This window comes from Dermacentor andersoni, chromosome 4 (genome assembly GCF_023375885.2).
Source record: "Dermacentor andersoni chromosome 4, qqDerAnde1_hic_scaffold, whole genome shotgun sequence".
Taxonomy (NCBI): Eukaryota; Metazoa; Arthropoda; class Arachnida; order Ixodida; family Ixodidae; genus Dermacentor; species Dermacentor andersoni.
Window position 1 is genome coordinate 77686985 of NC_092817.1, and position 57364 is coordinate 77744348.

The following is a 57364-nucleotide window of genomic DNA, read 5'->3' on the forward strand; positions in this document are numbered from 1 at the left end:
GCCATACGGGCGGCACCCACCCAATCGAGCTCCGTGTTCCCTGCGCTAATATCCTGATTGAAATGCAATTGCTTCTCAACACAAAACGAGCTACAGCCGCAAACTTGTTAATGAGAATCTCACTGCACAATTTTCCAACGCCCGTTGCACATGTGTTTCACAGGTGCGGCGAGGAAAACTAAAGCACGCTCTGTATAGATCGCTTCGTCTTCCGCATCGCAGAGTATGATCATCATCGCACCTACAGATGCACGAGGGCACGTACCCGAGCGTGTTGTTCCGGACTGGGCTAGCGCTGACGACAGTGACAAGAACGGCCGCGTCACCGACGACCTTGGCAGTCTTGGGCAGGTCCGAACTGGAACCTTGTCAAGCCGCGACACAGACAACGGCCTCCGTGATCACCTCGCGTCTGAGTTCGCCGCGTTCAGGGAGGCGACACCACTTGGCAGCTCCGACAGGCGTTCACAATGAGCACCGCGGAAGCGGAGTATGCAGAGCAGGTGGCGTGAGCTTCGCAACCTTAGACGCGCTTATCTCGTATTCGCACTTACAAATTTAAGGATCGAAATTGTATGCCCACGATCAATTTCTTGAGCAATAATCGCGTGAAATCATATGCAAGAGAACGCGCTTCTATATGCCTAAGAGTACAAAATGTATGGTAGCGCTCAATCGTTGGCACAATTGGCCAACTCTGGGCACTATATACCCTTAAAATTAATTAAATAAAATTCTGCGGCTTTACGTGCCGGGACCATGATCTGATTATGAAGCACGCCCGTATAGGGAGACTCTGAATTAAGTTCGACAACCTATGCTTTTTTTTTACGTGTACCTATATATAAGTACCATGAGCGTTTCTGCATTTCGCCCCCACCGCAATGCGGCTGCCGCGACTGGAATCGAACTCACGACCTCGAGCAGTGCAGCGTCACAGCCCGTTAGCGATACAACGGGTATTAACTTCCTTCCATCGTGGCTCGGTGATATATGGTGATCTGCTAGCGACAGTTAGGTCTCAGGTTCGCTTATTCAATTATAGGCAACGGCGACCGCATTGCGATGGTAGCAGAATACAAAAAGCGCTTTTTTATAACGAGTTATAGGTGCAATTGGTAAAGAGCACCATGGTCATCGAAAATGTATCCGGAGCGCACCCCCAGCGGCCGTTCTCATATAGCCTGTGAATTGGTGTGGGGACGCTACGCACCATAACGAAAATTTTGTTTGCGTCCTCTCGCGCTCTTTCCAGGAGGACACTACAAGCGAAGCCGAAGTTACGTCCCGGGTGCAGTACAGCAAATTTCTCCCGCTAAAGTGTCACATATTCATGTTGTACGGATGTAAGTATTTCAAACTACCGCACACGTACTCCGTGCGTTTTTGCTATAGCCGTTACAAGGGTATAGGATCACCACGGTGCAGATATGCCCAAATGCGATATTATGCGCAAGTGTGCGCTTGCGATCATTTTCTGAGGGCACGCTCTTTATGGTTCATAGTTGTAAATCGTCTGGTTAGCTCTCGCAGTCGCCCGCTTGCTTTTGATGTTTATACAATCTTTGCATATGTTTTTCAACATAATATGAAAATATTGTATGAGCACCGAATTGCGTACACCTAACGCAGTGAGCTCTGCGAGCCACTTGCAAAGTGTCAGGCACCACATGCAGGCACGAGGGTGTCAGGCGTAAGGAACAACGTCGAGGAGCCGCTGTCGACGAATCCATGTAGACGGCGGTCGTATACCGCGGCCACTGGTCGTTGCCAACGTGGACACGCTGCAAGAGTGTGCGAGCTCGCACAAGTGCCACTAGGTGCTAGGTTCCGCCATTGTCTCGTGAGGCTGGTTGTTAGGCTTTATAAGCTGTGGCACGCCATAATAAGAGTAAACTAAAAGATAATCGAGTGAAATCAGTACTATCGATATATTTAAGAAAGAGAACACGCGTGGCAAGTAGCCGCGTCTTTCACATGTTGCGCGGCGTCGCGGTGAGATGCGTAAACAAAAGAACATAGTGGTGCCATTCCTTCCACTGCCTTCTTGTATATTTTCTTTGTGTTGACAAGCAGTTATGCTGCTTGTCATCCTCGCCGTTTAATAAGATCGCTTCTGCAGGAAGCTCCGATGGATACAGTACGTCCACATAAAATTTTAATGAAACAATTGTTGTTTGTGGGCGTGCCAAAAGAAAAGATTAAAATAAAGCAAAACAAAATGTTCCGAAGGGTAGCAGACGACGAAGAGGAAACGGCACCCCTCCATCATGTTTACGTATCTCATCGCAGCGCCGCGCAACATATGTGGCCGACGTAGGGTGCCGACATCGAGGCACCCTATAGGCCGACGAGGCGGCTTGTCGTGCGCTCGCGTGTTCCCTTTCACGAAGATGATGAAAGTACATGCATTACACTTCTTTAGTAATACAGATGTCACTATTTACCACGAGTGAAGCTTGGTAATCGAAGCGGGTATTGCTTTTGAAAGTAAACAAAGGGTCAACGTGATAAACTTGTTGTCTGCCTTTCCTGCGCCAGAAACGTGCCTAATACCAAAACTCCATGAAAATTCGTGAATAATCATCGGCATCGTGACTTCGTCGGCATTGTGAAGCTCCAGAAGACAATTCGGAATTTACATTTCTCTGCTGAGGTGTAGTCGACAGAACGTTCTACGAGCCTTTACAGATTTGGCGGTTACCTTCAGTAAAGTTCAGTGTCCCTTTAAGGTGCTATGGACGGTTGTTACTGCCAAAGCTAATCTGACGAGAATTCGTCGACTGCATGCATGGCGCAGCGTTCGCCGCCGTGCTTCCAAACACCTCGGTGGAGGCCGAGCAGCTGGGCATCTCTCCTCAACTGGTGGGCGCCATGATGGCGGCGGTACCATTCAGCACGGTTCTGGCCGCGGTCTCGTTGCCTTACTTCCGCTCTCGCGTCGCCACCATCAAGCGTGCCATGATCCTCGTCACGCTCGGACAGGGCACCTGTCACCTGCTCGCGATGCGGGTCACGCGCGGACACAGGAGGTACGTGTGCCCACCATGGAAGACGGAACAGTGCGTCAATGTGCCGCGTTGATGCAGCGGAAGAGTGCAACCATGCATGGCCCTACGTTCTTGATGGAGAGGGAAGAAAATCCGTGTTAATCGACCTCTTTTTCTTCTCTCTCTCTCATTGTCAATAAGCAACGTTACATAACAGGACCTTTCGCGGAGTTCGGAGTAGCAACAAGGATGCATTGAACGTTTAGGTTAAACCATAACGAAAGAGAGGGAGAGGGAGAGAAAGATCGCTTAACAGAGAAGAGCAAGGGCATGATGACTGATCCATATTGTCTAGCGCGCGGCTGACAAATGAAAATTGTTCAGAAGTGTGGTGAAGGAATGAGAAGGGGCGCAGAGATGGCTCTAGCATAGCAAAGAAGGGTAAGAATTGAACTGGCAGACTCTGTTCGCATAAACTGCTCTCCAAACGCGAAACATCAGTATAGGATGCCGGAAGGCTACAAATACTGCAGCCCAGCTGCCTTGCATACATTAGGAGCGATGCCAGCCTTGACGGATTAGTAAAATTTGTCAGACTTGTGCAGATTTCTGCACTCGTTATTTCAAATATATGACATACCCGCGGGCGCTGCAGAGGGGCTTCTAGCTTCAGCCTCGTACAAGACAAACTCAACTGGCATACTTTTTACATATCGCAGAGCCTTGGTGGACCTCACCGTGAGCATGCAGTGTTCCTCTGCCGAAAACGCTTCCACATATTCTCCGCTCACGGTCTGCCTGGACAACCCGCTCAACCGCCAGCCGAATCTCTGCCCGCAAGACTCGACGGTCGATCGCGGCGGCAGATCTCAAGAGGACCTTCCCGATACGAACCCTCAAGCGCTGGAGTGCACGTTAAAATGCGGATGTTTCTGGGACCAGGACGGTGATTACGCGTCGGCGGAGTTCAGTCCCCCCGCGAACAAGTGCCTCGTGAGCGACCACAGACTCCTGGACTGTGGGGAAAGCTACTGCGTGGCGGTTTCCAAGGAGACGCACTTGGCCATTCTGTGCGACGAGGAGTTGAATCCGCCCTGCCGGATGCGCTGCCACGAGCAGCGGCTGCGACGCGGAAAGCGGACCCCTGCCCTGAGCAACTGGGCGGACGCCGTCCGGTCGCTCCGCAAGGCCGTCGTCTGGGGCTACCTGCTTCTGCGGCTGCTCGCGATCGTGTTCAGCGGTATGGCCGTCACCCTCGCCGACGTGGCCGCGCACCTGGTACAGGACGCGGACGAGCCGCCGTCTCTCTTGCTCCGTGCGGCGTCCACGGACTCGAACCGGCTGTGGGGCTCGGCGGGATGGGGCGCCGCCTCGCTGCTCGCGGGTCAACTGAACCACTGGGAGGGCCCCGAGGGAGGCGCGTTCATCAACTTCGCGCCGGGCGTCTATCTGAGCGCCGGCATGAACGCGGTCGACGTGGTGGCCATCATGCTGCTGCGCATGCCCCTGCGCGAGGCTCCGTACCGGCGCCTGTTCGAGAGCGAGCCGAGCGCGTACCGCAAGCGGCGCACCTACTTCTACATGGCGCTCGCGTACGTCGTGGGCTCGCTGAGCGGCGCCATCTGGGTGTTCGGACCGCTCAGGCTGCGCCTTTTAGGAGCCGTGCCACAACTGCTGGCTGCCACAACAGCCGTCCAGGTGCGGACGTTTGTGCTCGCCTTCGTATCTGGGCCGGCGTTGTCGATCGGTTGATTTTACTGGGTAGTAGACTATAAGTAAACCAGCGAAAGCGGGAGTGACGTTAAGTTAATTGTCATGGAAACCGTTCCCGTCATAGCCGATTTTTGCGTGTTGGCAAGATGGGCAGCGGAAAGATTGAGACGTGGACGAGTGCTCGTAGCTAGTATATATAGGTCGAGGAATTCATGTTAGAAAAAAGGTAAGCGTGCAGATACAAACACAAGGACAGGGAAGTGGACAACACACGCCGACTATAACACTATAGTGAAAGGTCGCACAGTGGTAGAAAAAGAAGGTAGACACAAAACTTATCTGCGCAAGATCATGAATGGCAGCGCCACCTGTGAAACAGGAATGTGCACGGGCCTATATACGCGATAGATAATGGTTCAGGTAAGACATTTCATCTTTATGTAAGATGATCGAAGGCTGTCTAACACATGCACTTCCGCTGACAGTGACATGTCAAGGGCCGACCATAAGACACGCTTCTTTTAGCAAGGTTTTTAGCCGGAATATGTATAAGCCATAAAAAGTACGAGATGCATAGCACAAATCAGAAACAACCTCGAGGAAACTGATAGTGTAAGTGTCTAACCCCATAATTATGTGATTTTTCTGTCGCACACCCGTGTAGTATATGCAGGTAATTTGTGTTCCTGTCTCGGAAAAATCGCATATATTTTGGATAAATGTGGTCGCAGTTACGCCATGTGCCACCTAGAGGTTGTTATTATTCGCACTTTGCATCTGTTTCTGTATTTCTTGTTCTTAGTGTTCTTATAATGTACACCTTGTATTCTACTTCTTAGTGTAATAAACATTTCAGCTAAAGGCCAACTGCAACGACATCTCTGGCCAGGCAAAAGACCTAGTTTAGTTAAGGTAGCGTAGATATAAAGGAGCCACCTTGCACAATTAGACTTTTGAAACACGGGCAGAAGCGTCGCATGACCTCCGAGACCTCGAAAAGACATGAACCGCGCCCGGTGCCTTATCCTTCTTTGTAGCGACTTGAGTGCAGTTCGTTCCCGAAAATTGGGTATCAGCTCTCGCTGGCGAGCACTCAAAATGCATTTTAACCGCTCGAACGTCCCAATATAGACCCTTTTCAAGCTTACAAACAGGCTTCCCAGAAGACTTCCAGTTAAGTCTTCTGGAACAGCACAAGTTACAACAGCCTATAAATTTACAGAATCCTCCAGCTGGCATCAGTTTTGCTGTGAAGTTGGAATGTTCTACAAGTGATTTTATTGTTCAGTGCAACAACAACAACAAAAAAGCCCATACATGAGATCGACACATGCCACACTTTTTTTATATCTCAACACATCAAGAATATGTGCGTATACAGTAAACTGTGCGCAAAATACTTCCGTTTTCTTGGCTTACTTGACTGTCAGAAATGCATGACCGGAAGTTTTCTGGGGTCATGAATACACTGCTGCTACAGCGTGGACAAGAAATGCATATATGTTCCACGCGGTTTCCCCGCGGTAGCAGGTTTTCGGCGGCGAGCTTGTGCACACGTTCGCCTCCGAGCGGCTCGTGCGGCTGCTTGGCCTGCGCAACGCGGCGAGCGCCTCCATACTGAGCCTGTTCGCTCGGTTGCTCGCCTATGGCCTGGTGCCGCTGCCCTGGGCCCTGCTGCCCGTCGAGGTGGCGCAGGGACTCAGCGTGGGCCTCTACTCTAGGACCACTCTGGCCCTCGCCATCGGAGACTCGGCGACGCTAGGCAAGACGGAGCGGCACCTGCAGCAGGTCCTTTCCACCATCTACCACGGACTCGGTGAGCAATGCTTCACAGAGAGAGCGTCAAGAAAGTAGAGAGAGAGATCCACCCGAATTCAGCGTGGAGCTCCAAAAGAAATCCATGTGGATTTCTCTGTAAGAAAAGTTCGCAATCGAAGAAGGGTTTGTTCTGGTCGCGACCAACGCCTCTCCAGGGTGGTCGCGCAGCCGTTTAGCTAACCAGGAGGCGAGCAGATCGCAGAGCGAGGTCGAGTTATTTGACAACTCGAAGCAACTCAAAGCAACACGCTGAACATGGCATAACAGTTCTGCAGAAGTCCGCAAGGTGGAGTAAAATTTAAGAGAGGGGAAAAATGTCATTCACTCGACCGTGGCCGGCTACTATACCCGACTGTACAGTCAACAACAGAAAGAGTCATGCGACTAATTCGCAGTGGTGGAGATTGCGACCAGCGTTACGCGACTGACCGCGTCAGAAATGTGTGCGGAGATGAGCATTCGACAGCTTCACCCGACGGGTTAATGCAAGTGTCTGCTATTCAATCCCATTGTTTCCTCAAGAAATTCTCAAAGGAGCTCTGGTGCTAGCGCCTATTGGAGGTGCAAGTATGGCGGTTCATCAGCATGATAATGATAGATAGTTGCTAGATTTGCCTAAACTTCGTCCTTCTGGCTTCAAACAACTTTTTCACTTTGCGATCTCGTTCAACAAAGTACTGCGCTTCCATCAATTAGCAAATTGAACAACGAGAGCTGACGAATGCGTCTTACTATGTTCGGAAAACTATGATCGCTTAGAAATTTATAAAGATAAACCCTAATGAATAACGCCGCAAGAACATCTGAAGCCACAAGCACGAAGATTAGACACATCCACATAGTACCCATGTTTTCATAGTAGCCGAATGATCGCAGAGCCAGAGTTCCACCCAGTAATTATTGTAGCGTAATCGTATGTTGCAACCTGCTGCAAGGCAACGCTTTTGTTAGGCAGGAGCGGCGAACATGGATTGCAGATGAGGAGTTGACTTGGTGGCCGACTGTGCACGTGGTGTACTGTGACATTGTTGAATAGCGAAGAGAGTAAATAAAGGCCGGTGCTCGACCAGTATAAACATGATGGACGCGATGGTTACTGAGGGCGCCAGAGAACGCCCGACGCCTTTAGCAGCAACGAGAACAGCATATAAGAGACGACTGAGACACTACGTGCAGATATGTCTCAGAACTTCGAAGCAAGACGACATGAGTGTGCACCACGCAAATGTATTAACACGTGATGCGTCGTGCAGGTGCGGCGCGCAACGCATTAAACCGCAGCCGAGAGTTTTCCTTGCATGTTCGAGTTCTGCACTCTGTTTACTGCTGCCACAGCTAATAACCTGTGAATTACTTAAATATTGCACATGACACTTTCTTTATTGATTAGTTCGAGGCATATGCTCCAATGCCGGAATTAAGGTTTGTCTGTACTCAAGGCAGATTCTCTTGGTAGGGTCCCATATTTCAACATACCCATCGCCAAAATCTGCCACAAAATGCATTTGTGTACGTGTAAAAGTAGTGCAACTTGCTCCATATTATATGGTTAACAACATGAATTTAGTCATTCGGCACAATTTTAAACCTTGGCTAAAGTTAGCTGTAATATCCTGTATACTTCCGTCCTGTTCCAAATAAAACCATTTCAACCATTTCAATCAAGGTTAGCGCATGTGTCGTGTACTCACTCTGGTGGTGTGATTTTATGCGCTTTACCTTAAGTAGTTAGGAGTTCATCATTTGCACGTTTGATTGAAAAGAATGGCCTCTGTATTTCTGCTACCCTGTGTTCGAGAATTACTCAGCCTTAATTCTCTTAAAGAAACAAACGGGCTATAAGGAGAACAGTGCAGAACGAACGTGACCACCCCCGTTGCTATGCAGGGGCCTGCTTCGGCGCCTTCGTGGCCGGCTGTCTCATACCGGTCATAGAGATCAACAGGACATTCGTACTCTACAGCATCGTCGCCCTGCTAGCCTTCTATGTCCAGTTCAGCTTCAGCCACTTGTGCTCCAAGCGAGATTCAACCGACGGTTGGTTTATTTAAGTCGTACACTCTTCCGCCAGTCGCAGACCGCAATAACTAATCCGACGTGTTCGCGTACGTGATTCATGTGTCAACATCTGCAGCGCTTAGTTTGGTCGTGTGTGCTTCAAGCTCTTGCTCTCCTTACATATCGCTCGACAAAACGACTGCAACGTCTGCGAATTTTCTTATTCGTGCGATTGAAATTCAAGCCGTTTTTTTTTTAACACACAATCATGAACAGTGTCAGATTTTTCACATGGTAGGCAATCAGGAGGTTAGACAAACTGCCACGAAGACATTGTTCAGAGTCATTTCTAATTACAAGGCTCTAAATAATTGAAGGTAAAAGAGAGACATGTAAGTATGGAAGGCCGATGTGAAAGTATACGTTCATTTTGGCCTTCGCAGTCTATAGTGTTAAGCGTCACATGCCGAGGTAGCCCAGGGGCTATATGTGTCGTTGCGCTGCTGCGCTCACGTCCGCGGATTCGATATCGATTTCGGCGGCTGCATTTCCATCGGGGCGAAATGCAAGAATGCTCATCGTGTACGCTCGTGTACATCCAAGAATCCCAGGTGGTCAAAATTAATCTGGAGTCTCAGTGCAGCATGCCTCATTATAAGATCGGGGTTTTGGCATGTAAAACTCCAGAACTTTCGTTGTTGTTGTCACTTAAAGGCGTCTTTGAATATCTTAGCTGTCGTTAAATGTTTTAGGGACTTGTCTCAAGCATGGAAATGATTGGTCCACGCAGTTGTTATATCCAGTCAGCTGACATGTTTAAGCTCGTGAAGTTGATGCAGTGATGGGGGCAGGAAGTGTAGATGAGGCACCCACCACGCCTCTCCACCTGATTGTGCCGTGTCTGTACATAAAGAGGCAACATAATCTCTTCACGATGCTTTCTTTTCGCAAGGGGATATCATACAGAGCGAGCACTGCAGCGTAATTCGCTTTTGCGTCTCCTACTCCTCGATAGTTCATTATTTTTCTGGATGTTTAAGTCAATAAAATCAGTCGCTGATTTATGTCTTTCTCGCATTGCGTCTCCACAGGCGGACGAAGGCGACGCCCAATGGTGACGTTCTTTCGCCGTTCGTCAAGAAGTGAATCAAGCCCATCCACGTAAACGGTGGCAGTCCTGACCAAGAATAATCGGACCTTCACACCTGATATTCTTTTAATCCTTATATATGTATTTGATAATGCGACGTGTGATAACCGAACTCTCTGAAATCAGTTTTAATCACGCGAATCTCTGCTCGGCGACACTGCCAAAACTCCTACAGCAGACGCTATGTTCGCAGCTCCGGTATACCTGTGTATTTTTTCTTACGTTTTCGCTTCTACAAATGCCGGCAGTGATAATCTGGCGTGTGCTTTATAGCTGTCGTAGTGCCATGACGATGTATCGCGCCACGAGGCCCGCAGGCTCCGGTGTTTCCCCAGCACCCCAAGTCATTCAAGAAATAATAATGCTCCACATAGGCACAAACTCTGCTACTCCGGTTACCCGCAAGCAAAACCACTTCAAGGAACTGTTTTCGTTGTTGTGCATGGTGACGTCGCGAATTCCTTTTTTCACATGGACTAACAAAGCGCGGAAGGAACGTTTGCAATGTTTCCTGCATCCAAGTACGTGGACAGCTCCGTAACGTACTCGACGCACTCAATTATCAATGTATACGCCGACGATATACTATTTGTACGCGTCGGTTGCCACACACGTGACGTTTGTATGCGGGGTTCGATGGGGAGCCAGCGCTGGCCAGGAGGTGATACGGCAGTTTGAGTGAGCGACTAGAATAATTGTGCCCACGCCGTCCACCAGGGAGGCCACATTTTGGACGATAACAGACGCGCGCATGCATCGACGTTTGATTCCTCCCAATGCGTCCAGCCAAGCTCTCCCCACAGCCACGCGCATTGTGGGACGCACCGTTCTAACATGCCGGTGCCCAGCCGCGTCAGAAGCTGGACGAACGTGCCTTTAAGATATGCTGCGAATTTGCTGGCGCGAAATGGCAGCACATGCTACAGAAAACTCTCTTCCACCACTCGCTAGGCCGTTTTTTACGGCGATGCTGTCGATATGCGAAGTTCCCGAGCTGGTTGCCCATCAGAAGCAATGAATTCTGAGTACTGTCTCATTATATATAGTTGGAGCACAACCATTGCGTGTCTGTTCTGCTATTTTAGGATGACCGATATTCAAGTAGCTCAACTCTGTTACTTCGTGCCATCTCACGTGACAAAACTTACTAGGCGAAACAGGGAATTTGAACAGGTTGGGTTCGAGCATGCGTTTTTTCCTTCCTTACATCCTTCTCGTACTGTGAACAGCAGTTTTAATCTAGGGAATGGATGGAATGCTTCTCATAAAAACAAAGTGCGTGGTGGCACGGTGGATCTTGTTTCGTTTTGTAGGTGGTGATTAACAAAATATAGGCTAGATGGTATTTGGGGAAGATGAAGTATTCTCCTCTAATAGTATACAAATCAGTTCAGTTTGCAAACAAATAAAAAATAAAATAGTATGTTATTAATGAGAAATAATATACAAATTCGAGCAATGAGCGATGGTTTTCCAAGATAGAACAGTTGAAAGAAGCGTGTTAACTGTGCAGAAGCTCTAAAAGGAGTGAGGCCGTGTGCAATGTGCCATCTCTCGCAGTTCCACAGTGATGTAGGACCGCCTTATACAGTGCGTTTTTCTCGAATGCACGTAGTATTGAAGCGTGCTGAAGAGTAGGGGGTTCAGTTCGAAGAGGAGGAGGAGGAGGAGCCTTGCAATTGACCTGGCCTTGCAATTGCAAAAGTTACCCGCATTTGCTCCGCCTGAACGAGACCTATCAAGCGCTATGCGGTCTGAAACACTTCGCATTCCAGCTCAGGTATCGAAAATAAGTTGGCACGGAGCTCACGACGACCCATACGGCTCAGCATTCACTTTCCAACCCTGTATCACGGACGAGAGAAACCGAGGCACCACTGTCCTAAATATTCAGTGTTCTCGCCGGAAAAAAGATATCATTCGTATTTGATAGCGCTGTCGTCTTGCGCTTGAGTTCATCTATTAATATCTTACGTTCTGCTTCAAATTCAGGACACTTCAGTATGTAATGTTCAAGGAAGGAAGGAAATCAACTTTATTCGAGGTCCTGCAGGCCACGAGAGCTTTGGGCTCTCATGGAGTGGGCGTCTCCCAGCAAGGAACCGGGAGGTTGAGTTTCCTGGCGGCCTCGTGGACCTGCTGGACGGCCCAGAGTTAGGGAGCTAGTTCGCTCCGGATTGCTTCCTAAAACTTGCGCTTCTCCTGTTCGCAGTTTATGTGAGCTTGCGAGCACGGCCAGAGTAAATGACAGACGTTAAGGGATGTATTGCAATTGGTGCAATGAGGCTTGTCGTAGAGCTCAGGCATGTAATGGTGTAGTCTGTTTTGCGTGGGGTATGTGTCTGTTTGTAGCATTCTGTGTAACCGCTTGAGCTCGAGTGAGAGTGCGGTGTGGCGTGCTATACTCTCTACGTTGTAGGTAGTAGTGTTTCGTGATTTCATTGTATGTAGTGGGGGCGTCCTTGTTCTCCGATTGGTCGGGTGAAGCCGCGCGGTCTGTAAGCGCGCGCGCAGCCTCGTGCGTCGCCTCGTTAAAGTTGGGGACGTCGCCGATCTTTGGTCCTAAGTGTGCCGGGAACCAGTATATGACGTGTTTCTTAATCTCTTTCTTTGTAAAAATTCTGAGAGCCTGTGCGCAGACCGTGCCCTTTTAAAAAGCTCTGATAGCGGCTATGGAGTCGCTGTAGATATGGGAAAGATTGTCGTTGGTAAGCGTCACCAAAAGTTTGACACCTGCCGCGGTTGCTTAGTGGCTATGGTGTTGGGCAGCTAAGCATGAGGTCGCGGGATCAAAAACCGGCCACGGCGGCCGCATTTCTATCGGGGTGAAATGCGAAAACACCCGTGTACTTAGATTTAGGCACATGTTAAAGAACTCCAGGTGGTCCGAATTTCCGGAGTCCCCACTACAGCATATTTTTGAGCTCCTCAATCCGAAGAACAACCTAAATAAAAGTGAGGGAAACCCGCACCACCAAGGTATCGCAGGCCTAAGCCAATTAAATGAAAATTAATGGGGGTATAAAACCCAAAATGTAATTTAATAAAAACCAATTAGAAAAAAAACGAGGTATAGCCGACATGAAGAGTTAGATGCATCAAGTGCAACTGTTTAGTTATTACCTCATGACAGAAGGTCTGAATTAGCATGGCTTGTTGCGTCTCAGCTTTTCGTCCAGTTGTTTATTATTGCATAGAGAGGAAAAGAGAGACATGAAAAAGGAGAGAGAGAATAGAAAGAAAAAAAGAAAGAAGGAAGGGAGAGAAAAAGGAGAAAAGAAACAGGAAAACGCAGAGCCTCAGGTGATTTCCGCAACAGATAGGTCGGAGGCAGGTCCGTCAGTGTGGCCGGTCAGCTATATCGGGTTCATGGTCTGGCATGACTTCACCTTCCGGTAATAAGGCTTGAAAACTGAAACTAAGCAGTTCAGTATAAATCGCCAGCATAGACTGTAGACCAAATACTAGCATCAGGGCGAATTGTAGGGTAAAATTGATCTGGCACATAAGCGTGCTGACACGATAAACAAAGATAAAGAAAGATGAGAAGTATGAGTAAGGAGGTCAGGCATTCCGTCCATATAGTCCCCGGAGACGAGGTAATGGGCCAACTCCCGTCTTGCACCGCCAAGCTGGAGTTTGCGCGGCCCATGTACGGATGCGATATAGGACAACGGCATCAGTTCATGAAGTTCCTAATCGGACAAGGTTGATGAGATGGGAGCCACAACGAACGTAAGTGGCTTAAGATAGCTTTGGAATGTAAGTCTGTGCGAAAGAAGAAGCATCGCACGCCTTTTTTTTTTTCGTATTGTCATTTTTGACGTGAAACGTCCTTAAAAACGGTCGGGCGGGGTCGCTTGCTAAAACTGGTGTAACCAAAACATGCTATAGCAATATCACGTATACATTCGCAACCGTACTACCTACGCACCTATCTTTGGAATCGATGTGTAGAAGAGAGAAGTCATTACTCGATCATGAATCTGTGGCGTGCACAGATAGCGTCGTTATTGCGTCACGCATGACGCAATCGCAGCTAAATTTCCCCTCTCACTCAGCGTCTGAGAGGCATAGATCGGCAGTACGTTTGTCAATCGAGCAGGAGTAATCGCTTTTGAGATGGCTCACTCAGCCATAGCACGCATGTATAATCTAATAAACTCAAACCTGTACTCATGAGAAGTTATAAGGCGTACAAGTTTGCAAATTTCTGCACGAATTTCACGTCTGATCGTTTATGGCACCCCCGCGTTCGGTACGCAGCGCCTATTGTCGAACCTTTCGGCACATATACTATTGTATATCAGGTCACGTTGTATACCATATAACATTGTCGAACCTTTTCGGCGCGTATATTTGACATCGATCTGCTAACCCTCCGCTGGATATTCATTTTAGTGGCATTTTTACCTTTCCGTTGCACGACGCCGCGATTTTCGACCAGCCACCGAAAGGTAAGCAAGGGGAAGCGGATCAATCGTAGACGCCGGCACCACTCTCCTCATCCGGTTATCTACTTTCAATTTGCTATCTCAGACCCACCGAAACCCTCTCCACTTGTACGTGCTCCTCGCCCCTTGCCACTCAACTTGATAACAAAAACCTGTCAAGGTAGGCAACGTTGTTTGTTTCAAAGCAAACAAAATGACTCCCTTTAAACGAGGGTAGGGTTTGATTGGGCTGTTCAAACAACGCTGCAGTCGCCGCCCAATGCGTACGTTGGCGGTTGCGTAAATTTGATGTCCAGAGGTGGGAGTAAAATCATAATGAAATAGTTATGTTTTACGGTCCCTGTTTCCTACAGATTTTGCCTCTCGAACATGAATAAAAGAATTGTTAGCTTGCGCATCACGCCGTGTGGGTGATAGTTTTCTTTTAAAACTGCTGCGCAAGTTTACTTCCATAACAAAGAAACAACTAGCTTCCTTCTGCATAATTTTTCATTTGTCATTTACGTCTGTTGCAAGCATATTGTACAATGGCCAAATAACGCCACAAAGCATGCGTCACCTATTGTGAGGTCAGATCACGGACGTTTTAGAGGTCGTCTTATGTGCCCGGCATACTGATGCAGTTCACGGCAAACTCATCAAATTATTCGATTGAGAAACCTGGGATGCTTACCTCGGTTCAGTGCTTCAGTTGCATCGAAGCTCTTTGCTGGCTTTCTCTGGTGCGGCTTGCCCACAGAACAAATAGAGCAATCTTTTGCGAATATTCCTTGCAACTAGCACTGCAGTATAGAAGGGCTGAGTTTATTAGATCATTGAGCGACTTACACAGACCTTTCAGTGTGGTCACACTTCGCTAGAAAAATTGAGCTCCACATTTTGCTGAGGAATTTCAACTCGTTTGGAGCGGCTGCCGGGAATTACGTGTAATAAATGAATGTACGCGAATATGTAATGACTAGCATTACGAACTGAAAAAAAGAGAACGGTTCTAAATTAAAGAGTGCACCATAAATTGTTCGACTAGGCCATGGTAAGCATGCACATTATTTGTCACGACTTCATTTTAGTCACAACCACAACCAATTTGTGAAAGTAATGATTTTAATAATGGGAGTGCGCAGAGCATGCTCCCAAATGAAGAGCACCGACCTCCGCGAAATTCTCTGTTACATAGCTGCAAGCTGGTGAAATTTATAAGCAAATTGTAGAATTATTATATGGCTTTATGACAGGCTCAATAGATGACGCAGCTTTGAGCAGACGAAAAAGAGAATGAACGAGACTTCGTACAAACAGCTTTACTGGACTGAATTACACTATGTACAAAGTTGCGCCAATTGGCGCTCACTGCGGGCAGAGCCCGACGTCGTGCAGATCGGAAATCGAACGGTGCTGCTTCATTCAATTTCACTCACATTCGCTATCTTTACCGGTTAGTTCCGAGGTAACAATAAATAAGTTCGTTGTACAGCAGTTGAACAAACGACTGAACGAAGTACAGATGGGCTCTTGAAATCCGGCGGCGTGAAACATCCGGTCTCACTTGGCGCTCTTTCACTGGGGTGCAGCTATATTACACTCACGCGGCTAATGCTGATGGTAGGTAATCACAAGAAACACACGCAAACACGCACTAACACACATGTAGGTCAATCATTCGTCCTGACGTTGCACGCCAACAGTTTCTTCAGCTTGCTCATCTTCCTGTTTCACGTGCCTCACCGTTTCACCCGTTCTGATTCTCTTTGATGTGCATTATATTTTCCTTTTTTGTGGTCTTATTAGACACAGTAAAAACGATAGCCACCTCATTCGCGCTCTGGTACCTTTTGTTTCTTTGTTTTCTTACGAGTGCTCAATCTTCTCATTTCGGAGAGAGTCCTTCAACGCATGTCGTCGAATCGTGGATGCCGCAGAGCATTCCCCCTTGCTACGGCAACTCTCTTTTCTACCAATTTGCGGGCGAAAGCTTTGCCGCCTCGTGGAGTTGTACTTGTGATCTTCCTGTAGGCAGTATTGTACAAGGCGGCAAAGACCAGCCTTCTTGGCTGACCATTTGTGTTCTCGCAGTGAATAAGAACAACACTAGATCGTATGTGAAAACCCGGATCACGACTGACTCTTTTGTGTCCTTGGCATCTTGAGTCTGGCTCCGAACAGATTAGGAGGCAAGTTGGTCTTGTCTATATTTTCCGGTGTGGAGGGCTTGCTCGTGGTTGTCTTGAACGTCTTGCGTGTTGTGGCCTGCAGGTTTGCCAGAGGAGAGTCACTGACCGCACGGCCAGCGTTCTCCCTGGGCTGAATGAATGAGTGGTAGCCACCCTTGTTACCCGTGCTTGTGCTTGTGCTCATAGAAACGGAGGTCTTTATTGCTACTTTCTTCTCCTCCGCTTGGGGTCCGACAGTTTCGATCTTGACAGTCGACGTCTGGGAGTCCTTGTCCTCGGTTTGCGAGTACTGCACCTTGCTTTGCGAAGTCTTTCCAGATAGTTTCTTATTCAGGTCGCTTTCTGACCCAATGAACTGTATCTCGGCGTCCTTGAAAAGCCTGTTGAATTCTTCCACTGTCATTCGCACGTACCCTGGTGGTGGCTTGTGTTGGGCTGGCGCGTAATAGGCGTGATAGAGTTGTGCCTTTTCTTCTTCCTTCTGCACGGTCGGCGTCTGTATAGGATGAAAGTGAATTGCTCCTCTCTGTGCAGTTTTTTCTTTCTGTTCCTGCTGCGGTGCCTCGCTGGTTGCCTTCGAGTCAGGAGCCGGGGCCTCTGTAATTTCATCTGTGTATTGGTCATAATCTACTTCCTCTGTCTCAGAGTCCGAAGTGTGTCCCGTGTCTTCCTTGGACGGTTCCCTGCTATCTTCCTCCGGAGCTCTTTCCTGGTGATGTCCATCCTTCTGGCTTTCCTGGTAAACCGGATCTCCGCGGCTGTGGTTCTCTTGTTTGCGGTCATCGGGGTGATAGGGCGAGTGGTCGTAGTAGTGCTCCTTATTGCCGGTGGCGTCAGCAGTGGCATTGTAAGTGGGCTGCTGGTGAGTGTCGCGTGCCGCGTCCTGGTGGTGCTGGTGCTGGAAGAATGGCGCGCTCGCCACGTCCTCAGGTCGGTGGTAATGCGTGAACACAGGAGCGGGAGAAGGCTGGGACGTCGTAGCTTGAGGGTGCCTAGGTGGAAATGGTGGCGGCTCGTGTTGCGACGGCGCTATGATGTTAAGGTTGATGCCGTCAACGCGTATTGGGTGGCCGCTCGGATGAATACCCGTCGCGAGAACGTCAGCCGGAACGTCCTCTACGTGAATTCTGGGAGGCTGTCTAGGATCATAGTCTCCCTGCGGACGTCCACGGACTATCTCGGCGCTTATGGTGTGCTCCTGGTATCCTGGATAGGGGACCGAATGCTGCTGGTGCTGCTGGTGCTGCTGGTGATGCTGCTGCTGGTACTCTAGATGGTGCTGTTGCAGTTGCTGGTGTGGGTGTGGCTGGTCTCGTTTCAGCGGTGGTGGGCGCTGCTGCAGGTGCTGCGGTGGAGGGGGAGGGGGTGGGGGCGGCGGCAACGGTTGTGGAGGCCTTCTCGGCGCTTGCCGATCGAAGTTGGGAGGATCGTGAGGCCTGGCAGTGACGAAGTGCTGTTGACTGTCCGCGTGAGCCACGTCGCCATCCAGTCCGCCGTAGTGGTGAGACAGTGGAGGAGCCTCCAGCTGCTGCAAGGGGCCCGGATGTGGAAATTGAACTGCGTTGCCTGTTAGGATGGGACCCTGAACGACAGCCAAGTGTACGGGCGTGGCCCCCATCACTTGATGCTGCACGTTCTGCATAGCGTGCAGCGCGTTCTGCACGAGCAACTGCTCGTTCATGCCTCCCCCTCCGTAATTCTTGCCTTGTGAATTTTGTTGCTTTCTGTTCATCTCTCCGGGCTTTTTGGGCATCTCCGTGTAAGTAGGCTTGTGTGGCGGCGGCGCGGTAGCCCTCGGCTTAGGGTACCAGCGGAAGATGTTCTTGTCGGGGCGCGGGTGGTACGGTGGAGCCGTCGGATGCTCACCGTACTGGCCTCCAGGTCCCGGGTGGGCTAGCTGGACGCCAGGTGGAAGGCCCTGTACGGATGACACATCCTGGTAGGCTTCGGGACCGCCGTGACCAGGCCCGTGGCCTTGACCGCCGTGGGCTGAGTTTACCATGGCTGCTATGAGTCGTTCCACGTCCGGCGCTACTGCACCTGACGCGTGCACGTGTTGTAGCAGCTGCTCGATGTTGGACGGCTGGATGCTTCCGTCCAGGCCCGCCAGGGCCGACATGATCTGCTCGCCCTGACCTTGAAGCACGGGGTGGATGTTGACCGGCAGCTTGCTCAATACGCTCTCGAGGCCCAATGGTGAGGGATCCGACGCGTGAGGGTCCGAACCGTCATGAAGAAGTTGGTGAGGTAGCTGGGGCCTCTCATCTCCTATGGGGCTTCCGTGCACGATTTGCGAGCCACTCGACTTGAGATCGTCGCCGCCCTCGGGCTTTCCGGCGTCCTTCTGGTAGTCGTCGTCGTCGTCTCCTGCCAAGTTGGTTTCGGGTTTTGTGGCGTACCACGCCGGGCTCGAACCTTTAGCTTGTTGACCGGAGTTCGACTGGTGCTTGACGTACAGCACCGGCTGAAAGTCGCAGCATCCTGCAGCGCTGCCGACAGGCGCGCTGCCCATCGGAACCTGGCGAGCGATCGACTGCGACTCGGCCACCCGTTCAGATGCGCTGGAGGCTTCCGCCTTCAGGTCTTCCTGCAAAGTGCGTTTCATCGCAGACACAGTAAAGAAATGCGCGCTCGCTTCGCAAAAACAATATTTCAAGGGACAATAGATAGAAACACTAATTAGCTTAGAGTGAAGAGTTGTAATTTTAAAACACCATTTTCGTTAATTTCGCGGTAATTGTTTGATTATATACTGGTAGAAAAGATCAAGGTCAACGCTCCATATCCTGAATTTTCGGTCGATAAGCTAATGGCGGAACATATCTGTTATGTCGCTGATTTCTTTAGGTTTATTAACAAATGATGCCATATTGCGCAGCAAGCTATTGCAGGAGTGAATACATACATTTCTTCCAATCAACAGAAGAAAAATAGAATATAGGAATAAAAGAGAAACAAACAAACCATAGAAACACTGTGGGATCAAAGAGGCAGCATAAAAAGAACAATATCATCAATGAGATAGCTGATCAATTAACATAATGACGCAATTTATCAACGAAATTCATCATTAGGTAGCTAGCGAAAAGACCCCTCAAGGCCAATCCAAATCTTCATAGTATATGCAAAGAAGGAAGACTTAAAACAATCGAGCAAATATTTTAATTGGACAATGTTTGGATGGCGACTTCGTCGGGTATATAGGCCGAGAAGAAGAGTTAGTGAAAACCAAAGGTGCTTTGATGAAGGTATTCTTGTAAACAACATTACGTAACAGACTAACGTGGTCACAAATACGCCTGTGGGCTATAGGTCATTAGCATATGACGATGGGGAAAAATAAAGGCCATAAAGATTACAGATAAATATAATGCCTTTTTTTCTGAGTATAATAATGCTGATTCATATATTTGGAATGATGTGGTGACCGGACAAACAACATGTACCCTAGCAACGACCTTAATCGTGATTTGTGTGCAGTTAATTTACAATCTCTAGTGAATCCTCGTGAGTTGCTTTTGAGATTACCTAATTCTCTTAAAGAGCTTTTTTTCTTATTTGAGCCCATGTGGCTCATTAAAAAATTTATTGAAACCTGCTAGGTTCAGTCTCGGGTCGTTTTATAATACACATGCCACTCCATCTTCGCGATAAAAAAGCCATTCAGGCCCAAGCAGAAACCATGAAAATCCGTGACGTCACGACAAGCTGGTGCGAACATTTGAAGACGGCGTCGCCACCAGTCTTTCGCTTTTGCGCCATTTCGCAAAGTAGTATTGTTTGGTATTGTAAAGGATAATTAACTAACATCCATATAATAATAATAATAATAATAATAATAATAATAATAATAATAATATTGTTATTATTATTATTATTATTATTATTATTATTATTATTATTATTATTATTATTATTATTATTATTATTATTATTATTATTATTATTATTATAGTGCTTACGTGTACTTTTAATTCTGCGTTAAAGCCGAACACATTCCCAAAGGCTTGGAAAACAGTGCGGGTCACTCCCGTCTTTAAGTCAGGGGTAAAAACTGCTGAGAGTAACTACAGGCCTATGTCTCTCCGATGCGCAGCATCTAAATTATTCGAGTCACCTCTACACTCTATAATTTCATCCTCTATTGAAAATGCTATCGTTCCTCAGTAGCATGGATTCATATCGGGACGCTTCACAACTACCAACCTCGTTAGCTTCATGATGCAAGCCTCTCAAGCAGTGCATAAGAAAAGACAGCTGGATGTCACTTATTTTCACCTCATTTATTTTCACCCTCTTCTTTTCTCGCTGTTTATTAACGACGTTCCGGCAGTCATTCAAAACTCTTCAATTTTGTTATATGCTCGTCACGCGAAACTTTTCAAAGCGGTAAAAAATGTTAGTGACTGCGCCGCTCTTCCGAAGGACATCGCAAATTTTGCGTCATGGTGCGCGGAAAACAAGCTGTTCATAAATGCATCAAAAACGAAAATTGTAAGCTTCGCATGGAAGACTAACAGGAATTTATTTCCCTATAGCGTTCAACATATATTCTCCTGCCAAGAGCTCTGCGAACTAAGGACTTTGGATGTACTTCGATAGCTCTCCGAGTTTCTCGCCCCACGCTCAACAGTTGAGGCAGCGTGCACTTCGAACGCCCGGCACAGTATGTCGGCTGACGAGAGACTTCACACAACCTGGGCCATTTGTAACTTTATATAAGAGCGTATGCTTTCCCGTTCTTGAGTATGCCTCCGTGGTTCGCGGTGACACTTGTACGTCAATATGTGAACTTCTCGATAATGTGCAAAAAAAGTTCATACCTATAATTAAACATCGATTCTGTCAAAAGCCTTCCACCTCCGTAGAGCTAACACAGACACTCACGTTACGTACCCTCACCTGTAGACGCAACAAATTTCTTCGCAAATTAATACATGAAAAAGTCTGCTGCTCACACTTGCTTCCTAATGTGCGCTTTTACATTCCGCAGAAAGGCACAAGGAAACAGCGCGCCTTTCAGCCTTCAGATTCTTGTGACCCTCTACCTAGAGTGCAGGTGGCATACGACGCCCATTAAGAATTCCTACATATCTTCATGCCTAATTTTAATATTTTCCTGAAAGAAGTTGCAGGAAAATTTCAATAACTGATAAGAAACTCATATCTGTTGTGTGTTCCGTCACTCTGTAATACTTTTTTCTGTTCCTCCACTTTTGCTTTGTGTTCTCTTCGTGTACACATTTCTAGCTCTGTTAAAATCTGTATTAGCGAAATTATTATTCTTGTTTTTTTATATGTGCGCGCGTGTATTTGTGTGTATGTGTATGTGTGAGCTTGCATTGTTCTTCCTGTGCATTGTTTTGCCGAATGCGCCATCACCAAGACCCTCGAGGATGTTCCTAAGCATTTTAACAAACACCACCTTTGATTGATTGATTGATTGATTGATTGATTGATTGATTGATTGATTGATTGATTGATTGATTGATTGATTGATTGATTGATTGATTGATTGATTGATTGATTGATTGATTGATTGATTTTGCTTAGCACCTCTTTAAGGGCTGCAACCGAAAAACAGGCATGCCTGAGTCTTCGCCTTCATCGTGTAGAACACTTATTCTGCCGGTAAGATAGCAAGGCATGCACCGCTTTCTCTTTATTTCTTTGCTATTCACTTTGCTATTCATCTGCCCACCTTTTTCTATGTGCATTTGTTTCTATTCGTGTCATCCCTTGCAGAGTACCATGTAAGCGAATATACGCCAGCTAAGCACACTGCTTTTCAATAAAAGGTAGCTATATATATATATATATATATATATATATATATATTTGTCTAAGAATTCGTGCGAATAGCATGACGCGATAGAACTAATTGACGCCGATTTCATTTCTCTTTACTTTGTGAAAAGACCCGCCGTAGTTGCTCAGTGGCTATGGTGTTAGGCTGCTGAGCACGAGGTCGCGGGATCGAATCCCGGCCACGGCGGCCGCATTTCGATGGGGGCGAAATGCGGAAACACCCGTGTACTTAAGTTTAGGTGCATGTTAAGGAACCCCAGGTGGTCGAAATTTCTGGAGTCCTCCACTACGGCGTGCCTCATAATCAGAAAGTGGTTTTGGCACGTAAAACCCCATAATTTAAATTTGTGAAAAGGACACTGCGTCGATGTTACCGAACAGCTGTCACTTAATTTTCTCAAACGTAGGATACGACATCGTGCAGTGCAGTGTACGACGATCTGAGGCTGAACTCGAACAGAACAGTTTGTAATTCAGCTCTTAAAATGTAAATGTAAGCTCAACCATTAATTTGGGCCTCTACCACCACTCCACAGAGGGCTTCGACCGATGTGGAACGGGAGCACCGTGAACACCCCGACCATTCTCGCGAGCTTTTAATTTGCCACCAAAATGGACCACGGATAGCTCTCGCAGCGTGTCTGCGAGCCGCCGGCGCCGCGCGCTTTGAAAGTCGTGCAAGCGCGCAGCGTCGGGACACCGGGAAGCGTGCCGGCGCCGAGCTGCGTAACGAGGTATGTACAGTATACGTGCGAATTTGTCACCGCGTGACCGCCGGCTCCAAATCACTGCGCTGTATGCGCGTGCGTGCCGCCGCTCGATTCTGGGTCTCTGGGCACAGTGCGTGACACGCAGCTCACGCTTTTCTCGCTGCTCGCTCCGGCGAGTCTTCCTCGCGAAAATTTTTTCGAGCGCAGAACGCGGAAGCAACGTTTCGTCGACGATCAACAAACGCACGTGCGTGCTCGGCGCGTTATGTGTTCTCTTCTGCAGTTTCCCTGACGAGTGTCAAGGTGCGCCAACGAGCGGGCTTTGCACTCCTGGGCGCAATGGGAGAGGACCACCGCGGGCGCTATCAGAATTCGCACTTCGGCCTGACCATGTCAGAACAAAGGACGGAGTAATAAGATTGCGCGGAATGTCGCACATGGTCGCCTACAGCACCTTGACTGCTTCCAATAGACGGAAGCAGTCAATGAGCACTGGCAACAGCGTTACAAGCGTATTTCACAAATATGGTGGGACCGTTATGCTAACTACATTCTATGCCTGAAACGTGGAGAAAACAAGGAACAAATCAACTCAGTGTGCTTCTACTCTGTGAAGAAGGATGACCAGAGAAGCTGTGTATGTGGGCCCTTTACCTCCGCCGCGGGTCGGTCCGGCAATGCACTATCTTCGGGATTTTTTTCTGCACGCGGGCACGATAGTGGGGAAAGCAGCCCTTAACAGCTTCGCTGCAAAAGAAAACGATGCCCTGCTCTTATGGCCAAGTTTCTTCAAAAGCGTTAACAGGTTCCTCAGCGTGCGGAATGTAACCGAAAGTGTAAGCTGAATGTTCTAAGCAAGTGGGAAAGGGCACGGGGGGGGGGGGGGGGGGGGGGGAGTGCTGATTGCAGAGTTAGCCTATCTCTCTCACTCCATGCGTCGATCTTTCACCGTCAGGATATCGATTCTGGCTGTTTTGAGGTTGATGACGTAAGCACACGTCCGAGTTTACAGAACCTGACACTTTGCTGCTGTGGGAGGCATTGTGTTCAAAACGACTGAGACCAAATACTCTATTCTCGACTGACGTAAAGTTTAGTGCAATGATTGTTCACTTAGAGTGACGGACGTTCATTGACGTAAACAATGAAGCCCCCGCACTCAAGCCATATCAAACGAGGAATCGACGCCGACAGAAAGGCTTGCCTGCTTGAAATTTTCATTCCTGACTTCCGCTTTTCCTATAGTCTGGCTACTCGGCGCACACTAAAGGCAATATTGCCTCAACTGATTATTCATTTTAACTACGTTCTGGGGTTTTACGAGCTGAAACCGAGATTTGATTACGAGGCACGCTTTATGTGGGGCAGGACTTCGGTTTAATGTCGACGTCTGGCACTCTTTAACTTGCACCCAGTACCTGCCTGGTACACGAGGGTTTTTCGCATTTCGCACCATTCGGAACGCGGCCGCCGCAGCCGGGGTCGAATCCGCGACCTCGTGCTCCGGTCGAGTGAGGCACAGAACTGCAGTAGTGCTTATCATTCGTTGAGCTGCCGCGTACTGTCTCCCGCCACATGCCACGCTCAGCGCACCTTCGGCAAGGGGCCATCGCTTCCCAAGAGACGCGTCTTTGGGGATTCGTGCGTACCTTGGATTCGTCCTTGAGGAGACTGTTGTGCAGCTGCGGCGCGCGCATCCTGACGGGCGTGAGCGCCGAAGCGCTGCCGTCCAGCGGCACGGCGCGGCTCGTCTTCACGAAGAAGAAGGGGCTGCCGGGCATGATGGGCCGCCAGCCGCCGTACTCCCAGCGGATCTGCGACTGCAGCTCTTCGAGGGCGTTGCGCCGGGAGCGGGTTCCCGACGCGGTGGCCTTCGGCTGTTCCTCGCTGTCGCCGGCCGAGGATGGGCTGGCAGCGGACACCACCAGCGGCAGGAGCCACAGCGCCGTCGACCACGGCTGCGTAAACATAGTAGGCCGTGTTTGACTGAATGACCCGTCGGTTCGTTCATTAGCTCGTTCATTAATGCTCCGGTGCGATTTGCGCTTTCTAGAAGGATAAGAATACCCTCCGTACATCTACCAAAAGTGCTCGCATTGCGACTGTTCTCCGCCCTTCACGGCCATCATATATATATATATATATATATATATATATATATATATATATATATATATATATATATATATATATATATATATATATATATTGACACGAACGTTGACACCAAGGACAACATAGTGGAAATTACTTGTACCTAATAAATGAAATAAAGCAATGATAACTAAATGGAAATGAAAGTAGATGAAAAAACAACTTGCCGCAGGTGGGGAACGATCCCAAAACCTTCACATTACGCGTGCGATGCTCCACCAATCGAGCTACTGCGGCGCCGTTTTCCTATCCACTTTCTTGGGTATTTATGTTTTCTACTACAGAACCCTGGGAGTGTTAGCCAGCGCCACCACTCACAAACCTTGGCGGCGGATGTGGAACATCCTTTCTGCAGCAGGGGACACGAGGGCGTGATCTTTTTGGGTGAAGGCAATTCGTCAATAAACCCTCGCATGCTACCTGGTGAGTGGAGGTCCCAACTATCATGCGCCAAAATTTTAATAATATGCAAATGCCATGCAGGTGGATAGAACCATGGTTATGCCGTTTGCCGTCGCTTGGAGATACTCAGACTATTTTTTGCGTTCCGCCTATTGACATAATTAGTCTTAATTATTTATTCAACTTCTAAAGTATTATAATGCAATTAAAAGTTTAAATCAGGAAATTGTAGAGCAACATGAAGAACTCCCGATGCAGTTTTCTATTGCTCGATACGTGCTGCATAAAAGTGTTTTTCCGAGCGTGAAAAAAGCTCGTGAATATGCACGCAAAATTGCCGCGCGACAGGCCGCTCGGGGCACTTTGCGTGTATTCGCAGGCTTCTTTCACGCTCGGAAAAAGACACTTTTATGTAGCACGTATTGAGCAACAGAAAGCTGTATCGGGAGGTAATTAATTAATTAGGAGTAATTACGTAATTAAGCGGAACGCAAGAAATAGGCTGAGTATCTCCAAGCGACGGCAAACAAAATCGCCTTGGTTCTGTCGAACTACGTGGCATTTGCATAGTTTTATATCTTGGTGCATTAAAGTTGGGACACCCGGTATACTACACTACGAAGAGTTGTTTATTAAAAGCGCAAACGGAGCATTTGGGGGCGAACAAGTAGCTTCTTCGCATCTGTAGGACTCTTCAGGGGGAGCGAATGATCGCTGTATAGCCTGTAAAGTATGGCTATACGTAAGCGACGTGGCCTGCTCCATTGCGCAAGTTCCCGCGTTTTATATCTATACTATTAAAAATTTAATTATAGGGTTTTACGTGCCAAAACCACTTTCTGATTATGAGGCACGCCGTAGTGGAGGACTCCAGAAATTTCGACCACCTGGGGTTCTTTAACGTGCACCTAAATCTAAGTACACGGGTGTTTTCGCATTTTGCCCCCATCGAAATGCGGCCGCCGTAGCCGGGATTCTATCCCGCGACCTCGTGCTCAGCAGCCTAACACCATAGCCACTGAGCAACCACGGCGGGCATCTATACTATGCCCACTGGGGTGAAAATTTGCCATAGCTTTTGCTCCAATTTTATGTTCAATCGGCTGCAGTTGGCGTTTTGAAATGAGTGACTATTCGATTCGAAGACCGCTTCGAGTAGGACACTATTCGACGCGTTATTTGAAAGTTCTGAATATTCGCACGCCCCCGGAAATTATTAATTTGATTGATTAACGTTACGATCTTGTTCACGCTCTCGTGTACTTTTGCACGTGGTGTAAAGCGTGACAAGTGAACAATAATTTCACTAAAAAGCTATGTAATTTGCTAACTGACCAAACTATTGCGTTTTTTTATTATTATTCTTGGAATGGCGTTAAACTAACACGAGTGTTCCGATATATGTATTTAGGACTCGTTTTCACAGAAAATCTTTCTTGGTGTAACCACATTGAATATGTAAACAAGAAATCACTTTAAAAATATTTACATTACTTGCGGCGCACTTTAATTAAGGCACCACGCGATACTAAGCTGCTCTCGTATAAAACATTTAATTCGCCCCGTTCTTTAACACGCCTCCCTGGTTTGGTACCCATACAGAGTGAAATAAGTTCGCTTGAATCTACACGGAATCATAATATATTCGTTTTTATTTTATTTGTAGTTTTTCTATTGTTCTATCCATGCCATAGTTACGATCCCAGTTTTTCACTAACACAGAGGCACTGCAGTCCTTAAACCTCCCACCATTCTAGCTGCGTTATCACATTGAATCTCTAAAGCTTCCTTATGTCATCCTTAACTACGTATCTGGATGGCTGTCGCGACTGCAGGCATATTACACTTGTTAAAGAACATTGCACTCGTAGTTCCCATGCTTTGAGTCTAGTACCATTTTTTTCTTACCACTAACACATTCAAGTTCAGCTTTTTCCCATGTACAATACAACGCTAGAATTCATTATCCACCACTTATCGTTCCTAGCCACTAAATTAGCTTTTTGGCGTAGCGGAAGTACTTTCCGAATATGTAGATCGCCTAATTTACCTGTATCTATTTATTTCTCTTCTTTTCTTGCTTGTGCACACTTGCCTATGTTAGCTGCTTATAAATTTTGCGCTTGTGTTTGCTTTGTGTATGCTAATCTACAGTTCCCACTCCTGCATTACGCATATGATATGCCTATAGTATGCGCAAATAAAGAAATAGATAGATAAATGAATAACTTCTTATTTTTTAATTTACGTATCAAGCATTTGTCATTTACCGCGGCAGACAATGACCGCACTCGGCTTACGTCAATCAAATGGTTATCCGACTACGATGTTCCTTCAGGAAGAGGCTTCGGTCTCAGTGGTGGTCGAACAGTGCGCAACGTTCGACCACAACTTCGCTTGTAGCCTGTATAGTACATACTAGCTGTACTATCTGCACAGGGTAACATGCAATACAAAGCCACTTTTCTTTATGCTAAAGCGTCAAGTGGCCCATTGAGCGAGAAAACCGGCGTACTTCATCCGTAGGAAAGAAATGGCTCCTAATTTTCTATTGGCTGCAACGACACGTCACGAGCGCGCCTCGATGGAGCAGAGCGGGCGAACGGGAACACCTGCTTTGCCTCGTTAAGGAGAAATCAAAACGTTCCAAGTGTCTCAACGCGCTCCCTTGCCCACGAGGAAGGAAGTAAGGAAAGAAACTTCATTTATTCCAAAAAAGGAAATTAGGCGAGCGCGGTCGGGCCCTTAGTTCAGAGCTCCGAAGGTGCGAGCCGCACGCTGAGCTTGGTCCTGGAGAGCCACTTGGCTCTCCTTTCCCTCGTCCGCAAGCCATACCTCCCACTCGCTATTTAACATGAGTGGTTGTGCTATTGTGTATGGGCTAGTAATACGTGAAGGCCTTTCCAGACACTCCCACGTAATATGTTGCAGTGTGGGTTTGTTAAAAACACCATGGACAGACGTCCAGAAATTTAGTTGGGCTTATTTTACTGAGGTGGTGCGGGTTGGAGAAGCTGTTTGTTTCAATGCGTCACCAGTCCCTATACTCTGCTGTTTGTTAAGGGCCTTGTGTGGATGACCGTAGGCTCTAAGTTCGTCCCGTAACTGTAGAAGAACGTCACGAGTGCTCGGAAGAAGTTCCGCGCTCGGCCAGGCCGCAGCTCGGTTTTTGAATAGGGAGCTACACGGGGTCTGCCGCAACGTGTTACCCTCCAAGCCCTCGTGAGCCGGACACCAGATAATGGCGTGGTGTTCTGTCGAGCTTCGTCCCAGAATTCAGCGTACCGTTTTCGGTACTGTCCCATTGAGAAACAGGCGACGTGCCGTCTGTGATTCGGACAGTATGACTGTCGGCTCGTTTCTGTGTTCCGCGTCTGCAATCGCCATGGTTATTGCATCCGCTTCGGCCGTGCACGTGGATAGAGTTACGACTGTGAAAGTTATGACGCGGTGTTGTCGGGTAACCGCTAATAATGTGCGAGTCTCTCCCACTAGGAGCTCGTAACTCGAAGGACCGCTCAGCAGCGTTCAATTGGACATTAATGCTTTCGCATTCACAACTCATAAGACGCGCTCAAGTGTCCTCGGACTTCTAGCTCTTGACGTAGGATGGCATCGCGCTGGGATCGAACCCAGTGCGATGTGGTGTCATTTTGTGATCGAGCGTGTGGGAGAAGGCAAAATCCAGGCGGAGGGCACGCGGCGTGCCTACCGAGGTTGGGGAACATCGCCCGCTCAGGTATGCCAATATTGGCTCCCGAGCAGTGACCGAGATTCCTTAGAGACGGCAGGCGAAGGCGAAGCCAGCCCCACCCGTAAGGGTGCTGCTCTCGCCTGTGCCGGCCCGCCTGCCTGTGTGCGCCGCTGCCTGGCTGTGACTGCGCTCCGCACACAAGCACTAACGGCGCGCTGTGCGCGAGCAGGAAAAAACGGAGCCATTCCCTCTCCAGACGGGCCGATCTTGACACACATTCTTCTTGGCGCGCGGCGATTCTCACCCCCCCTCGCACGCACCGCTTCGTTCGCACTAGCCCGGCTCCACTGCTGGTTTCGCGCGATTTTCTTTTATATCTCCGTCTCCGTTTCTTGGGGCCCAGCAGTCCGGTCGGACGGCATTCCAGCCGTAAAGCGAGCCCCTAGGCCGAAACCGCGGCCGCTTCGAGCAGTGTGCGGACACGGTGTGTAAAGCAGGGAGCGAGCCTAATTGGCGCTGCCTTCTGGGTTGTCTCGGGGAGGCAGTCGGATCAGCGTGGAGGGGAGTGGACGCTTTCCGTCATCATTTGGCCGATGTTTTCACTGCACGCTCTGCGCCTATGTCGCGAAAACATGCACCGCGCAGCGTTGGAAAGCACGTCCCTGCATATAAAGCAGGGCGTGGCACCGCGAAGTAAATTGCAGCGTAGAAGACTTCGCCGCTTATCAGTGCCAGCAGTTGGTAGCGTGCAAGTAGCGCGCGCGGTAGTGCAACAGCAAATGATAGCGGCAGTTACGCATTGTTAGAGCACGGGCAGGAATAGCAGTAGCTACTAGTGGGGGCGATTGTGGTGGTAGTGAAAGTTTACAAGCAATGTTTCATCCGCACCCCATCAGGTCCTTTCTTTAGAATGCCGTACTCCGACAACCCGCACCAGTCATGGGTGGTTGCCATGCTGTTTTAGTTTAAATGCAGGAAAGACGAAAACACGTTACGAATCCCGAACATGAGGACGTATGTGACAAGGCGAAATTGGCAGCATCGTAACTAACAAAATATCAATAATAAACTTCTTTATTATTCGCCTTACTACATGCATGGTCATTGCGAGGTCAAAGCGTTCTTTTTTCTTCGATATGTGTCAGTTTACTGAGTGTCCTGAGACTTGAACTAGTTTCCAAATCTTGGCCCCCAACGTGTAAACAAAAATACATACCAGCGTGGTTCTATATCTAGAAGCTCACGGGAAAGGCTTTTGTGAAGTGACAATACGTGGAATGTATTCATCTACAAACCACAGAAAAAAAGAAATGTACGCTATACCTAAAGTACCAAAGATATTTCGATTTACCCAAAACACTGGTGGAAAAGCGCCGACATGCGCGACCTTGCGGAATCACAACTCAAATCCTACCGAAGCAATTTGAAATAATTTCGAACGCATTTTCTGAAACATCATGTTGTCCTTCTCATTGCAGAAAGCACATACGCAGGCTAAATACCTTTCTTTTTGTTGGGGAGTTTGGGACGACAAACAACAATGTGGGCCAACGCAGCGTTTACTCGTAAGAGACACAGCAACTGAGCCTGTTCCTTGCAGTGGACTTAAATGTCTCAAAGCAGCATTTCTTGAGACTTTAATACTATGGCAGAGGAGCCAGGGTCGCAATGTCAAAGCCACTTGACGATCGTCAAATAGTCGACATATATCCTTCATTAAGGCACTCTAATAACTTTCTAATGTTATGATAGCGTCTGTTTCGCGGAACCGAAGATTTCTCCAGGCCCGAATGTCCCATCGACTGAGTGCCGTTGGTTGCTCAAACTGTTCGAAGAACGGCCATCACAGGGAGACACTTCTGTGGTGTAAAAAGTGTAAGTGCTAAATAGCGAGCCTCATCACGGTAGTACAGACCGATACTTGATTCATCCATTATGATTGTCTTTAAACGGTCTTTACAGTGCTGTTGTCAGTGCTTCAAAGAGCCAATAACATGAACAATTAAGCGAGCATCCATGCCCAGAAAAGCATAGATTTTGGTGAATCAGTAAACTGGAAAGTGAGCTCGTACACCTAGAGGCCCACTGGACTGTCCAAATCGTTGTGCTCCAGCTTCTACAACCGACATTCACTGCCTGCTATGGCTTTGCCCGTGAACAAGGGCTATACTAGAGAAATAATACTAAGAGCTTCCAAGCTACGATCAGATGAGATAGGCGTTGGCTTATAGACAAGTTTGCTAAGCCACTTTTGCATTCATGCCTGCAGGGGGCATGCATCCACGCGTATATTTAAACAAACATCTATGTTTGGCAAAGTTCAACTAAATAAAAAAAAAATGTAAGCTTGAGGTCGAATTCTTCCAGGTGGTGGAATAAGGACTCTTCCTATGACACGAAGCAACGCAACAAACTATATAACTTCTGAGGAACCAAATTCGACTCGCGCTTATACCATAAATCCACGGATGTCGATTTCGACATCCGCCGGCTATATTTCAAAGCATAGTATAGCGAACTTCAAATAAGCTTTCAGTCTCTTTCATTCAATTGTGAAAACTGGTCCTCAACTGAGTAGTTCATAAAGATATTCCTTTTGATTCATGCCAACCAACATTATTTCCTAAGTTACGTGAAAATTATTTTGAGTTACTGTTAAAGCATATCATTATTCTCTAGCCACTAAACAGGCCGGCGTAATAATTTCTGCGATATGCTGAAGCTTTCAAAAACTAGCAGATCTTGCTTTATCCTGGTAAACCAGCCATGATTCAAGATTTGAAAGTCGCACTGGTGTGACTCTTAAACACCCCGATGTCGCCCCAAGCAATGTGAAGCTCCAGATGCGTGTTGTTATTCGCTGAATACTTCGGGCGCTAAGAACTCTACAGCACAGCTGACCGACAATGCTAATTTATCCGGCCATGAACTGCCTGCTCAATCAGAGTGAAACCACCTTGGAAGCATCAGCAGTGACGGCAAGTCAGGCTTCGTTGTAAAGAGCTAGACAAATTTACCCGTGGAACTAAGAGATCCACTGACCTGGGCGCTTGTTTGTTCCCGACAAGGAACTATGTCGGTCGAAAAATCAAGTTCATTTTTCCCCTATAATATCACACAAAATCACACACAAAGACAAACAAAACTAGCTCGAATCTACAGGTGTGCTTTCGGTGCACGTTCGAAACTGCCGATCCATGCGAGTTGAATTACGTAGCGCCTTTGCGCTCCCGAGGCCGGGCTCCTTAACTAGGGTGGGAACAAGGTGCCGAGGTAAGCAGGGCCCCGCAGAGTACGACGGTACTTCTGTTTCCTTTCGCCGCCACTCGTGCGAGGCCTTCGCCACGCATCGCCTGCACGCCGGCCGGCGCGGTCCAAGAAAGCGTGGAGCTCGAAACACGCTGTCGTTTCCACCTGGTCACTCGCCTGTGAACCGAGAAAGGGCCCGCAACTATTCATAGCCTTGCTAGACAAGCTTTTCAGACTTGTTGCTGTCACACCAGCTTGCATTTCTAAAGAATACAATACTGGTCTTGTGCCAAGCACCTTGCGACCAGTCTGTTTACCAGTCACCCATGGAACCGCTGTTGCCGGTGGTGCCATTAGACTCCTTTTTTTTTTTTTCGCTTACGTGTGGTGCTATCGGGGGCTAGATTTTGGCAGCAGTGAAAAGGTGAAGTTGCTAAAGATACGTGTCGAAAATTCAGCGAGGAACCAGGCAGAAGCGTAAGAAATAATCGCTGACTTATTTCAGAAGCAAGTGTTTACACCTGGAAGTGAACCAGCCCGCAGTTCCCTCCGTTTATAGTCAGTGCTCGTATTGTGACCTCATCCGAGCATCCTTGCCTTGCTTCCGCGCTGAAATTTCGACACGAGATCAAGAATGCCATGAATGTGAAGACCTGCAGGTTCATTGTTGCCAGCTCTCTGGCGTGGCATAAGGTTGCGACGTAGCGAAAACGGTCCAAGTTAGTTGCTGTCTTTGAAAATTCCTATTCACGATCGTCATAAATACTATACACATCAACAATGAGCATTGACCTCACCATTCGCGTCGTCAGGCAGCACGGCGATTGCACTCGATTGTCGCTGCCCTGGTATCCGAACTTTTCATTCGACAATACTATCGTTCGATGTGTACAAGTCTCCGCGGAATTTTGAGCTAACATGGCTTTCAAGAGCATATGGCTTCACAATTATTATTAAAATGCAATTTTCATGGCTCAGGCTGCATGCGTACTCTCACTTTCAGTCTGTCGAAACAAGCAAACAAAACTGTTCAATCCGAAAATGCAAGCTGCACTATTCTAACTCCGCCATGTTGTCGTTTTAATCCAATCACTGAGGCCTTAGCGGCCATGTTGTCCTATAAAAACTGACAATATGTCAAATTCCACAATATGGCGGAGTCTGACGATATTCAGAGTAGCATCCAAGCACATCTTCCGCCACGAGGAAGCCCCCTAAACTCGACTCAAAACGGCCGTCCGTCGTGGCCGTACTTTCTCTTCACCCTTCCAAGCTTCCTCTGTCTCTCTCTCCTTCAGATGATTTTTAACGTATCCATCTTTCCAAGACCGGCTTGGGACACACCTGACAACGCGAAGCGCCCCTCATCCACCACAGTGGGCGCATCTCGTGACAGCTCTGCTTAGGTTGGCAATCATTTCTCGCAAAGCCCGCGCGGGGCGGTTACTGCATGCGCCCTTTTGATGTACGCCGCTTTCTCCGTGTCCCAAGCGCCGCTCGTACTAGGTTTAGCTTCGAGGAGGGGGCGTGGCGGGCTTCTTCCACGCCTGCTTGCGCTCCATATGAGCAGGGACACGCGTGCGCACGGACATTGTAACAAACATAGACGATCATCCAGCGGGCACCCAAAAAAAATTTAAAAATAAAGCTGCAAGTTTGCGCGTGCCGGCCAACGCTGCTCGCTCAGATAAGAGCGAAACAAAGTAGGCCGCGGTTCCTCCCGCCACGCGACTGCTCGGAGGTGTCGCTGCCCCCATCCGCTGCCTCGTCCACGCGGCACCGATTTGCCGCGCTGTCAGAACGGCTGCTGCGCTGAGCACGGGCGCGCGACGTCCGAAAATTGCTTCGTCGCCGCCGATGGTCGCTGCGCAATCGCGATCGCGAAGAAAAAAAAAAGAAGAGAGAGAGATCTTCGCGTTAAACACGAGTGGAACGCCGTCGCCGATGCTTTCGCCGCGACTCCTCAACCCCCCTCCGTCTTTTCTGCACCACCCGCTGGTTTTGGCAAGACGTCGACTGTAAAAGCGGCGTCTCTCTTTTTTTTTTTTCCTAACCCGCAACCTTTCTTTCAAGTTTCTGTTTCTATCGTTGCTTTACTTCATTGGCTTTGTTTGTTTCTTTGTTTGTTTTGGTTTTTCTTGCGCTGTCGTCATTGTTATTTGTCCTTTGGCCGCATTTTTTTTTCTTTCGAAACTGAGTCGCTTTCGGTTGCATCAAAGCGCAACGCAGTTTTCGTGTGCCCGAGGCATTGCAATGGGAGCCGGGTTTTTATGACGCCAGGTCGCGCGTCGCTTGGTGGCGTTGTTTTCGTCCGTGTTTTCTTATTTTCCTAATGTTCGTTTGTTCACCTGCTAGTCCTTTTACTTATTTATTTTTTGTACCCTCGCCATACTTAGGATGATCCCCGTGGACACCACAGTTGGAAAAGATCGTTGACCGCTGAAATCGTTTTCATAGGCTTATTTCAGGCGTTTAGCATACGTTACACTCTGAACATTTTAACATTCTTAAGGGTGTAAATGACTTATCCCGTGGCTGACACCCTTTTGGGTGTATTGCTACATCCCAAGCAAAGGGTGCTAACACCCCACAAAGGAAAGGGTGTTAAAATGACGACACCTTGCGTATGCGTGTTAGATAAAAAGCACAATTGAAGACATGGGTGTAAAACAAACGACACTGTTCCTATACGGGTGTAAAAGAAGGCACCCTTCCTCTACGGGTATAACACAAACACCACCCCTTCAATATGGGTGTAGCATGGACATGATCCTTCCAAAAAGGTGTTATCCCTGAAAGTAGAAATTATATTATAGTTTTCTACGTGCCAAAACCACTTTCTGATTATGAGGCACGCCGTAGTGGGGGACTCCGGAAATTTCGACCACCTGGGGTTCTTTAGCGTGAACCTAAATCTAAGTACATGGGTGTTTTCTCATTTACGCCCCATCGAAATGTGGCTGCCGTGGCTGGGGTTCGATCCCGCGACCTCGTGGTTAGTAGCCCAACACCATAGCCACTAAGCAACCACCGCGGGGCCCCTGCAAGTATTTTAGCTTTCACTACAGCCGTGAAGTTAATGGACCGCCTAGGTATTGTAAATGCTGCCTAGCCTTAACTATGTAAATATATTGTTCATTATATGAGCCAGAATGTGAGAGGTGTGTCCACATTGCTCCCCTTGTTGAGCACGTAGAATTATATTTAAGGTGAGACCCTTTCAGGCACAAAATTTAAGGTGTCGCCATTGCAGCAAGGCACACACCCCATACTTTTCGTCATCTTCTTCTGCAGTGATAGTACACTGCCACTAGGCAGCCCAACGTAATAACAAAGCATGCTGCAACAAGGACGCAGGATGTCCCACTGCTTGGCACACCAGTAAATTATAAAAGCGTAACCTGCCAACGTTAATTTATCATACTGTTTTTCATAGCCTTGCTAATTTACACCCGTAAAATTAGGGTGTAAATTATAAGGACTGGGGTGTTCCAAGGGTGTTTTCTTGCGGAACACTCTCGTTTAGAAAAAGGGGCGTTTCAAAGGTGCTTATAAGGGTGAAAAAACCGAAACAACCCTATTACACCCATAAGGTGTGAAAATCTTGAAAGCAAACTTGCTGTAGGTGGTAGCCGAACCGACATCGGCCGCATTGCGTGAGCACGCGGTGCTTTACCATTACTAAGCTACAGCGGCTGTCATTCGCCCCTTTAACTTCCTCGGATATTTGTTGTCATTGTTCGACAAAGTGAAATTTTCGAGTGGAATCGAATACGAATACAGGGGAAAACAACTTCCGAATATCGTATCGAATGTTTTTTTTTATTTCCTACACAATTTAAAACATAAAGTTTCCATGAGTTCCGCTTCGTCAAGATGAGGCTTTTTAACATTCATTATCTGGTAACTGCGTGTATACTGGCGTTCGAAACTTGACGTACGCTGGACTGGAGAGCTTGTAAACGAAAAACAAGACTTTGCTTACATTCTGCCCTATGAAAACGAAAGTGATGAAGACAAGGAAACAGCACGTCGGGGTATGCGCGAATAATGCTGTGCTGTTGCATGATAAAAGTGTGGTGGTACCCTATAACACCACAATCGTTTTAAAAGCATGCGAACATGGTGAAACTAGCTAAATAAATTGATTTGCTTCAATCGAGACGAACGATTCTTATAAATCCTAAAGGTGAGGCACTGCTATTTATTGGTTAGAAATTAGTGTGCAGAAATTATGAGTCTGGTGCGTTCAGGAACTGACGCTCCTGCAGCTGTCCTGCAACACAGTACTTTAGAATAGCTGTCACGTACATCAATCTGTCTTGCTCGAGACTCCGAGGTTTGTTATTCCACTTATTGGCACACGTACGTATATTCGACAACTTCGAATAGTGAATGCTCGAATCGAATACGGATTGAATAGCAGACTACGGTATTTGATTCGTGTTTTAAATGTCAGATAGTCGCTGACTCTTAGTAAATGGGTATGTGCACATTATTTGTGTATGTACACAAATACAATTGTTTGATCAGACCCTTTTTTGCCGCATGTCGGTGCATTGAATGAGATCGTGTTGTTTCAGATTATGAAAACCTGCTTGTTCTAAATACACTGAAATCGGTATAGAAATAGTCAGCTTCTCGTGAATAGCTGTTCTTGGGGTCACGTCCGTGTGATAACTGTTCAACAATTTATGATAGCCAGTCATCTTCTATAGCACCAAGCTTCCTCGAAGGTTGGAAAGATAATGCATTGCCTTGAACGGCTAATGCTTCGCAGAAAAAAAAGGAAAGTCGAATGAAAAAATAAAATGAAAATGTGTAATGCATGTATACCTAATCGATATACGAAAGAAATTTAATGTTGGAAGATAACGTGAAAAGAAGAAGGCGTAGGAAGCAACAACGGCCATCAGCGAACAGCAGCCCAAGGGCATGCCATGGTGCTTGGCTTAGAACACTAACGCTTCATCTGTAGTTCGTCTCGCCACGCAAATTAGTCTATTAGAACTCTGAGTTCAGTGAACCGCAACCATAGTGGCACAGGCGTATAGTTTCGCGTTCGCAGGTAGCGCTGTACATCGTGCTCACGATTTACTTTCCACCCGAACAGAACGGCCAACCAGTTATGGACGCTCGCCTTGGCAAGGTCCCGCGGATGGAATCTATTCCGCGCGCTGTCCTCCTATGGAAGGCCACGCGGATATACAGGAGAGCAACGACAACAACAGCAACAACAACATTCAGTGCAGGCGGACGGCCTGCCGTAGCTGTCATCGCGATGAGCCACTATACGGCTGCGCACGTGCTTCCTTAACCGCACAGGGACCTGTCCAGTGTCGCGCAGTGCCTTGCAGGCGACGACAAACGACCGTATACAGAAGCGCCTCGCCTCGTCTCCGCATATCTGTCTCCACGCGAGTTGACCGGGCCCCCCCGCGGTCTCAGGACAGTCGTATATACTGGCCTGGAGACATGCACACGCGCTCTCGGGGCCGTAAACAGCGTCGTGTCCCGGCCATAGTCAGCGTTGTAGTATATACGCACACCTTGACGTGCGTGCGTGCCCACTTTTATCGTGCATATCGAGAGCGCAGGAAGAAGACGACCTCGATCAAGGTTCCCGGCGGCGTAGGCAAAACGCATCGACGGTAAGAGCGTGCCACGGCACACGCCCGCCCCGCACTGCCGTATACTCCGAAGCCAGCCGCCTGCTGCCAGACAAACAAGACGCTTCCGCGACCACATCCGATACACGCTATGTAGACCGAAGCTGCGCCTGCGTAAGGCGCGTATATGCAGTGTATAGAGTCGAGGAAACGGCCGTTTTCTGACGTCCGCGTTCGTGCGTGCCGTGCGCACTGACTGCACGGCGTTCGGCTGCGTGCTCGCTCGCGAGCTGTTTTTTTTCCTTCCCTGTACGAGGGGCGCCGTCGCACCGTAGGATCGGGCCGAAAGTGTTCTCTTCCGAGACGCAGGCTTCTTTGGCTTCTCCCGCCCGGAAGGGCGATTTCCTTTCGTTCAAAAAGCTTCCCACTACATATGTGTGTGTACGGGCCTGAGTGGTTTCCGTGAGTCTCGCCAGTGTGGAACTCTCTTCGGGATTAGATTGTGCATTCGGGGTGGGTTACCACGCTTGATCAGATCTGATGAGAACCCCTTTGCTTCCCCGAACGCCTTCTGCATTGTGTTCAACGACAACAGTGCGCTTTCGCTTGTCGCATTTTTAATTTATTTTGTCTCTCTCTCTCTATCTCTCTCTTTCTGTGTGTGTATGTGTCTGATAACAAAACAGGGCGGCCTGGTGCTATAGCGGACGCTTTCGGTGTCTCAGTATCTTTTGGGAAGTGCATCTGTTCTCAAGGCTTACAGGAAGACTGAGGCTCGTCGAAGCGAAGTGCTGGGTTTGTATCAAAAAGGGAAGAGAAAACAGACGAAAATATTTGAAGAAAAGGAAGGACATGTATGCTTGTAACTTGGGGTAAAACCAGGCGAAATAACGTTTGTGACCAAATCATTTAGATAGACAGCAGTTTGAAAAAGCGAAGAAAGATTACATAGCAGGAACAAACGCGTGAGGAACGCGCGTGAAGGCATTGGCGGAAAAGCTCATGGAGATAGAAATATGACGGCAACATCCCTGTACAACCAGGGTGGCTTGCTCCGCCACTTCGGGACACTGCTAATTATGTGTGTATTGTGTGTGTATTAATTATGTGTTATTTGTATATATCATAAGCGGCCAACGCAGTTGGCCGCTTATGATAACTCCGAAAAGTTACACTACTACATGACTTTATGTCACCCGTTCTTCTTACCGACCATAAGGGAACGAAATTTAACAATGAAAATAATGTCAGAACCTCTACGCATTTGACAATATGAAAGTTTTCTACGGCACTCCCGATAAAGATACAATTTTGATATCTGTCAAGCATGTGGCTCCTAACGCATATATTATTTCTGCAAAGTTTCATCTTGATATGTTTAGTAGTTAGGAAACGGCAATCATTTTAATTCCCCAGCAACCATCTAGAAGAACGCAATTAAGCACAAATTTAATCCTTTCCTACGAGCACTCTCCTCAGAAGACTTGGATACCCTCTCGAAGAAGAACACGACAGTCCACAACGTGTAGCCTTGACGCTGAGACCAAGGATACAGTTAGCACCTAAACCAAAAAGACATGTGCACAGAATACATCAAAGAAAGAAGACAAGCGAGAGCCAGCACGCTACTAAATATGCCAAACAAAGAACGCAACACGGCAGAAATAAGACACAGGGACGCCGCCAGATACAATGCAGGGAGGTATGGTGCCTGCGTATTAAACAAGCAGAACGAAGAAATAGCAGCTGCATCGGTAGTTGCTAGGGACATTGAGGTAGCCGAAATGGTCGCCATAGCAATGGCGATACGGACATGCGATGGGATGTGCCGGTCATCGTCGCTACAGATTCGCGGGCAGCCTGTCGCCGATTAGCAAGACCGCACTCAACATCATCAAGAACCAAGACATTCCTGAAACATGCATTGTCTGGACGACGGGGACACAAATACCTGGCGGGAAACCAAATGACTCATGCCGCCACTCGAGAACATGTACGCCGAGCAACCCCCACCAGGACATCGTCTACCATCAGACCAAGACGAAATGATACAAAGCAAATACTACAGCGTTATAGAACGTTACAAGAAGAACAGGCAGGAACATCCGCCACCACATGCACTGCAAGCTTAGCAGAGAAGAAGCCGTCATACTACACCGAGTTCAGATGGGCAATTACCTCCACGGCACTCTCCTACACACGAGGTACCACTCAACATTTACAAGAGACTGCCAATTCTGCGATGCACCAAACATCCTTTATCACATGGTATGGGAACATGGTCCGGGTCCGGGTCCGGGTCAACCTGCGGACAATGCATATCCAAGCACCAACAGAAGACCAGTGGGAGGCGCAGCTGATGAGCCCAAGACCTGAGGACCAGCTACGGCTGGTGAACTGGTCTAGGCTATCAGCGCAAGGCCACGGTTACACGTGGAATAGGATGTCCGCCTTCGGGCATAAGCAGCTTGGTCACCGCAATAAAATTTATTCGCTGACTCCTACGAGGCCCTCAAAACAACTTCAGCATCGAAGTTTCTTCCCTAGATTAATTCCTCGTAATAAAAACTTTCTACCAAGTTTAAATCTGATACGTTCGATGCAGTTCTGAATAAAAGCGCCGTTGAAGACCTGCTTGAGCTTCAAATCACAATCAACCAATGCGCGTCACTCCATGGTCTTTTAAGTTCGTGCCCCCACTGCTCTTGACGTGTCCAAGATATTATCCAAATTTCGGTAAGATATATTTGCAAGGGGTTTTGTCGATGCATTCGCATGTATATCTTTAGCGGAGTCTTTAATGCTCGGTTTGAAGCGGACATTCTCCGTCGCGTGTAGAGTATCGATAGCTTATCTGCAAAATAATATCAGCACCTATAAACTCAATGTCGGGAACTTTTCGAGGGTCGCATGAGATTCACTCATAGTTCGTGATGACAGTCAGGAACTTTCAGTACATTTCAGCGCTCGTATCGCAGGCGCTGCATTGGAAGCCCTTTTCCGAAGCGACTCTTCATATCACAACAAGGCGGAAATTCACGGGAAGATGGAAGCTTGAAATGACCTACAGTGGGCGAACGAGTAATGTCTCTGTAGGCGACACTTAGACTAGGGAACTTAAACTTTCCTGACAAGGGCAGGTCCTCTTGCACACACACATTGGCTCCGGCAACATCGCTTGCTCGACCATATAGTTGATCCCACCGTATCGCAGAAACAGTCCAAGAGCCGCATTGAATTGCATAGGGACTATCATCACTAGCCTATTAACGTCCACTGCAGGATGAAGGCATCTTCCAGCGGTCTCCAATTACCCCCTGTCTATAACCACTCATGACTTTTGCCACAATGGCTATACTCCACTAGAAAACGGCGGTACCCTCCACTTGGAGGAGCCAAAGGAACGGTACAGCTGCGTTAAGACTTGTTTTTCGATTCGAATGTCATCAAGGACATATATATAGCATATACGAAAGCTACCGGCCAAGCACCAACCATTCTTACGCTTGAAGAGGAGTGCGAATTCTGAATATAGGTTAGGAGTTTGGAAAGCATTTCCTCTGCATAACGTTAGTAGCATTCATGATTTGCCACTGCGGTGCGTCGTCTGGCTCACTTATTCACTGTAACACTCCGGCCGTCACACGAGTGTATGTCATCTCGCTCACAGTGCGCTTACGTAGCAAACGTTTTGTGAATCATGGCCCTGATGGACTCACGCCGGCCACATACATCTCACAGCTGCGGATTTATTTATTTTTTGGGAAGCAGAGCGCAATCCACACCATGTTTCCTGCATTTTTTTTTACTTTATTACACGCGTGTGTAGCCCGCCCGACGCGTTAGCCGTTTGGTTCTGCTTCGCCTACGGACACGCGCTAAAGACCGCACAACGTGTTCGTCGGAGCGTCCAGACGAAAGAAAATTTTTTTTTCTAAAGACCCGCGCCGACCCGTGCAGGTGAGTATACAACAGAAACAAGTCTCCGAATCGGGCTCTTTTTTCTGTAAGCTGGCTCCTCATATCATTCATTTTTTTTTTCAGTGCATTTATCTTGTTTCTTCTTTCTTTCTTTCTTTCTTTCTTTCTTTTTTTGCTTCACTCTCCAGACAGCGCGTAGATTCCTCTGAGCGCCGACGGCCGAATTCTCGCGCAATTAACGCCTGACCTGGATTTATATTTTCCTCGGCTGCGTGGGGGCGCACACCTAGGTGGTGCTGATAGGGCACGGAATTTCGGGGGTCTTTAGTGTGCTTTCTGATGCCTTCTGCTTGTACACCTAGGGCAGCACGCACTGCATGCGCCTCCTGTTGCAGAGAAGGCGGGTAACTCCGCAACCGGCCTTCCTTCAACGCACCCTTTGCAACTGTCCCGCTTCCCCGTCATCGTGCGTATATATAGCCGCCGATAACAGCCTGCCTTTCGTTTAAACATCCTGATTATTTTCTATCTTGGAACTGCCTTAAAAGACGGCGAGACGGTCGCGGGTGGCTATTCTATTTTTTCACCGGATATCTCAAACGTCAGCCGTTTTTGTGAATTTAGTGCACTCAGCCTTCCCTTATGGCTTATAACTCCGGACAAGATGATGTTACATATTATTATTTTTTTCAGGAAAGGATAACGAATATTTTTTTTTACAATTAGGAACGTGAAACCGCCTTAATGTCGCACGCGTTGCTCACGTCTACGTTAGATGTTGTTTATTTCTCAACTTGCGGAATGCACTCCTGACTGCTAAAGCACAATTGTCTACACGACATCAATAGCGTCGTAATGACACGTGAAGACGCTCATCTACCTCAATATTTGTTGTACACCGCTGTCTCTGAGTGATCTCCGCTTCAGTTCCACTGGCAGCCCATGTCTGAACACGATGGTTTAAACCTGCGTGTTGCTTCAAGGAGTTTCTTGGAAATGGTCAGTTTCGCGGCACACCGACAACAACAACAAAATTCTTGCCCTCTTTGTAAGTGACCATAAAGGCCTAAATGCAAAGATGCTTTTATATACCAATACAATAAAAAAAACGTGCGTCTTCATATGGGTGAACCCTGCTTCATTCATTCGTATAGTACATATGCTTGAAACAGCAAAATACGGTGTGTCACCCTGGCGCCAAAATTTCGGCAAGGGAAGTTTTCTTCGTCGGGGGCCATTGAAACACAAGTCCCATTGTCGAAACGTTGGCTCTATGCTGAGCCTTCCTTTGTTCGCCCTCTGTTGATCCTTTCAAACGCCGATTCCTTTGTCATTGGATTTTTTACTGTCTGCTTCAGTACGATTCATCACTACGCTTTCGCTCCCCTTCCTTCTTTCCCAGCGCGGAGTGGCTGGCTAGAGCGCACCAGCCCACATCGACCTCTCGGCCTCTTCTGTAAATAAAGTATACCTCCACGTCGGCTATTAGCGTCTGTTAGCGCATTTAACAGCTTTTATAACCATCTGTAGCGCGCTTTTTAGCCTTCCCTAAACGCTAGTAATTATGTCAGTCTACACCGCAAACCGTATAAATGTATAAACTGTGATTAAGCGGGGAATGCGGAGGTAACGCATCCTGTCCGTAGACAACAGCTGGCGTGACACCCGTCACCCATCAATGACAGACGCTGTTTTCAGTTTTCAGTTTTCAGACGCTCTTTCAGTTTTCAGTCATGACAGTGCAGAGTCTCACGTGGTGCACGTGGATTAAGTGCTATTCTGCAACTCGCACAGAACAGGGAATGCATCTGCTAACACCCGGCCAAATCAAAGGTACGGTCACTAACAAAAGTTTTGAAGCCACTGCCCGGGCATCTGAACAGACCTCTCTTCGTGTAATTTTGGACATCTCTACTTTCGTTGCTCCATAGCTCAGGAAAACAATGCGGACAGTGAGTGCTTCGCACTCTTACCCGCTTCCCCACTGCAGACCCCGTTTCCAGTTCCTGTTAATTGCGAAATCACTTCAAAACTTTTTGCGAAGACTGTACACAAACACGTCCGACAACCTAATGGCGTCCGTAAAATTAAAAAAACGTATTTTTTTCTATGCGATCTATTTGCATCGCGCTCTATAAACCTAAATGTAGAATCAGTACTTGGATGTCTATGATTCCAAATCCCGCTATTAAGCTGCGCCACCCTAGTCGGAAAGGCAGTCAACTGCGATATCGGCAGCTTAGTGCCCAGAATGCTGCAGCAGGGCCGTTCGTCGGCGCTTAACTGTTTAGGCGCGCGTAAACAGCCAGCGTCAGACTAAACTGGAACAGACGCATTCGTTTTCTTCCGGCGAAAGCACCTCGCATGCGCTCTCTGTCTTGGTTCACTGTCATCCAAAAATTACCGATATTGGCTTCCCATAAACTGCGCCTGTCAAGTAGCACCTCCCGAATAGTGCCATGCGCGCTCAATGCAGATAACCAAAGCTACGCGACAGCGTTGACAAATTTGTTTTTCTTTTGCTCCCACTGCGCTGCGTGCGTGCGTGCGTGCGTGCGACAAAGTGGCCTCGCATGCAACACGCCCCAATCTCGTGCAATGCAGATAGACTTCAGTAACAGTTGAAGGAAGCAAGGACAACGACCTATCTGTTCTCGCAGTCGTAAATTCGGTGCCGCGCCGTTGCTCTCGAGTGATAAGGGCGCGTAAAATGAAATAAAAGAATACGAAGATAACGTCAGCCTGTTGCCCTCCAAAAACACGTCCTCTTGTTCTTTTGGCTTTACGCGGAGATCTCTTCTCTTCACGCTAATGACGTAACGCGTGCCGAGCGCGCATCCCAATTTCTGCGGTTCTTTGTATTCCGTCTCGGCGGCGGCCTTCTGGACCCGTTCATTATGCTAAGCAGACGAGCCGCTCTACGTATGCGGCTGAGGGAAGACAAGCAAGAAAAAGAAAAGAAACACCAAAGACAAAAGACAAAAAAAAGAGCGAATCGTCGACACACGAACACACACACGCACGCACAGATGTGTATACCGCTCGGGCATAAGGCAGCATCGACTGCTGCAGGCCGGCCGAACGCGTCCGTCGTGTGCTATCGGCCCCGGTATCCGGCTCTCACGCGCCGTGACCTCTATCCCAGCGCGGCAGCTTGCTCTCTCACGCAGTCGGCAGCAGCGTTTGGGCGCACCAGTGCCAAGGGCAAGGCTGTTGCCACCGAAACGAAGGGACGACGTCAATCGCCGCCGCCGTTCGGGTCATGGCTTCTTCGCCCGCCGCCGGTCACGGTTCGATCCCGCTACTCCGGCCGCTAGACCGGCGAGACGCCGCCGTTTACTTATTTCTTGCTTATTTTCTTCCCCTCCGCAATCGAGAGTTGTGCGGCGCTGAGGCTCGCTTGTATATGCGTGTGTGTGTGTGTGTGCGTGTCTGAGTCCGCGCTCGCTTCGCGCGCAAAATGAGCGCCTGTCAGGTTCGGTTAGAGTGGCTGCGGCATGCGTTTCGGCAGTGGTGCGCTTGACATATTGTTGTTGTTGTAGTTGTTGTTATTGTTGTTGCTTGACACGCTGAAAGCATTTTAGGTCGTCTCTTTTCTTCTTCGTTGTCGGGATATAGACCCCATGCAGCAGACGGCGACGAGCGCGCCTTTTGCAGCAAGCCGGCAAAATGCCAAAAGTAGCACTAAGCTATTCATAATAAACACTGCTCTTAGAGTTCTTGTTATACTATTATTATCATGACTTATCTTTCGGACTGTCAGGATCACGATAACAACAACAAAAGAAAGGGCATATGAATACATCTCCTTAAATTAATTTGGTTGGCATAGAAACCGTAGCGGAACCCATCCTGCGTTTTAAGAGACGTATGCCTGTGTTTGAAAATTGCACGTTTCTGAGCTTGCGGCCCGGCGTTGCTTGATGACCAATTGAGAAACATAGAATTTTCCTCGGTGAGGGTCGTTTTCCAGTAGCGTTCCCTTTTTTTTTTTTTCAGGTTCGTGTTTTTGTTGTGTGCCTCGTAAACTTTTGAAGTATGTGTTTCTCAATCAAGAAGTGTCCGCAATTACATGAAATGTTTTTTCCTGCAGTTCTTCTTTTGGCAACGTAAATAAAACACGGACAAATAAATGTACATACAGGGGCATAACGCTAAGTATTCCGTTTTCTGAAACACAGACTTATACCGTCTGATAAAGAGGGATTCTAGCAGACGCTAATGCCTCTTCAACCCCTGATGTGCACTCTTATACGCCATGGTGCAATTACCAGAGGCATCTGTTCTATCAAATTAATACCCTCTACAGAAGCACGCGCAGCAGCATCTATACTGTTGCCAGTCCACAATGCCAACTGACGCTTTCTTGTGTCGGGTAATGGATCTTACTTTATTTTTACTCACCTATCGCAGCTTCACTAGAAAGCAGAAACAACTACTGATTGAAAAGCTGATTTCAAAAATTGCTCAGCGAAATGCAAAATATCCCGTGTATATGTGTACACCGCAAGCTTCAAGATCCTGCTGCGGTGTCCCCTCATCAGAAGTCCATGACCGTTGCAGCGATTCTCACCTGATGCATGATGTCGGGTCAAGTGATCGCGCACACTTGTCCTCGGTGAGGGTCGTTTCGTAGTAGACGAGGTCGTGAAGCACAGTCGAAAAGGAGCGGCAGAGTCACAGCAGAGCCCCTTTTACAGAGCGCAACTCTCGGCGCGAGCTCCCAGCAAGAAGACACCACGCGGCCGTCCGTCTCTCTTGTCCCGAGTATGGGGCGGCCGCGGCCGGTGAAAAAGGCTCCCCTCCGCCGTGCGGGTGACACACACGGCTGCTGCAAGAAGCCGGCCGACGTCGCCGCAGCTGCAGGGTTTCTGGGCCTGACCCAGTGCGGCGCGTGTTTCCTCCGGCGGGCGATCTGCCGGTGGTGCCTCTCATTGGGTCCACATTTGGGTCACCGTGTTTGGGGGTCCGCCGCCGCCGCCGCGCCGTGGAGGCATCCGCCCCCTCTCCCGCTCCCTTCAGCAGTGCTCGCTTCCCGACGTGGGAGAGGAGGAGGGGAGACTACGAGTAACTACTCCAGCAGACAGTCACCCCCCAACCTCCACCTTTCCAACTTCCAGCTGTAGACGACCACCATTAGACGTCTTCACGCAATCGGCGTTTCTCTGGTCCGCGCCCCCGAGACACGCCGTCTCCTCGGACGCCGGAATGCGACGCGTCTCCGGTTGGATGTCCGCGCAGCTGCGGACGAACGAGCGTGGGCTTCTTTCCGGACAAGCGGGGACGGTCGGTCCTGGAGGAAGGTCGTTCTTGTGCCCAGAGGCGCTATAGTTGCGTGTCATTTCGAGCTTCCGTCAGCCATTACCCCGTTCGCCTCTCGCGCGGACTGCGGCACGCTGAAGCATTGGAAGCCCGTTCACGTCCGGCATCGCAGCCGCTGTCTACACGGTATGGGCCGTTCTGCTTGACGGCCTCAGCCCGAGCTCCCCTCTCGCGTGCTCAGCGCGCAACGCAGATATAGCATAGAATAACGTTATAGGCGTGACTGACTACCAGTCTTTCAGGCTTCAAAAGGTGTAAAAGTGCGGTGTCTCCCATTGGCACAATCTAAACCATGTAAATTAAGTCCATCGGATATTCATCATCTACAGTGATTCCTTTCATTTCATTGCCATTCTGTACTCTCACAGGAATGCCGGTGCACCAGTACGCTTGTATCGTTGTTTTGTTTTATTTTATCATACGCTGCTCTGTTTTCTGTTGAACTGTGTTGTGTTTTCCGCCGTATCATGCTGCCTAACGTCCATGTATATGGTTTTGTGGTAGACGAGAGGAAATTATGCGACCGTTTTTTGTCGGTCATTGTCGCTTTCCCATCCTCCCATGTTATAATGTCTCACGTTCTCGCGGTAACTATATGAACTATAATATCTAATGAAAGTAATGTGAAATTCATCGCACGTATTCAACGTAACAGTTCAGCATGATCCAACAAGCTCATCTCATGGCATTAATTCTTGGAATTTGTAGTTCTTTCACTTGGACACCGTGTCATTTCGTGCATCTTTTCGATAAAGCAGTCGGATTCTCTTGACAACCACTCATGTGTCAGAAACAGGAGCTACTTATCCCCATCTTGCTGGAATTTCAGGTTAGCTGCACAATTTCAACGAATCCGCCACTTCTATAATCAAATCATAGGAGGTATATACCCACATGTTTTGAACGAGTCCTGCTGCAGTTTGCATTACTGTTTGTGAGCAAATCATGCCGCGTCCAAGTTACTGATCGCTTCCTTATGCCGATATCCATACATGAGCGCTTGTAAAGTAGTGTTGATTTTTTTTAAACGTCTATTTCTGCGTTTTCTTATTTTTAATTCTTTACCACCGAGTGTTCCTCGCTTTTCACCGTTACAAGAAAGCTGCAACGTATGAGCAGGAGACGATCAACTTATCAATCTTCCGATTCTCTGTCTGGGACATCGATTGAATATCTCAGATTTGACAAGGCATCCTTGCTGCCAATACAATGAATACCTTCCAGGGTCAACGACAACATACTTCTAGTACTGAACGGTCACCAGACAGACAGCATTGCAAAACCAGAACTGGCTGAGCTGTGCTTTATTCATGCCGTGATGTTCCTCTACTTGATCTGTTGTGCGCCTCATTAACGACCTTCTTCGACGGTTTCTTTGATCGCGCTGTAACCCGAACTGAATTAAACGAAATTCCAGGCGGGACAACATGGAAGTATTTCGAGCATGAAGTACTTATAGGCCGTGTGAACAAGTTATAAGTGTTAGCCAAGCTCTTGTAGAGTTGCTGATTTTCTCAATATCGTAAAGGGATGACAAACATCGTTTGTCACTGTTCACCAGGTAACCAAGCAAAACTAAAGCAGAGTGAAGACGGTTCTACAACATTGGCCGAGCCAGGGATCGAAGCTACGATCTCTCCCTCGCAAAGCAGTCGTTTGCGGACTACAGCATCATTCTGCTACAGTAATTCAATTCAATTCTCTTTATTTAGCTGAATATATTCTGGCTGGACTCTGTGGCTAAAAGATCTTAAAAAACACCTAGACGGGGCCCAGAACACCAGCAACAATGAGACGACAGTTCACGGTAAACAATTCAGGGGACAATTGCAGCGACAATAACACGAGATACTGCCGCTTGAGAAACGCATGGCGTGCACCAGAGAAAGAACTTCGGACAACGAAGTGGGAGTACCATATGACGAATAATTTGTAGTCTTACACAGCAGTAGGGAAGAAGTAGAAATCTAAAAATGTTGGTAGTAATGACGTTTGCCATATAAAGGGAAAGGCTCCTGCTAAGACTGGGGAAAGAAGATTTTAAGCAATCAAAATTAAGAACTACCGGTCACTCTCCTGCAAGGCACTCGTATAGCGCCCTTTAGTCGCACCGCTTTGGTTCAGTATTTCCCATACTCATTTGCATATGCGGGCGACACCTTTGCAAGATATGGGACGACTTAGTACATCATCACCATACAGCAGGTGACACCTTACGCTCCTTGCGGCGCCTGCGACTGCTCTTGGCCATGTGCCATTAATAGCCTATTCAGTTCTTCGAACAGAACGAAGAAAGCGTGTTTGGAATATGACACGCATCTCTCTCAAATCATCACACATGCCAAACTTGGATACATCGTGGAGAAACCCAGAGTTAGTCACTAATTCTGTGCACTAGCTGAAGCTGAAGTACAAAGCAGTTGTGCGCGTGCACTACATCAGTTAACGAATTATTACCTCACAATAATGCTACCTAACTTCATCAAAACGACCCCGAGTAACTTCTGATACTATCTCAGTGAGAAGGGGAGGTCGGTTTCGCATATTTCTTCTGATGGCATTACAATATCAAATAGAAGAGACGTTGGTCAGGATTTTAATACTTACTTTGATAGTGTATATATTTCCAGCTAACACATTCGTGCACGACCAATGCCGTAGAGTTCACTGCTTGGGATGTGAACTTTATTCACTATCAAGGAGTAGTCTCCATTTTACGTAATCTGAAAACTAAAACTTCTTGTGGTTCTGACAACTTACCAAGTGTCTTCCTGCAGCGGTACGCCGAGTCTCTTGCAAAGTTTCTGTTTACCATATTTCGCGCTTCTCTTTTGTCTGCAAAGTTGCCTGACGACTGAAGGACAGCCTTAGCTGTGCCAGTGTTCAAAAAAGGTGATCGAATCTTATTAAAAAACTACTAGCCAATTTCTTCAACATCTACTTCTTGTAAACTAATTGAATGCCTTATTCAAAATGCATTAATGCATTCCCTGAACAGAACTCGATTTTAACAAACTTGCAGCGTGGTTTCAGAAAGAGATATTCTAAAGTTACTCAGCTTGTTTCAGTTATATCTTTATTTGCCTCGGTTCTCGATAATAGCAATCAAATTGACCTAATCTTTCTTTAGATTTTAGCAAAGCATTTGATAATGGTCCCTCACGATAAATTAATATTAAAGATTAGGAAAATTGGCGTTCTTGAACTCTTTATCATCTTGAATTGCAGCGTGCCTGACTAATCAAGAACAATTTATGGCCGTGGAATGGAGCACTCGGACTGTCTTCTGGTCCCATTTGAAGTTCCACTGGGCAGTGGTATAGACACTTTGTTGCTTTTATTATATGTAAGTGATATTGTGAATGTAGTCAACCCATGTGTTCAAATAAGGTCGTTCGCAGACGACTGTGTTTTGTTCCATAGGACAACTTGTTCTAGCGGCTAGGATGACCTCAACACAAGTATAACTATAAGCATTTCTCACTGGTGCAAACATTGGCGAATGATCATTAATGTAAAAGAAATGTATTTCTGAACCGTATATCTCTGAAAAAAAGCACCAACTTCATACATCATAGACTAAACTTCTCACCTCTCAAAATAATGGCCAATTACAAATGCTTACAAACCTGTTTCACAATTATTGCGCCAAACTTAGAGTATGCCTGTGTGGTCTGGACAATTACACACAAGCTTTTATTTATAGTCTTGAACGAATTAAAAAATAAAGCTGTCGAATTCTCTACATTTGACTCCCCATCATACTGGAAATCTATCCCTTATTCTTCATATTAGCAACGTATGCACTTTCGCATTTCGCAAGTTGTGCTTCTTGAAATATAAATTCAAGAAGACACCTTAAATTATATAGTTTTACGTGCGAAAACCACTTTCTCCTTATGAGGCACGCTGTAGTGGGGGGCTCGAGAATAATTTGGACTACAAGGGGTTCTTTAACGTGCACCTAAATCTAAGTACACGGGTGTTTTCGCATTTCGCCCCCATCGAAATGCGGCCGCCACGGCCGGGATTCCGCGACCTCGTGCTCAGCAGCCCAGCACCATAGCCACCGAGCAACCACGGCGGGTCAAAAACGCACCTTCCAACGTCAAACTACGAACCTGCTTCACAGTTATTGGGCCAAAGTTAGAGTATGCCTGTGTGGTCTGAACCATTACCCTTAACTTTTTGTTTATAGTCTTGAACTAATTCAAAAACAAGCTGTCAAATTCTCTACATTTGACTCACCATCATAAGTGCTGAACTGTATTCCCTCACTTGAAGCAAGAAGGAAGAACTGCGACCGCCAGCATAACCTAACTTCGTATTTTGCCAGAAGTGACTCATTCAAATACTCTTTTTTTTTTTCACGCACCATTAATGATAGGAACTGTTTAGACCGCGCATTATAACATGTCGCTTTTGTTATTTTCTAACAGGTCAGTAAATAGCATTGCTAATTATGTATTTGTGTTCTATTTTTGTGCCTACCCTGCTTGTACCTCGAGTCCGCAGTATGCAATAAATAAAAATAAATAAATGAATAGTTGCACGGACTTTCACTGCCCGGGATCACCTAAACTTCGTGCTGCTTGCATAGCTAGTAGCATCTGTCTCGTCCTATGCACGGTTCTGCCTGGTGTCCAGCGTTCCCGTATGCAGAGAGAGCGAAATCCTAGTATATGCATGTGGCGCCTCTTCCTCGTGCAAGCACGCCGTCATCAATTCACCGTTGGGAGCAAGTGCGCCGCACGTAAATAGAAAGCCGAGAGGGGGGAAGAGAACCCGGCACGAGAGCTTCGCCATTGAAATTTCGCTTTACCAGTCGGTGATCACGTTTTAGTTTCAAGCGATCGTTCCCCTCTTTGTTTGGTCTGCCGCCTGCGTATAGCATTGCTGTTAATTAAGCGCCCGCTGCCGCCACCGCCCGGTAAGGCCCGTCGTGGCTGGCCGGCTGCGCGCTCGTGACGTTCCCTCGAAGCGAAAACTGGCGTCTCGAAGCGGCGGGCGTCCGAGATCGGCACGCTGACCGCGAAAGCTTATAGGTGCAGAAGACAGGCATCACCGTCTCTTCTGCAGCGGCGGGTCTGATCTTGCCGGTTTTCCTTCTCAAGTGGCACCCCTCCACCCCCACCTCACTCCCACTTCTACTATCCCAAAGTGCTTGTCCGTTTCATTCACGGATTCACGGCCAGGCGAACCTGTGCGTGCGCGTGTGCGTAAGCCTGCGGAGCCCGCCTGCCCTACGCATCCGAACAACGCCGCCACCAGCACAGGGCCGGCTGTAAGCGGGGTTCGTGAGGCAGTTGGCCGAGTTCCGCCGGCGCGAGCGTCGATTTTTTGATACATGACTTCGATCGAGCCGGTTGCACTGCCGCTTGCCCTCCGAGCACGTGGTGCGTGCGTCCCTCTTCGGGCTGCGGGCGTGTGTTTGCGCGAGACCGGTACGAACGAAGAGGGCTTTTCCGTCGGCACTGCAGCTCGTTGTGGCCGAATCCAGCAGCAGCAGCAGTTGTACGGGAGCCGCACACGCGAAGCCAGCGTCGTCGGCTGCGCTGCGTTCTATCGTGCGACCTCATCTATACCTGTGCCGCTCGGCGAGCGGGTGACTTGCTCTCTCATGCCTTTACGCGGTCACCCCTTGAACCGGCTGCCCTTCCGGCGTCAGGAAGTCGCCCGCTTCCTTTGTGCCTCCAGAAGCTGCCGCAACAGCCGCCGCATCCTTTTCGGCAAGACGCCGAGACCTTCTTCGTTTTTTTTTTTTTTCGTTTTTTTCTTCCTCGCACTTCTCCAACGCTCGTTGCAACGACGCACGCCTCAAAACTCGTTGCACGTCGTCTCATTACCGGGACGAACCGCGTCGCTTCAAACCGACTCCCCGCAAACTCTAGGCTTGTTTCGTGTTGCCCTGCTTTCAGATTTGTTCCTTCTTCTTCTTTTTCTTCCCTTATTTTTCGTTTCCCTAACTTTTTCATTCGTGTTTTGCACTTCTCCGGCTTCCGCGCATTTTTTTTTTTTCCCCTTCGCGCGCCGCTACAGAGCTTCCGTGCACCCGACGAATGCTGGTTGGCGCGCGTTACCTCGTGCGGAACATGTCGAGCGCTCCTCGAGCGACTGCTCGTCGGAAGCGTGCAGCGCTTACGCGTGCGAGCAGTCGGCGTATACGCGCCACCGTCGTCGTCACCCGGATTGCGAGATTCCCCCACGACGCGCCTGCCTTCTTACGTCTCGTTCGTCGCGCGAAGCCGCCAGCCCTCACGCAGCGCCTCTTCGCTCGCGAATCACTTCACCACGCGGCGAGCGGCGAGCGCGAGCTGATTTGTGCGCGTGCTCCGTGAAACTATACTGAAGAGCCGAGCGTCGTTTTGCTCGGTCTTTCAACGACCGCGCGACTGCACAGTGGCGTAGCAACGAGGTGACAGTGGCTTCCTGTCTTCAGATTCAGTCTGAAAAGCAGCGGCACGCGTGGCTGCCTTTTCAGAGCCGTCTAGGTGTCATCCCGACGTCCTGCCTGCCTGGACTGTTTCCGTCGATGGCTTATGTGTTTTAGAGACACGTTTCAAGTATTTGACAGAGAGCGCGATAAGAGACAAAATTTAAAAAAAAATGAGATTTCCGTATTTCCATGTGGAGACATTAACCAGTCTCCTTGTTACTTAAAAAAAAATTACGAATAGCTGGGAAGAAAGAAAGGAACGTAGAAGTGGAATGAATGGAACTACCACCATTTCCTGTATCCGGAAGTAGGCAGGCGCAGAAAATTTCTTCTAATTTGATTTGTATCCTCTTGTGCAAAAAAAGTAAGGAACCCTCTTTAGCTTCAATCTGCATCACTTGACCGAAGCCCAAAATAAATTCTTGTGTAGCATGATGTCGCGCAATGAGCACATTTCGATTTGTAATGGCTGAGAACTGAACAAGACTTAATTTGGCCCCGCTATATCTGAGCTTAACGTATATTAGTGCATGGAGAGAGAGAAAATGAGATATGAAAGGCAGAGAGGCTAACCAGAGTAACCGTCCGGTTGGCTACTCTGCACGGGGAAGGAAGAAGGGTAGAATAGTGTGTGTGAACAGAACAGAATATATGAAAAGAATCCATCGGCACAACCACGAGGAAGGCAATTGACAACGACTGCAGTCTTTCATATAGTTCCGATGCTTTTAAAGAACACACTAGTGCTTTTAGAGCAACTCGTGTTGAAGTCGGTTGTGAACTTGATGCATATGCTTCCATAGAGTGCAGCGTACTCTCTGGAAGTAAACTGCACTTTATGCTTCTTCGCATACCGTCTGTAGCTGCGTGCGATGAATCTCCGGCGTGGCACGGACAACGGTCAACGTCCTGCGCCTGCTGTGAGCTTCGGCACCACAATGAAACGTCAGGTCAGTGGTTCTTCCTCGTACGTATTATAATTGTGGAGCCTTTCAGCGCTTGCATACATTTCGCGAAAGCTAGCTGTTGCGCACAAAACCGCAAAGTCGAGAGCACTGCATTCAGACCATCCTGAGAACTTTCTTCCTGTCCAGCCACCGCTCAGGGTAATGTCGGGAGCGACGGCCGACGGGGAAGTATATAGTTTGAAGCTGCGTACGCGCATTTCTTGCAAAGGCAGCTAATTTAGCGCTTCTGCTTGGCGCTCGTGTAAGGCTCGTTGACCCCTATCAGCGTGTTCTTTAACCCCATAAAAAAATGTCAAAGTAAACAATAGTTTAGCAGATCCAAACAAACTCTTAATAGGCGTAGATAAATAACTGGGTCCATTGAGAGCAAGCCCGTAGAGACCCACGGGTATTTGCAAATGCAATCCAAGGTTTTTCCATTTACGAGCTTTAGAAGTTCACCAGACTATCCTTAAGGCCTCACTAGTACCTGCACTTGGCATACCTACTACCTTAAGGGTCGCGCTTTGATAAGTCAATAATACTGCGGGGATTATTTGTAATTACATATGCGAACGTAACCTCCGGTGTTTTGCGGAACGCTATGTCACCGAGGCTTCTACACGTTCACTTGAGTGTGTCTGATTGTTCTTCCAAAGCTTCTTGAATACAATAATTAATTACAGGTTGCATAATTCTACCACGCACACTTTAAGGTACTCACCAGTATCTACACAAGCTTCGATTGTTCTCTCTCTCTCTCTCTCTCTCTCTCTGGATAGTTGCAAGTCACTATCTCTTTTAGCTTGCTTGTGCGTATCATTTGAAAATCTGCTTTGCATTAGAGATATGAGAGTTCGAAGAAAAAAAAAACTGAAAATTATGGAAAAAAGATTCTTTTTATCTATTGTTGCTGCTGCTGTCGTCGTCGTTGTTGTTATTATTGTTGTTGTCGTTGTTCTTACAGTAAAAAGTAAATAAAAAGAACAGCAAAAGCTGTTCCGATAGAATCAGCTGCATGGCGGTATATCATGTCAAAGTGGCATTGGTATCGCTTTGTGAGTATGAGCATTCATGTCACGTATCACTTAATGCATTTTGTGAGAAGTAATGCTATGTGAAGTGAAATATTTCCCAAGTGCATCTCAGCAGCAAGTTCGACATGCATTGCTCGTTGTGGGACAATCTATACAAGCTTTGTGGAGGAAAAATGACTGAAATGGCAGTTGTGGTAATCTTGTCCTGCATCGAGGTCAATATTCAGCAAAAGCTGTCTTTGAACGCTGAGTCAGACGCTTTGTTTCGTCAATTCATTAATCTTTCATCGCTCACCAATAACAGAATTATCCCTTGATTTCACGAAGTGCGAAAGTGCACCTAACCTGAGACAGTGGCAAATCTCCAATGTGTTTTGCAAGGGTAACGACGAAGAAGAGTAAACGCGGCGAAGAAAACGATGGTCTGGGCAGGGTAAAGCAACGGTGTGGCCGATCCCCTTAGTCAGGACGAGCCATGTTCTCAGGCCGCAACAGCAACAACATGGCACTTTAGCCAGTCTGAGAAAACAGTGCGTTATTACTCTAGCTACGCTGCTGTTCTTTCATGTCCCTCAGTGGCAAACCAATCGCGCCATACTGCATTGTCCCTCCAGCTTACACCGCGATGGCAAAAAGGCGCGCGTAACTACGAAAAAAATCTTGCCAGTAGTTGTTGTCTGTCATTGGCAAATGTGTTCATGTCTCTCGTCAAGATGTCATATTATCCGACTGACAAGCGGCTTGCCGCCTCTTTCTAAACAGGACGGCACCCCAAGCAATAATAAAAACTTTAGGCAAGAATATCAAATGGAAGGGCACCACAATTTCATATGGTGTCCGCCAAACGAGGGACTGGCAAGGAACGCGAGGGTAGACCGTATTGCTCGAGGATTAAACGTCCGAGCAACGGCATGGCCCAGCGACGACTATCCCCCGATTTCTCGTGACATCCTCTTAAAGCAAAGAAAGGAGCGGAGACGTTTTGGACACCCTCATTCGAATTTAAGAAGAAAATAGGAGGGGAACTATCGTCATATTCAGACGAATACATGCCCCAACCTGCACCACCTACACAGAATACACGAGGTTTACTAACGAGGGGCCGTGATGCACAGGCACATCCACACTAACACATTTCACATGGGAGTGCCCCGAGAGGCCTCTGCACTTAGACAGCCCCATAATACACAGACATCAACTAATTAAGAATAGGAAGTGGGAGGCACGGCTTCCGGACGAGGGCCGGGAGAGCCAATTGGTCCTTCTTCACCAAGCCCAGCGAGCTACTCGTGCCCAGTGGGGTCCTAGAATAGGGGCCCCAACCATCGTTCCTTTTTTATTGATTTTCAATAAAGTTTCACTCACTCACTCACTCACTCACTCACTCACTCACTCACTCGTCAAGATTTTGCTTTAGGTCTGATTTTATCAAAAAAAAAGGCTCGACAGAAGTTTCTTGCTTCCCTTGTGACTTTCAATACATGTGAAAGCCCTAATCCTGTTGTTTTCCGATTACTTACATTGTGACTGCAGATCAAGAATAAGAAACCATAGAACAGGACCTTGAAGATTACGTTTAAACTAAGTTATTCGATCCACTAGACGTTAACATCATGCAGACGCTGTTGTTGTTACGGTCTTAAAACATGTATCTCATATCCACAAAGACGTTAATGCTTTCGGAATCTTACAATGTACACCGTACGTGGTTAACAGAACCGAATCCACTTATATGCCTCTCATTTTGTCACCATTCGGAGCATCTAAATTAGCCGAGACGT

The 57364-nt window shown here is 47.8% G+C and overlaps 1 protein-coding gene across 1 annotated transcript; it reads right to left on the minus strand.

Moving 5' to 3' along the window:
- Positions 1–15409: 15409 nt before the first annotated feature.
- Positions 15410–46710, minus strand: LOC126536791 (uncharacterized). The gene is made up of 3 exons (XM_050183793.2): positions 46415–46710; positions 24462–24770; positions 15410–18881 (listed from the first exon to the last, which is right to left on the minus strand). The coding sequence occupies exons 1-3, from the start codon at positions 46421–46423 to the stop codon at positions 16236–16238; spliced, it is 2964 nt and encodes a 987-aa protein (XP_050039750.2). The 5' UTR covers positions 46424–46710; the 3' UTR covers positions 15410–16235.
- Between the last annotated feature and the right edge of the window lie 10654 nt (positions 46711–57364).

Coding starts and splice junctions, on each gene's coding strand:
- LOC126536791 (XM_050183793.2), bottom strand. Junction 18,882..24,461: donor TCCTCAAGGACGAATCCAAG/GTACGCACGAAT, acceptor CGCACTTTGCAG/GAAGACCTGAAGGCGGAAGC.